General features: G+C 48.4%; 5 protein-coding genes across 7 annotated transcripts in view; 4 read left to right on the plus strand and 1 right to left on the minus strand.

Annotated features, from left to right (window-relative positions):
- Positions 1–1,383: 1,383 nt before the first annotated feature.
- Positions 1,384–3,187, minus strand: LOC308413379 (uncharacterized protein; the record flags this gene model as incomplete). The annotated part of the gene is made up of 2 exons (XM_080908325.1): positions 1,384–1,539; positions 3,083–3,187. The coding sequence occupies 2 exons, from the start codon at positions 3,185–3,187 to the stop codon at positions 1,384–1,386; spliced, it is 261 nt and encodes an 86-aa protein (XP_080764451.1).
- Positions 3,188–25,419: 22,232 nt separating this feature from the next.
- HAUS5 (HAUS augmin like complex subunit 5) lies at positions 25,420–36,328 on the plus strand. 2 transcript variants are annotated; one of them, XM_080908633.1, is made up of 19 exons: positions 25,420–25,549; positions 26,065–26,127; positions 26,223–26,255; positions 26,397–26,421; positions 27,536–27,641; positions 27,722–27,881; positions 30,114–30,183; positions 30,272–30,354; positions 30,824–30,881; positions 31,028–31,152; positions 31,318–31,381; positions 31,461–31,591; positions 31,779–31,941; positions 32,117–32,197; positions 32,264–32,409; positions 32,727–32,829; positions 32,912–33,041; positions 35,677–35,809; positions 35,901–36,328. In XM_080908633.1, the coding sequence occupies exons 1-19, from the start codon at positions 25,452–25,454 to the stop codon at positions 36,016–36,018; spliced, it is 1,890 nt and encodes a 629-aa protein (XP_080764759.1). In that variant the 5' UTR covers positions 25,420–25,451; the 3' UTR covers positions 36,019–36,328. The 2 variants fall into 2 exon arrangements, with proteins under 2 accessions (XP_080764759.1, XP_080764760.1); XM_080908634.1 differs by having other exon boundaries at positions 35,882–35,923.
- A 5,428-nt stretch (positions 36,329–41,756) lies between these two features.
- On the plus strand, positions 41,757–50,503 carry RBM42 (RNA binding motif protein 42). 2 transcript variants are annotated; one of them, XM_080909065.1, is made up of 10 exons: positions 41,757–41,987; positions 42,206–42,341; positions 43,961–44,045; positions 44,141–44,215; positions 45,695–45,760; positions 45,837–46,012; positions 46,572–46,904; positions 47,131–47,248; positions 49,945–50,139; positions 50,221–50,503. In XM_080909065.1, the coding sequence occupies exons 1-10, from the start codon at positions 41,848–41,850 to the stop codon at positions 50,331–50,333; spliced, it is 1,437 nt and encodes a 478-aa protein (XP_080765191.1). In that variant the 5' UTR covers positions 41,757–41,847; the 3' UTR covers positions 50,334–50,503. The 2 variants fall into 2 exon arrangements, with proteins under 2 accessions (XP_080765191.1, XP_080765192.1); XM_080909066.1 differs by lacking the exon at positions 45,695–45,760 and having other exon boundaries at positions 45,858–46,012; positions 50,221–50,500.
- Positions 50,504–55,788: 5,285 nt separating this feature from the next.
- Positions 55,789–57,953, plus strand: ETV2 (ETS variant transcription factor 2; the record flags this gene model as incomplete). Its single annotated transcript, XM_080909028.1, has 6 exons — positions 55,789–55,858; positions 55,958–56,047; positions 56,250–56,309; positions 56,527–57,003; positions 57,484–57,596; positions 57,753–57,953. 6 exons carry the CDS (start codon positions 55,789–55,791, stop codon positions 57,951–57,953), a joined length of 1,011 nt encoding a protein of 336 aa, XP_080765154.1.
- A 6,925-nt stretch (positions 57,954–64,878) lies between these two features.
- COX6B1 (cytochrome c oxidase subunit 6B1) overlaps positions 64,879–69,749 on the plus strand; it is an 8,654-nt gene continuing 3,783 nt past the window's right edge. Inside the window, exons 1-3 of the mRNA XM_080908911.1 lie at positions 64,879–64,980; positions 66,366–66,479; positions 67,230–67,330. Coding sequence (XP_080765037.1) covers positions 66,374–66,479; positions 67,230–67,330 — 207 coding nt within the window. The 5' untranslated portion in view covers positions 64,879–64,980; positions 66,366–66,373. The remainder of the gene's footprint in view (positions 64,981–66,365; positions 66,480–67,229; positions 67,331–69,749) is intronic.

A 69,749-nucleotide genomic window follows, 5' to 3' on the forward strand; every position in this document is an offset into this window, starting at 1 on the left:
AGAGATCTGTCTGCTTCAGCCTCCTGAGATCAAAGGTACACACCACCACATTTTGATTTAAAAGCAAAAATCCCAGCCATTTGATTTTACCAATGAAGACTTAGGAGCTAGCTCAAAATGGCAGAGAAAGCCCCCAGGCCGATGTCCCAGAAGGAAAATGTTCTTTCTCCTTCTCCGCACTGTCTTAAGTACCCTTCAACTCAAAGACCCTTCTTTCTCTCACGTTCACTGCTGATTGGTTATTTGCCCCGACTCTTGACCTGGGGTTGACTTTATGCAGCTCTTGGTTTAAAGGAGTGTGTTAGGACTGGACCACCCCGTAACTACTTGTTTATAATCTTGGGGCTCACGATGTGATCAAGTATTCTGCAAAAACCATGACCAGCTATGGCGTTTTGGTTTTGTTGCCTACAGAGCTGAGAGCTGGTCTCAGAACCTTGCACGGGCTAAGCAAGTGCCTAATTACTGAACTAAATCCCCAACCCCCGGGACAGAAAGGGGTTGTTGTTGTTGTTTTTGTGTTACTTTAGGTTTTTGCTTGTTTTTGAGGAAATGTCTATAGTTCAAGCTGTCCTCAAACTTACGATCTTCCTGCCTCAGTCTCCCAAGTGTTGGCATCACATCATATTTAGTTTGGTTTTCTGAGACAGAGTCAAACAATATAACCCAAGCTACCCCTAAACTCATCACCCTCCTGCCTCAGGTACCCAAATACTGGGATCACAAACATGTACCACTGTGGTAGTTGGAATGAGAAATGACCCTCTCGGGCTCCTGTACTTGAACTGGTGGCACAGTTTGGGAAGGTTTGGAACCTTTAGGAGGTGGAGCCCTGCTGGAGGAAGTATGACCCTGAGGAGGGCTTATTCTCATTATCTCTTCTTTGCCCCACTCCCTCCCCTCCCCCCACCCATTCCCCACTCCCCTTCTGGCACATAGATAAAAAGAGGAAGGATCCCTGTCATGGCAGACTCTCCCTATGGAACCACAAGACTGAAACAAATATGTTATTCCTTAAGTTACTTCTGGTCTTTGAATTCTTTGCAGGGAAAAGATGTTAAACCAGCTGCCGTGCCTGTCTTCCCTTTACACTAACCAGTAGAGAGGGGTACCCCATCCTTAGGACTGAACCTGTTGTTTATATATGTTTGTTTACTCTCTGAAAGGGCCCCAGGGCACCTAGGAAAGTGGACCCACCCTACCATGAGAACCAGTGCCCTGATACCCACACATGCAGCACGTGAATAGAAACACAAAAACCACAAAAGCTTTATTGCTCTCAAAATGGTTGCCAGGCTGGCCGCTCCCTCAGCACAGGCAGCTGCTGATGTCCAAGGTCAGAGGCTCCAAGAAAGGACGGAACTCCCTGAGTGAGGTGAGCTTTCAGGAGGACGTCTTATCCCTTGTTTCAAAGACTAATGTCACAGAGCTGGACATCAAAAAGCAGCCCACAAGGATGCTGGAGATGCCAAAACCCAAGGCCAGCCTGGAATTCCTCTGGGCTCGCCTCCAGTCCCCAACATAGTTGGCTTTCCGGGTCTGTGGAGGGGAAGGCAAGCAGACAAGATGGTTCCCAGGAGGAAAAGGGTGAGGGGAGGAACATCCTTGGAGAATCCAGTATCAGGACTGTGGGGCAGCGGGCTGTCAAAGTATCCGGATTCCCGGTCGTGATAAGGTTGAAGGGATGATAGGTGATTCCCTAAGATTCCCAGGTAGCCAGGCTGCCATTACTAGCCACAACTCTCTATAGATTCCTGGCCATCAGTCACATAGGACAATGTCCCAAGCCCCTCCCACTAAGGTGACGATGTGACCACAGGTAGACTCAAGACAGATCTTCATTATGAGATACCTAAAGGCCTGGAGGCTTGGCCAATTAGCCTTTCTTCCCAGACACTCCTCCCTGCAAAAGGGATTTAATTTCAGACCCGCCCTGAGAAGTGGGGACAAGGTTTTATTTATCCACTTTCTACCATGACAGTAAATGCCTTAAAGCCATGGTCTGCCTCCTTTCCATCGGACCTGCTGTCAGGAGCTGTAGAGAAGGCCTTTGTCTACAGAGACACCAACTAATCTCCCATAGAAGGCCTCCCTGCACTCCAAGTCATGGCAGCCAACAAGCTCAAGCCTGCAGCCAAGCTCGGATAAGCCAAGGACTCTGTACTGGCTGGTTTTGTGTCAACTTGACACAAGCTGGAGTTATCACAGAGAAAGGAGCCTCAGTTGAGGAAATGCCTCCATGAGATCCAGCTGTAAGGCATTTTCTCAACTAGTGATCAAGGGGGGAGGGCCCAGTCCACTGTGGGTGGAGCCATCCCTGGCCCAGCCCATTGTGGGTGGAGCCATCCCTAGCCCAGCCCATTGTGGGTGGAGCCATCCTTGGGCTGCTAGACCTGGGTTCTATAAAAAAAGCAGGCTGAGCAAGCCAGGGGAAGCAAGCCAGTGAGTAATGTTCCTCCATGGCCACTGCATCAGCTCCTGCTTCCTGACCTGCTTGAGTTCCAGTCCTGACTTCCTCTGGTGATGAACAGCAATGTGGAAGTGTAAGCTGAATAAACCCTTTCCTCCCCAGCTTGCTTCTTATTCGTGATGTTTGCGCAGGAATAGGAACCATGATTAGGACAGACTCCAACGAGGTACCAGTCGGAGCTCTCCTCTCTTCCTTGGCCCCCGGTGACATCCTCACCTGTGGGGGAGGGATTTGGGGCGTTGCCCTACTTGACTGATGGCCACAAATCTATGAAGGGTTGTGGCTAGTGAAGGCAGCATAGCAACCTGGGAGTTTTAGGGAAGCGCCTACCATCCCTTAGGGTCACCTGGGCTTCAGCCTTCTTTTGACTGGGAATCAGCATACTCTTCACAGCCTGCCCACACGAGACTGGCAGGGTGAGGAAGAAAAGGCTGAGCTTGGTCCCCAAAGGAAGAAGTAACCAGGAGGGACACAGGATGAGAGAGGAGCTAAGCAGGACCCGGGAGCTGAGGGAAACAAAAGGGGCACACAGCCAGATGGTGAAGAGGCAGGGAAGTACCCCTGTGGGTCATGAAGAGGTCCCTGGAGGAGAGGAAGCTGGATGGTACCCACCTTAAGGGAGAACAGCAGGGCTGGAATCGCCAGCAGGATGCAGAAGCAGAAGGATATGATGGATAGACAGAGATAATCCTTCGCTGGGGGAGGCAAGGCGATCATCGTGACTGGAGCTGACCCGGGTAATACCTGATAACCCTGATACCCGAATGGGATCTGGGCTTCCAGGTCCTTGATTTCGGTCCCAGCAGCCATGGATCCTGGCCTAAGAAGGAGGTTCTGAGTGAATAAAAGCTGTACATAGAGGGTAAAGGGATGGGGGGCGGGGCATCTGAGCTCCCAAGAGGGCCAGACCAGATGTGGTGGATCTGTCATCCACTATGCTCAGCGGAATGAATAAGGAGGGCTGGAAGTTCAAGACCCACCTGGACTACAAAACGTGTTGAAGGGTAGCCTGAGCAACTTTGTAGGAAGACCCTGTCTCAAAAGAAAAAAAAATAAATAAATTCAAAAGAGGCGTAAGATTTCGCCTAGTGGTAAGACATAGGGCTATGCGTATCCAGATGTTCCTGGGCAGCTGAGAATTTGGCTCTTGCAGTAGCTGGAAGGGGCTGGGGGCATGACACAACACCATTAGAACCTTTGCCTAAAATCCACCAATGAGAGCCTGGAGGGCGTGGCTCAGAGGGACGGCTTTGCAAGCATCGGGGTTCAATCCCCACTATCAATAAAGAAAATAATAATAATAATAATAATAATAATAATAATAAAGGACCTGCCAAGTCAAACGAGAAACAAGATTCAGATGGTGCCACCCTAAACCAGGGATAGGGCACCATCTAGAGTCTACCACACCTCCATGTTCCTCTGGAGTAGTTTTGCTAGCCCCATATCCCCTCCACATGGTGGAATCCCCTCCCTGTCTTTCTCAATTATTTTTCCTTCTTTTAAACCCTAGTTTACCACACAGAGACACACACGCTTTCCTCCCTCCTTGTCCATAACTAATCACCAACTCAAGTTCTGTAGGTCTTCTCTTTGCTCCTCAGTCCCTGAGACAGCCTTGGCAATTTGAGTCACTGGGCGTGGTCTCTCTGCATTGTCTTCATTATGATTGGCCACTGTCTAATGGGTGTGCCTCCAGTGCTTAAATTTGATTGGTTCAATGTCTATAAGGGTCATTACCCAGCCGCACCTTTTTCTTCAAGCTCTTGTGTTTGACACTTTGAGTCAAGAGCCTGGCTTACAGCTAATGACCCTTACCCAACCCCTGTTTGAACTAGTTAACTTAATGTCCAATGTATGGGGTCTCACTCCCAGGCTGAACAGGAGCTATTAGAACAGTGTGGCTGATCACATCATGGTAACATCCTGAGATTTATAACCCAGGCTGGACCTTCAAGGCCACCCAGGGACTCGGGCCAACAAGACCCAGGCTCTCCTGGAGTTCATAGTTCATGGACGAAAAATTTTGAACACTTGGTCCCTGGGTTTGTGGCGCTTTGTGAAGGCTGCGGGACCTGGTAAACGGAAGTAAGTCTCTAGGGGCAGACCTGTGAAGGTCGTTCCTCAGCTTTGGTTTAGAACTATAGCTTCTGCTTTCTGTCTGTGGCCATGTGACCAGCAGCTCATACTGGTCCTCAGGCGTTAATTCTGCCAGGTGTCTGGCACTGAAAGGTAATTTTTTTTTTCCCAACTAAAGGATTCCCTCCTGGAAGGAGCCAGGCCTCTTGAGCTTTGGGAAGGCAAATAGAAGTACACATGTCTGAGGGACCAAAACTTGGAAAACTCTTGAGGGCCCCTCCCCAGCAGTTAAAGAATCTGTTTTTGTGTTTAGAAGCTCGTCCTAAGGAAGGCTTGGGGCTGCCCTGGGATCCCGAGCATCCAGCGTAGTCTCTGGCCAGCCAATCAAGATTTTCTGGTGGCTTAAACCCATGTCTGAGCAGTCTTCTCTGGTGGACAGCCTACAACACTTGGACATGATTCCCTGACTTCTAGGAAATGCAGATACACACAGGGGCCTAAATGTTCCACTGCCTGAGGGGGTGCTAGGTTCCGCAGGAACTGAAAGGCACACAGTACCCGCCCCCAGCCATGGACTCTAACCTGATAAATCTGGGATGAGAGCCTCTCAGGGCAGCTAGACCTGGCCAGCCCCGTGATTCTCTGATGGAGGGCACGCTTCTGAAACACTGCAGGGAGATTTCTTGGGCTGTTGAGCTTGGTAAAGCTGTGCAAAGAGTTTCCAGGACTTACTTGGGTTTTTCCTTGATTGGCTCTCTTGGGGTCCTTCAAGCTTCTGGTAACCCTTCCCTCACATGCCCATTAGCATGTTCGATTCCAGGTCTCTGCTTTACTGTGTCGTAGGTTCTGGGCATGAGCTCTGACGTGTCAGACAGATCTGCAGTTTTTATGGTTGTTCTAGATTGTACAACAGTTATTGAGTTTTCCACCCGGCACTGGTGGGCCAAATTTACTTGCCTGAGTATCTCTGTATCCAGCACATTAACATGGCAAGTGTCTCCTGTCTCAGGGAAAAGTGGGCAGGGTTCTGGCTGCAGTAAATAAAAAGCAAGCACAACCTAATTTATTATTATAATATGTAGTGTGTGTGTGTTGTGTGTGTTGCCTGCTTGTATATCTGTGCACCACATGTGTGCAATGCCTGGCTACCAAAAGAGTGTATTGGATCCCTTAGAGATGGAGTTACACACAGTTGTGAGCCACCATTCAGGTGCTGGGAACTCAGGATCTCTGCAAAAAACAAGTGTTCCTAACCAAGGGTCCTCCCTTTCCTTTCTTTCTTTTCTTTTAAGATACAAGCTGGAGGCTGGAGAGATGGCTCAGCGGTTAAGATCACTGGCTGCTCTTCCAGAGGCCCTGAGTTCAAATCCCAGCAACCACATGGTGGCTCACAACCATTTGTAATGGGATCTGATGCCCTCTTCTGGTGTGTCTGAAGACAGCTATAGTATACTTACATATCATAAATCTTTTTTAAAAGAAATTACAACTTACTCTATAGCCCAGGGTGGCCTGTGACTCTCTATGTAGACCAAACTGGCTTCAAATTCCCACAAATCCACTGGCTTCTGCCCGACAAGTGCAGGGATCAAAGGTGTGTGCCACCACACCCATTACATGTGCTAGTGCCAACCATGTTAGAGGGAAAGTAAAATGCTATTGTAATTCTAACCCTCACCATTAGTGACCCCAATAAAAGTGTACTGTTCACTACTAGTTGGACTTTGATGCCTTCGTTATTTTGGTCTGCTGTGAGTCTCCTCTCCAGGGTGAGTAGGCATGTGCACTGTGTGTTTGAATTTTTCTCAAGCCAATTTTTAATAAAGGTTCTTAAATGTTTTAACCTCCCTTCTAGCCCACCGCCCACCAGAGGGAGCGGGAAAGGAAAGGTTATCAGGATTCAGGGGAAGTGGACCTGTTTAGAAATGGTTCTTCGGAGCACATCCCCTCTGAGTTGTTAGGAAAGAACTTCAGCTCACCGGACAGCAGCGGCAGCTCGGTCCACTCACAGATATTTCATGGATACACCAGCAGCCCGGGTCAGTAGTGTCGGGACAGCAAACACAAATCAGCAGCGGTGGCGTGACCCAGCAGAGACAGCCAGGCCTCAGCCGAACCCGCACAAGTCAGCAAGATCAATTAGAAGGTTCTCGTGCCTCTCTCAGTGAAGTGAAGATCAGCAAAGACGTGAGACCAAGAACCTCTCCAAGCTAGCCATGCAAGCCTCCCCCATCATTGTCCCATGAGTCCTAGGTATACTCCCTCCAAACATCCCAAGTCTTCCTCGGGTCTTGCCTCACCACGTGGCACAGCACGTGAGTGTCTTAGCAAAAGCTCCACGTGGGTCTGTATCAGCTGACGCCACTCTGCCGATCGGCCTGAGTCCTCGGAAGCAGCAAGAGGCCGCCGGACCAGCACCAGAAGTTTCTTGGTGCGTTTCTTTCTACGGAGTCACAACAAATGGAGCTCAGCTACATGGTGTAAGGCAGACTAATAGAGGTGCGTCGAAAGTGAAGTCTCCTTCATCACCTGCCCTTTCACGTGCTTGCTTTAGCAAAACATCCTTCCACCTGCATCCGCTTCAGGAAGACACTCCAGATCACCGTCCAACACAACCGACTTTCCAAAGAAAAGTTTCCACTTCAGCTGTGTCTCCCCAGGAAACGTCTATCGTACAAGTGCCACCCTGGAGCCATGAGCCCCCATAAATCCTCCCTCGAGTTGTTTGTGCTGAGAATGTTTATCATATGGATGCAAAATTAACTGCATCCGCTAGGAGGGGGATAGTTAGAAAGGGGAAGTAGTGGACTCTGGAGGGATGTAACAGTCTGGACAGCGGGGATGGGTGGGAAAGAAACATGTGAGCTGAGACAGGAAGTACGAGAAGAACCAGCCTGGAAAGAGGGGGACCAGCAAGTGCAAAGGTCCTGAGGTAGGGAGTAAGTTGGTAGCAATAGGAAGAGAAACAAAAATGAGCTATATGTACATCTGATTTTAGATACATGAACAGCACACACCATAACACACGTCTGTTCACAGGCACACACGGACAATTGTAAGCCAGCGTCTTAGGGTTCTATTGCTGCAAGAAAACACTACGATCAAGAAGAAAGTTGGGGAGAAAAGTGTTTATTTGGCTTCTACTTCTAGACCATGGAGCGTCACTGGAGGAAGTCAGGACAGGAACTGAAGCAGGGCTGGGACCTGGAGGCAGGAGCTGATGCAGAGGATGGAGGAGTGCTTCATTGGCTTTTTTCCCCTGGCTTGCTCAGCCTGTTTTCTTAGAGAACTTAGGACCATCACAGTGATCTGGGCCCTCCCTCATCAATCGCTAGTTGAGAAAACTCCTTAGAGCTGGGTCTCATGAAGGTTCTTCCTGGCCATGTCTTAATCACCGCTAACTTCTTAGCACTGTCTAATCAGCATCAATCATCCCAGTAACGCTAAGGTTTCACGTCCGCGGTTCTGGTATCTTGTTAAGTACAGCTGATTCTTCAGCCCCACCTAACCAGAACCACAGAATTTGAAATCAAAGCAGCACATGACCCTGACAGAGTCTTTAAACTTCTGAAACTTCACAAGCCAGGCCTCCATCTTCTGCACTGCTTCAACATTCTTATCTTCCAAGTTCCTAAAGAACATCCCACTGGGGGCTAGAGAGATGACTTAGCAGTTAAGAGCATTGGCTGCTCTTCCAGAAGTCCTGAGTTCAATTCCCAGCAACCATGAGATAGCTCAACCATTTGTAGTAATATCTGATGCTCTCTTCTGGTGTGTCTTAGGACAGCTACAGTTTACTTACATAAAATAAATACTTAGAAAACAAAACAAACTAACAAAACCAAAACCAAACAAACCAAAAAACATCCCACTGAGCTCTCAACACTCTGGTTCTTCTAGCCCCAAGTCCCAGAGTCCCTCTACAATCCTCCCCAAAACACAAGCCCCAAGTCCCAGAGTCCCTCTACAATCCTCCCCAAAACACAGTCAGGTCTGTCACGGTGACTCATGGTACCAACTTCTTAGTTAGGGTTTATTGCTGTGGAAAGATACACTGACCACAGCAACTCTTATAAAGGAAAACATTTCTCTGGGCCTGGCTCACAGTTCAGAGCTTTAGTCCACCATCATCATGGCGGGAAGCATGGCGGCATGCAGGCAGACATGGTGCTAGAGAAAGAGCTAAAAGGCCTACATCTTGATCTGCAGGCAGCAGAAGGGGACTGATGCCACACTGATCAGACCTGGGCTTCTAGGACCACCAAGCCCACCCCTCTGCAGTGACACACTTCCTCCAACAAAGCCACACGTCCTAATAGTGCCACTCCCTCCTGATGGGCCAAGCATTCACACACGTGAGTCTGTGGGGGGCCATGTCTACGCAAACCACCACAGCCAGCAATGACTTCGAGTCTTCTCCCCTTTGACTCTCTCAAGGTGTCATTTATATTATCTTCGTGTGCAGAGCTGGAGGAGACACACAGCAAGAATGGTAGCATATGCTTTTAATGCCAGCACCTGAGAGACAGAGCTAGGTGGATTTCTGGGAATTGGAGGCCAGTCTGGTCTATAAAGTGAGTTCCAGGGCACCCATGATTATGTGGAAATAACATTTATTTCGGGAGTGGGAGGGGATATATTTATTGATTTCAGAGACCAAAGTGTAAATGCAATCCTTGGACAGCTTTTCTTCACCCCTTTTGTTCCCACGTAATGACGAGACATTTCTATGCCTGCTCTAGCCTGGTTTAGTTCCTAAATAAATGATGCACTTAGACCTGGCATTTTTACTAAACAAGCTTCAAGAACTAAAGTGAGCAGGTTCTGAGCTATTCAAACCTAACTAGCCTGCTACTACCTGGCCACATACCCCATTACTTGTCATCTGGGTCTTGCCCTGGCTCGCTCTGGTCCATGTGTGTCTTCATGGATGCTCTCTTACTCTCTCATTATGACCTCATGACAAATCTTCATGGTCTCTCTACACTACACCTCTCTCTCTCTCTCTCTCTCTCTCTCTCTCTCTCTCTCTCTCACCCTCTTGTCTCTTTTTGTGACCCCCGGACTGGAATTCTCTTCTACCCAGATAATTCTCAGATGAGTTCTTTATTAACCAATCAAAGGTGATGGAAAACAATTTTTACATAACACTGAGAAAGGAGATGCTTGACCGTGCCAACTTCCGGACTGCAACCGGATTTCCGGGCCATAGAATCAGCACCTGAATACACAGTGCACAAACCATCCCCCCCCCCCCACACACTTAAGTTTCCTCCTACTTTGCAACCAAGTTAGTAATGTGCCTTGAGACCATTGAAATTAAGGACTCAGGCTGGAGAAATGGCTCACCTGTTAAAGGCCAGAGTCAAAACCAAAAAAGACAAAACTAGTCAATCATGAATGACTCAAACTCATAGAAGTAAGAGTCCCAAATAGCAAGATGTCAAGGGGAGCGAGAGGGGGATCAGGGATATGGAATAAAGAAGACAAAAGCAAACATTGGGACCAGAAGGTCTTGCAGAAACTGATGACTTATGCCAAGCAAGTTTATTAAGAAGTACAGCGTCATATATACTATTTTCAGGAAGAGACTGGAACAGAGTCAGGAGAAAGCTAAATCAAGCAACTTTGGCAAAGAGGACACAGAGATATCTAAGACACAGGTACTTTAGGACTGATATACAAATCCCTTCAAGGAAAAAGCCTGTTTCCTAGGACCTGAAACCTTTACTCCTTCAAAGCCCTGGCCCCAGCCCAGTCTCGCCAAGTCTGCTCCTGGGCAAGGACTCAGATCAAGGTTCCATTTGTCCTTTCATCAGGGCCTCTGAGAAAACCTGGGATCCCAACACATACTAATGCCAGCCAGCGAGGCAAAACAAAGAGGCTGGTGTTGGTTCAAACTTTGACGGCAAGTGGTTTATTAGGGGTGTATTTAAGCACAGAGCAATTTGCCAAAAACTTTTCTGGTGATAATTATCTCAATCCCGCATGCACAATGAAGTATATCCATAAACTTCTTTGAAGAACAAAGTAAGCTAAATAAAGATCAGATGTGCCTCCATCAAAACTCATCTGTACAATACGTGTGACACTTTCTATAGATTCGGCGGGTTGACTGAGGAAAAAACGAGCTTTTGGTGAGGTCCTGGAGGAGGACGCAGGCTGCTGTCCAAGGTCCTCGGGCTAGCATGCTCAACCACTGCCGCCCTCTGGATGGTCATAAAGCACTGAATTCCTTCCCTTAAGGAACAACCCGGAGTACAGACATTCGGTTCCCCTAGGTCTTATCTATGGTCACAAAGACCTCCGCGCCTTCTGCAGCTTAGGAACTGAGAACCCGGGCTGCTCTTGTGGAGGACCTAGGTTTGGTTCCCAGTACCCACATGATGGGTAAAAATCTATCTGTGACTGTAGTTTCAAAGACTCCAATACCCTCTTCTGCCCAACATAGCACTGCATATATGTGTCACACAGGTACACACTCGGGCAAAAAAGCAGAAACAAAACATACGCATAAAATAAAAATGACACTTCAAAAGTAGTATTTTTTTTTCCTTAATAAAAAGTGTGGAGAGTGGGGTGAAACTATAAACTCTCACAGCCTGCCCCTGGTGACGTACTTCCTCCAGCAAGGCTGCGCCTCCTAAAAGTTCTACAACCAAGCGGCACAGCCACCTGCAGACCAGGTGCTCAAACACACGAGTCTGATGTGCACACCTTCAATCCCAGCACTCGGGAGGGCAGAGGCAGGAGGATTTCTGTGAGCTTGAGCTCAGCCTGGTCTACACAGTGAATTCTAGGTTATCCACAGCTACACAGTAGAACAACAACAAAAGATTAGGCACTATTTCCAGTGCCTGGTCCCTAACCTCCACTGTGCCCAGCCCCTTCCCACCCCTGCACCCAGTTCCTCCCAAAACTGAACCCAGCAAGTGGATAGTGTCCTGGCTCTGAAATCTTCATGGAGACCCAGACTGGTTCATTCCACCCCCTCCTACAAACTTTTCCTTCCCCTCCTCCCAGTAGATCAGTCAGGAAAGCCAGCTGGAAACACAGCCAGGAGACTATCCACACCTATTGTGATATTTCAAAACCAGGCAATTTCTATACTAGGTCTCTTTCTTCTAAGTCGAGCAGTCCTTCGGCCAAAGCCCAGGGTGTGAGAAACAGTGGTCCTCACTTCATAAGAAGAGTACTGGAGACTCTGAGTACCAAGAGTGGGTCAGTTGATTTTCTGCCTTACAACATTGAGCATCAGCCTACAGAAAAGGCAAAGACAGCTGACAGAGCAATTTGGTGCAAACCACTGGCTTTTTATATTTCTATCACCTTGCCCCGCCCCCTGAAGTCCTCAATGGCTGATTTCTCCAGGAGATACAGTCTTTCTAGTGTCTGGTATTACCCACTCTCCAGATGGCGTTGGTTCTAAGTGCAAAGCCTTCCCTGATATATACTGCGGGCTAGACAGTCCCACCTTTTCTGAAACCAGGGCTCAGTTGCATAGCCGACTGCTTGTAACTTTTCAATCCCAGAATGAACTGGGAATTTCTAGACAAGCAGACATCAGCTGCCTGACTAAGAGGGCAAGGACCTAGCGCCTCCCGATTAACTGTGATTCTCGGATGAACTCCAAATGCATCTCATTCTGAAAACGGAGTGTAATGATTTTTTTCTTATGCTAGTTACAATGGTTAATCCATATGCAGGCGTGCATGTCCATATGTGTTTGGCTGCGTGTGTGTGTGTGTGCAGAGGGTGTACATGTGTATTGTGTATGTGTTTGCATGTTTGGGCGCACATATGTGTTCCAGAGGGCATGTGTGTGATGTGTGGGGCTGTATGCCAGAGGATAACATTAGATGTTTTCTTAGTCTCTCTACACTTTATATATCCCACACAAGAACCCAGAGAGTATCAACTTGGCTTATCTGGCTAGCTAGCTTGCTCTGGAGAACCCGTCTCTACCAGCTATTCACAAGTAAAAGCAGGCCACTACCCCAGTCGGCCTGGGTGCTGGGGACCCCAGCTCGGGTCCTCATGTTTGTGGAGCAAAGTCTTTATCTCCCGAGCCACCGCCACAGCCCCTTGACTGAAGTTGGAATCACCCAGGGAATATCGTTCTTGAAGGTGTTTCCACGGAGTAGAGAAGAACCACTCTGAATATTTGGGGTGGGGGGAGAGGGTGCACACAAGCCCATGGATGAGGTCCTGGGCCAATAGAAAGAGAGAAGGAGAACGTGACTGAGTAACAGCAGTCATTTCATCTGAACCAAATCATTCCATGAAGAATTTGCTGACTTCAGAACTGTGGCTTGCTGCTGTTATTATTAGGGTTTTTAAGGTCCTTGTCTATAGTCCAATACAGTTGCAGCTTGGCCTGATGTTCAGGCATGCCTGTACTCCCAGATATTTGGGGAGAGGGGGGACTGAGGCAGGAGGATTGAAAGTTCAAGGCCTGCGTAGGCAACTTATGAAGACCATGTCTCAAATTTTAAAAATATAAAGAGAGGGGGCTGGAGAGATATCCCAGAAGTCAAGAGTGTTTGTTATTCGTACAAAGGACTCAAGTTCAATTCCCAGCACCTATATACCACGTGGTTCACAACTGCCTATAACTCCAGCTCCAGGGAATCCAATGCCCACTTCTGGCCTTTGTGGACACTTTCACTCACTCACTCACACACACACACACACACACACACACACACACACACACACACAATAAATCTTTTAAGCTAACCACGATGGCCTAAATCTTTAATTCCTGAACTCAAGAGATTGAGGCAGGCCATCTGGATCTACATAGCTAGTTCAGGCCAGTGTCTTAGTTAGGGTTTTATTGCTGTGAACAGATGCCATGACCAATGAAAGTCTTATAAAGGACAACATTTAATTGAGGCTCACTTACAGGTTCAGAGGTTCAGTCTATTATCATTAAGGCGGGAGCATGGCAGCATCCAGGTAGGCTTGGTTCAGGAGGAGCTGAAGGTTCTACATCTTCTTCCAGAGGAAGACAGAAACAGACTGGAGCATCCTCAGGCAGCTAGGAGGAGTGTCCCCAAGCCCACTCCCAGAGTGACACACTTTCTACAATAAGGTCATACCTTCTAATAGTGCCACTCCTTGGGATGAGTATATGCAAACCATCACGGGTCACCCAGAGCTACATAGTTGAGAGCTGGTCTTGAAAATTAAAAATCTTGTTGTAAGGGGACAACAAGAACAATATCCTCACAGCACTGCACTTTCTAGGCCTGAAGTCTAAAAACAGCGCGACCACGCCCACCTCGAGAGTAGCCAATCAGGACTGGCGATGCTCTTATCTCCATTGTGAAGAATGGCCTTTGAGCCCAGCTCTTAGGATTCTGGGTAGAGCCCAGAGATGTGCGGTGGGTCTGGGTCTCTGTTTTCAAGACAATAGGATCTGGTTTTGAGTGAAAAGATCATGGATACAGCCCAACAACCCTCAGTTCAGGAACCACTACAACGTCCACAGACTGAAGATGAACTGAAATTTTACGCTCCAAATTTCCCCTGGCTGTCGATCTTCTCCGTGATTTGTTTCCCACCCTTTGGACTGTTCTCCGTTTATTTCAGCTACCGGGTAAAACTATCCCCCACCCACCCTGCTCATCCAATCTGCTTGTGTCCTATGTCTCAGGTCGGGCTCTTCCCACAGTGGCTATAGGGCCCCAACCCTCCTTCCAAGAGCCTCAGAAACCCATTCCTATGCTCCCGCCCTTACAGACCAAGCAAGCCAATCGGAACAGCCATTGGGAAGACGCCTACCGGAACTCATCTCGAACTATTTGGTTTGCTATGTTAGCCATAGTAGCTCTTTTCGGCATCATATATGGAATGGCCCTATACAAGTGAAGGCTAGACCCGGCATCTACCAGCTTCTCCCCCAACAGACATGCCAGCCACCAAGAAGAACTCAGAGCTTCAGAGATGCCCTCGCCAAGAAACCCACCAACCAAAACACTGAACATCCGAACAAACTGTGATCCCAAGAACCGCCCCTCAGCCTACACTCCATTCCTATTGCGACTTCTCAAGTCCTAAATCTGCATAAGCCACTGAGCTCTTTCACACCTCATAGCCCAATAAAATTGAAGGGAATGTTCCAGCTTTGCCTGTGTTTGTGTGGAGATGTTTCCCGGGATCAAATATGTTTTCACTGGAGCTGTGTTTGTTTAGACCCTGTGAAAGTTAGGCTACAATAATGGTGCCAGGCACTGGCACACATCTATAATCCCAGAATTGGGGAAGTAGGGACATTTACACACACACACACACACACACACACACACACAAACACACACACAGGTATTTTTTAAATTGCATGTCTTTGATTTCCTGAACCTGTTTTCTTTGTAAAGTATACATAAATAATTCATACTAAGATGGGAGTATGTTTAGGAATCTATATTTAGGAATGTGTATTTACTCTACATGACTTCTCTTTCAAGCTGAGGTGCTGGGCTTCTGGTGTCTCAGAGCAGGAAAAGAAAACAGAAACCTTGGCCACGTGTGCTGTCACACACCTTTAATTTCAGCACTCAGGAGGCAGAGGCAGGATGGATCTGTGAGTTTTAAGCTAGCCAGGGGTAATGAGTTCCAGGACTGCCAGGGTTGTGTAATAGACAAACCCTATCTCAAAGACAACAGAAGAAGAAGAGGCAGAAGAGGGAGAAGAAGAAGATGAGGAGGAGGAGGAAGAAGAAGGAAGGAGGAGAAGAAAAGAAGAAGAAGAAGAAGAAGAAGAAGAAGAAGAAGAAGAAGAAGAAGAAGAAGAAGAAGAAGAAGAAGAAAGAAGAAAGAAGAAGAAGAAAACAGAAACATCGGCCACAGAGAAAATCTAGAAGTCGAAATGCAGAGGAATGGAAATCTCAAGGCCAGCCTGGGCTATGTAAGTGAGACTTGGTCTCAAACAGAAGATACACAAAACATCAACAAAACCCAGGAACCTCTCCCATAGTTTGAGCCGACAACACACAAACTTGTAAGAGAAGGGGGATGTTCCAAGAATAAGGATGGATTTCGTAGGGCTAAGGGGGGGGGGTGTGTGTGGCTAGTGTACTACCCATAAAGTGTGAAGTTCAGTTCCCAGCGCTGCATGAACTGTGGTTGTGCTTCCCATAATCCTTCACTCAGGAAGTGGAGTAAGGAAAATCAACTCAAGGTCATTCCTAACTACAAATTAAGTTGGAGGCTAACCTGGGCTATGTAGCTCTGAGACCTTGTCTCAGAACACACATACACACACACAAATACACACGATACATAGGTGATAAATACTATTTACAGATGATAAATAATAGTGATAGATAAATATATATGTTTAAGAGCATTCACTGCTTTTGCAAAGGCCCAGAGTTCAGTTCCCAGAACCTATGTCAGGTGAGGCTCGTAGCATCCTGTAATTCGAATTACAGGGGATCCATTGGCCTCTTTTGGCCACAGCAGACACAGACATACATTAATACACATAAATTTTTATATCTATATATATCATCTAGATGTGTGAGTGTGTGTGTGTGTGTATGTGTGTGTGTGTGTGAGGGGGGTGGGGGAGGCCTTTTAAGCCACCACTGGGGAAGCAGAGGCAGGTGCATCTTTGAGTTCGAGGCCAGTCTGGTCTACAGAGCAAGTTCCAGGACAGGCAAGGCCACACAGAGAAACCAATTGCCACACTATGAGGAATGAAGCGGGCAAAAGTGGGAAGCTGTAGTTTAGGTTACACAACTTGAGTCAGCTAAGGACACCCCCCCCACACACACACACACACAAGAAAAAAAAAAAAAAGACAGCTGTGATTTGACCCATAGGTGAGCAACACTGCCACCTGTTGGTAGTTAACAGCAGTTGCATCAGTGTGTTAGCAGTTGTCCTTAGGTATCTTCCTCTATCATCCGCCACCTTAGTTTTTTTAGACAGAGTTCACTGAACCCAGAGCTTGCCATTTGGACTAAACCAGCCCAGTGAGTTCCCAGGATCTGTCCCTTAGTCCTGAGATTACAGTCAGGCCACAAACCCCGGATTTTTACATGGGTTTTCTGATCCAAACGTACACTTGGGCAGCCTGAGGATTTGAGGCCAGCCTCAGCTACAAAGCAGGTGGGAGCCCAGTCTGGGTTTACCTAAGAGTTTCTCCAAGCAAGCAAACAAACAAACAAGCAAACAAGAACTTAGGGAGGTGGTTCAGTGGGTAAAATGTTACCCGAGTTCAGATTCCCAATAACAACAAAAGAGCTGAACGTGGGGGGCATATGCCTGTTAGCTTTGGCACTGTGGGGTCAGAGACAGACACACATCCATACACATAAGTATAAAAATAATCTTTAGTTGGGACGGTGGTGGCACACGCCTTTAGTCCCAGTACCTGGAAGGCACAGGCAAGCAGATCTCTGTGGACTTGAGGACAGCCTGGTCTACAGAACAAGTTCCAGTACAGCCAGGGCTACACAGAGAAACCGTGTCTCAAAACAAAACAAAAACAAAACAAAAAAACAAAACCAGAAACAACAACCACCAAGTCTTTAAAAAGATAGTGAATTCTGAGTCATTTTTCTTCTTTAAAGGAGAAGGGGGACGTCTGCCTCAACTAAACTATTTCTTCAGCCCCTTTGTCTTTGCTGTCTATGACAGTATCTCGTGGTTGACCTCGGACTTGTTATGTAGCTGGCAATGATTTTGAGCTCTTTTTCCTGACTCTACCTCCCAAGAGCTAGGATTTCAAGTGAGTTTGAAGCCCCCCTGGGCTTTATGAGATCCTACCTAGTAAAAATTAAAAAAAAAAAAAAAAAAAAAAAAAACCGAGAGGCTGGGCTGTAGCTCTGTGGGTTGAGCACTTGCCTAGTGTTTGCCAAGCCCTGGCTGGCTTTGAGTCCCAGCAAAGGGAACAGGAGTATCTGAATGCAAGACCATTCTCAACTACAAAGCAAGTCGAACGCTAGCCTGAGCTACAGGAGATCTATCACCAGACAGAGGTACTGGTGGTGGGAGAGGCAGATGTCATGATTGTGTGTGTGCACACAGGAATATTGCTGCTCTCAAGAGTGCCCAATGCATTTGGGGAGATGTAGTGAGGGGGACACGTGGTACCCAAGCTCAGGCAGCCAGCCACGTGGCAGAATGTAGATTAAAATAAGTGGGTTGTCAGAACTTATGATTCTAGTCAAAGAAGAGCTAGCTAGAATGGACACAGCTGAGAGGCTAAGGCAGACTGGTGAAGACACGTTTGGCTGAAACAGACACAGGAGAGAGGATGTTCTGCTAGAGCAAGCGTGTGAAAGAACATGTGAAGGATTCTTTGCCAACAACACGCATGTATTGGTCCACCTTACATTGCATAGTTGAGCTGCATTTATTGAGACTCCATAGGGAGAAACTCACCAAAAACAAACAAACAAAAACGGGGGGGCGGGGGGGTGTGCTGCAGTTTCTTGCTGCTTCCGAAGACTCTGGCTGTTTGGGCAGAGTGATGTCAGCTGAGACAGACGCACGTGCTGAGGCAAGACACGTGAAGGGACACATGACTTGGGAGAGAGTATAAAAGGGACTCAGTGGTCAGTGATGGGGGCTGAGCTAGGCTTGCTTATAGAGCAGTAGTCTGTGCAGCACTCGTGGGCCTTGAGGCTGCTGAGAGGCACAGCTGGGAACACCTAGAGTCCCTCCTGGTCCCTCCTGCTGACTTGTGCCCATGCCGAGGCCTGGCTGCTCTGCTAGGTCACGCCACCTCTGTTGACTCGTGTTTGCTCTCCTGACTCTACCGAACTGGACGGCTGGTGTATCCATGAAGTGTTTGAGTGGATGGAGCTGCCGCTGCTGACCTGTGAACTGAACTGCCGGTTTCCTAGCAACACAGATGGGAGTTGCTCCAGCAAACCTTCTAAACAGGTCTACTCCCCCGCTCCACCACACACACACACACACACACACACACACACACACACCATACCCCTGTATCCTTTCTTTCTCACTACCTCTGGTGGGTGGTGGGCTAGAAGAGAGGTTAAAGCGTTTAAGAACCATCGTTAAAAGTAGGTTTTGAAAAACTTAAAGTTACTGTTCTGTTCTCTGCTTTATGAATTCTAACTTCTCTGCAGCTCTAGTCTCTGTCCTCAGCTGGGTGGGACTGAGGGCTCTGGTGTGTTGCCTAGGATCTCCTTCCGGACATTAAGCTAGGACAATCTGAGGACGCGTCTGCTCTCCCTTCTCTCGAACATCCCTGCCCTTCCTCACCTGCTATCCAGCATCTTCAAGACAACTGTCCCACAGTGCATAAGGGAAGGATGAAACTGCCAACAAGACCACTCCGTGGTGTGACTAAAATTACTGTAGATATGAAGAGGGGGAAAAAAAAAAAACCAGCCAGAGGCATCTGGAAAAGTCCATCAGACTGGACGGCCCGTGCCTAGGGACGTGGGAGAGAATAGGAGAGCATGAGACGGAGAAAAGGACAGCAAGTGGGAGTGAGAGCGGGGTCCTGAGGGGAGTGAGGATCTGGGGAAAGGGAAGCCTGTTTGCTGGAGGGAGTTAGGGAAAGGGGGTGGGGAGAAAGGCTAGGATGCTACATGGGCTTTGAATGTGTAACATGTACATATAAGTAGGGACTCTCGGGGAAAGAATACAGAAACGACTCTGTTAGAACAGGCTGGGCTGGGGCCCCAGCTCCATGGGAGGCAGAAAAAGTGTCTCTCCTGAGGGTGACAGGAGGGTTTGATCACGCGTGAAATCACCCTAGACACGGAACACTCCGATGTGGGCTGGGGAAGCGGCTCAGTGGGTAAGAGCGCTCGCTGGCTGCTCTTCAGGAGAACCTGGCTTCGATTCCCAGCAACCACATGGTAGCTCACAGCTACCCATAACTCCAGTTCCAGGGGATCTGACACCCTCTTCTGGTCTCCACCAACACTACATATACATGCTACACATATAGGCAAGCAGGTACACAGGCACACGCGTGTGCATGCACACACATACAACACGCATACATCACATACATCATATCACACAAACATCACATCACACATATACACACACACGGCTACCGAAATAAAAACAAATAAAAGGTGCTAAGCCACTCAAGAATGAAGAATCTAGGGGCTGGAGAGATGTTAAGATCACTTGTTACTCTTACAGAGAACAGGGTTTGATTCCCACCACACACATGGTGGCGCACGACCATCTGTAATTCTAAATCCAGGGATCCCAACGCCCTCTTCTGACTTCCTCAGACCTCAGACTATCATGCCTCACACACACATGTAGTGCCCAAACATACATACAGGCGAAACATTCATATACATAAGCTAAATATAAACAAATTTTTAAGGAACAAAAAGTTTACCACGACCATAGTCTCTGATCATTGAGAACACTAACACACAACCACATCGTACCTGAAATACCTTATATGTGGCCAGTACATTAAAAGGGACTCTCCAGCTGCACATAGGGACACACTCCCTAATCAGCAACCTTTTAGGTCATTCTTGGGACAATGAGGTAGAAGGACATCTTAGCTCAATGTCAGCCTGGACATTATAGGCGGAACTTGCTGCAAAACCAAACAAGGCTGGGCTTGATGAAAGGGACCTTTAATCCAAGCCCTCAGGAGGCAGAAATAAGCAGATCTCTATGAGTTCAAAGGCAGTTTGGTCTACATGGCAAATTCTAGCCCAGCCAGGGCTACTTAGTGAGGGCAGGTCTTTTTAACAAAACAAAACAAAACAAAAAAACCAAACAAACAAACAAACAAAAGAAAGAGAGAAGCTGGCAGTTAGTTGATGCTCCCAGCAAGTAGGTGAAAAGCCAAGTGTGGGCTGTGCTGTGCGTAACTGCACGTCCAATGCTGGGGTGGGGGAAGGACTAGATGGAGGGCAGAGACAGAAGAAGGGTGGCTGGAGCTCACCGGATCACATCCAGGAGTTCACACTCATCGTCCTCTGGCCACTGTGGCATGTACACATAAGGGCAGTGCTCACCAGCACCCACCAGAGGTGTACAACACACATACGCACGTGCACGCACACATGCGCGACCATTAAAGATAAATGAAAATTAAAAACAGAAAAAGACTCCATCCTGGACAGTGAGGACAGAAAACAGTGGTGTCCTAGCCACACATATTGGATGAAAGGCCCCCAATGGTTACTGGGTTTTTTGTTTGTTTGATTGATTGATTGTTGTTGTTGTTGTTGTTGTGATTGTTGTTGTTGTTGTTGTTGTTTTTCAGAATCCTGCCTGAGACTGAGTTTCCCTCTGCTCTGGGACTCACCTTCACTCCCATCCACACCACGTCAGACCTGTCCTAGACCTGTGGGGCTCCCCAGAACCTATAGACCTCTCTCTTATCCTCAAAGGACCCAACTCTAGTGCTTAGTTTGCAGCACCCCATCCAATGAAGCACTTTCTCCCGCACTGAGCTCTCCACAGTGAGGACTGAGCTCACCAAGGTGAGAGATTCCCATCATCCGCAAGGCAGCTCACAACCATGTGTAACTCCAATTTCAGGGATCTGACACCCCCCTTTGAGCCTCTGCATCATTCCATTTGCCAGGAAAACCAACCTCGCACCATCTGGGGCCAAACTTAAAGCAACCATTTATTAAATATAAAGACCATAGTATTTCCCAGGAACTACAATTCCCAGAATTCTAGGAAATTACTTGGTTCCTGAGCAGGTGGGATTTAAAGATTGATTTGGGGAATTATACCCCCCCACACCGAGTTACATGTTGTTGGGTTGAATCTTTGACCCTATGACAGGAATCTGTTTATTTTGGGATCTAATAACCATCAGCGTTACTATCTAGAAGTAGCCTGAAAATGGATGGAGCCACTGGTCATTTATTTTTGTCTCAGGTCCCCTCTTAGTAATGTTTTCAAGTAAAATCAGATTATAATCTTGAGTGGTTTACATACGAGCAATAATTTCTTAAAATCCACATAACTTTTTTCTTCTATATAAAGCAGATCAAATGTCCTATAATACTGTAGAACTATTTTAGCTAATGAGTCTAGTTGACAAATCTGATAAAAATCATTTTTTGGTATATCAGTTGGCCTATAGGTAGCCATTTGTCTCTGGGGAGTTTCCTTCGACTTAGCATTTCAGCCTGTTAGGTGGGACAATGATGAAGTTATTTCCTCCATAACGACTTCCACTTTACATTAGGATGTTGTTATCAGGGCCAAGGAAGGCTGAAATAAATGGGGTGTCCATCAGAAGCATCTGATTAGCTGGTCCAGGTGAAAGACAGGAACCAAAGACATCCTCTGGACTGGTTTATATCAGCTGTCAGCAAGTCAGGGCTCAGCAGCCTGCAGTCCACAGGTGATCCCTGGATGTCAGCCACGTGAAAATCTGCTGAGGCAGATATAGACTAGGGACAGAGTGAAATTTTTCTGGTAACTGGGGAAGGTAAGAAATCCCCACAACCAAGGGAAATTTCAGTTTTCAGGAACAGGCAGGTGTACTTATGTGGAGTCTGTTCAGCCTGTAGCAAGTGGATCCAAGTCTTGGGACTTCTTTGATTCCCTGGAGTTTACATGAATTTTCAGTTCACAAAAGGAGATACATTAGCACTACTACAGTATTAAAATCCATCGTGTGGAATAAGCAGTCAACAGGTGTCTGTAAGATAGCAGAAATAGACTCGTGCCTTCAAGTCTTAGCAGAAGTATAAACGTGTTTCTTTAGTGAAAAGTTACATCTTCAATCTGTTTATCTTTTAACACGAGGTCTGTGAGCAAGGCAAACCAATCTGTCCTCTTTTAATAAGAGAACCGGTAGCTTTAATTAATCAATGAACTGACTGACGAACTGACACGGTAGCTGATTACCCAGATAAGGAGCGAGTTGCCTGTTGTTCCCTATCTGACAAGCTAGAGTTAGCCTAGCTGTCAATATGATCAGAGACCTGAGAAGGATAAATTATAGTCTAAATCATATGTATCCATTAAAAAGACAGAGACTAGTCTATAGTCCATTACCTGGCCAGTTGTCTCAGACTGTCTGCATGGCACTGGGGACAGAGGCAGTCTTTGGACAACAGGCTCAAAAGATGAGAGGCTTTTCAGGGGAGGAGGAACATGGGAGAGAGTGACCTCATCTTATCTAGGCAAAGTGAGGTAACCAACTCTCCCGTGTCCTGCTTGTCCCCAAGGGCTGAGCCCTAGCAGCCTTGCCCAGTGGTTAGCATCACCATAATCCAGGTGGAGTCCTTTATCTACCAATCCCTGTGCCCATTATTTTCTTGGAGGTGAAGACCTTGGAGACTGCTAGAATCTGGAAGTCTCTGTCATTAGTTTAAACATCCTAAATAGTCAGCAGATCTCTAACAGGTTAGAGGGCTGGTGCCTACCAAACATATCTGAGTTAAACAGCCCTTCTCTGTTTTTAGTATTTGGCATAACTATAAATATACTTCTGAACATATTAAGGAATTTGGGGCTGGAGAGATGGCTCAGTGGTTAGAGCACTGACTGCTCTTCCAGAGGTCCTGAGTTCAATTCCCAGCAACCACATGGTGGCTCACAACCATCTGTTGGGGACCCAATGCCCTCTTCTGGTGTGTCTGAAGACAGCTACAGTGTATTCATATGAATAAAAATAATAGATCTTTTTTTAAAAAAAGAATTTGATTATAAGGTGACTGAGTATTAACTTGCAGTTTTAAATTATCCTCAGTGGTTTATAGTAATTTAATAAGTTTTATAAGGTTAGGACTTCACATATCTATTATGTTTAGACTTAAAATAAAGATTGTGAATTGGAGTTCTCTTAGTATCAAAACAAAGCTTTTTAATCTATAAACATAATCCATAAAGAACCTGGGAAACTTTTCTGACCCTTATCTGGTGTAACACTGTAGAGCGTAACAGTTTCCCATATGACTCGGTTTATTAAAAAGCTGGTTTCATAATGGTAACAAAAGCAAAGCTAGACATATATTTTTAAATCAGTCTGCGTTAGTTCAAATAGACCTTAGGTAAGGAGAGACATATTTTTAACTCAGTGATTTTTAACCTTCTTTAAATGTTGTAAAACTCTTTAAAAGAAGTTTAAAGTCTCTCAATTATGTTTTTGCAATATCAAAATAAAGTGTCTTTCTAGAGAGAGAAGGCATGAAGCACAACCATAATCTTCAGAGGCAAAATCAAGTTCTAATAGTGTAAACACTGTAACGTTTCTAAAATTAATAGCCAGTGGGTTATTTATATGTTACAAAATTCGACATTCCGAAAGGTGCATCCGTGTAACGGGAACACGTGGAGGTGTAGTTTTAATCTTATTAAACACACATTGTTTTAAATTCTATCTTTTATAAACCTGGTTTTTAAGGAGAGAACAGAAATTAACATAAATCATGTGGCAGCCATGAGTTAATTCCCAGCATTCCAGAAGTTAACCTGGTTCCTGGGCAGGTTGGGCTTCCAGATTAATTTGGGGAAATAACTGTACTGCATGCAGGCAAAAACCACACACTCACAAAATAAAATGGAAGAGATTTAGCATATTTTAAAATATATAGAAAAGTAAGCTAAATTAAAATTTAATAAGATGAGCATTGAGTCTACCATCTCTCCTCATTTGTTTCTCGTTGAGTGAAAAGCAGGACAATGTGGTAATTTCTTCCTCCAATAAGCCCGTGGTAAAACACACACACACACACACACACACACACACAACACAACACACAACTCGGTTATCATATTTATAAGCTATATGCCTAGACTGGGCAGATCTATCACTGTATTAATCGATTCCCCAGCTATGAGACCCCTTGCTACTTGCGGCTCCTTCAGGCCATGTGGTTCTGCTCCATCTTCCTCCCACCTCCTCTTTTTCTCTTTCTCCTCCTCCCTTTGAGACCTCCAGACTCACCTTTACCTTCCATTGTCCAATAATTCGGCTCTAAGGCCCAGTGAGATCACTTGAGTGTGTGAGCTACTACTCCTGGGGCCGGGGGGGGGGGGGGGGGGGAGCGGCCCCTCTTGATGAAGCAGAATAACCATCAAAATACAAACAGCACCAGGGCAGCCCACAACAGGACAAGAATGCCCCTAAGTACTGGAGCAGTGAGGAGGGGTTTATTGTAGATATGTGGAAGAGTACAGCCAGAGGCATCTGAGAGAGTCCAGACTGAACATAGCCAGCAAAGACCCGGCCATACTAGGAGAGGTGGGGAGTGGGGGCCGGGGGTAGGCAAGGGAGGAAGAGAAGACTGGCGAGCGGGTACCAAGAGGACCCAGAGGGTGCTTGGGAATCGAGAGTGGCCAAAATGACTGAGTTACACAAGAATCTGAAGCAGGCAAAGCTTGGGGGAGCTAGAGAGGTTTAGGGTAGGGGTGGGGTATGTCAGGCAAGATGACTGTAAGCCGTATTTGTGAGAGGCGCCTGAGGGAATCTAGAAGCCAGACCTCGATATGCTAACAGACGCCACCACGGGCATAGGTTAATGGAAGAGTTCTAGGTTCCTTCGGCCAAAGATGAGGAGAATGACTACTTTTAGCAAGTAGAAACGATTTTCTTAAGTCCCCGAGGGAATGCTGGGTTTTGTCTAAACGCCAGGAAACGGGAATTTCTTGCAGGTCGCAAGTTTTCAAGGGAAGTCTCTAGGACCTTGTGCCTCTTACAGTGTGCGAAAGAACAAAGGTGGATAAGCGGGAGTCAACCTCACCCCACCCTTTTCATTCACTAAGCTACATACACTGGAGCGCCAAGAGCGTCTAGGAGGAGCAGCCTGGCTCAGAGGGACCCGGCAGCCGGGACCTGCAGTCGCCTTGGCAACCGGTGACATCTCGGCGTCGCACTCCTGACGTCATACATGGGCGCCGCGCTTGAAGAGAGTGCGGGAAGCTGCGACTGCAGCTGAGCCCAGTGACAGCCATGGAACTGACGCAGCAAGAGCGGGAACTGAGTCGCTGGGCTGCTGAAGAGATGGGGGTACCCCCAGAGGCCCGACCCCGGGAGTCGACGCTGCGCAGGTGAGACTGCTTCTGGATTAAGGACACTCCCCATCCTGGAATTAGCTTCAAGGAGTAAGATCCCCCGCCCTTCATCGAGAATGAGACACCCTACCCATAGTGTAAAAATAGGATCTGCAGAATAAGCGGGTCCCTGCAGCACCTCACCTCTGCCACTCTCAACCTAAGCAAAGACACTAGGCAGTTAGCAATGGCTGTTCTATTGGGGACCAAATCTGCAGAAACAGTAGCTACACATGACCCTGTTATGAAAGACCATTTCTGGGGTGGAGACCTCATATACCAACTTCTGGAAGTGACTACAACTCAACCTCTTGTAGAAGAAGGGGAAGCCCGATGTGGACTAAGAACACCCTCACAGTTAGGGAGAAGGACACCCACTCAGTGACACCCCCAGGCTCACCCAGAGAAGTGAAAAATCTTGTAACTTTCCACTACCATAACTGTGGAGAATGTGGCAGGTCCTCCTTCTCCTGGGCAATGTTCCAAACAGACTTTATGCTGTATTCCTTCAGGCTGTGTCTGGGTCAGGGCGCTGACATCTGGGCCTACATCACACAGCATGTGCGTAGTCAGAGGTAAGCCAAACCTAGTGCAGAGGGGAGGCCTAGAGAGTGGGAAAGGCATAGGCAAGACCCAAAACAACTCCTCTCCTTCCATCTCTCCAATGCAGGAGTATCAGGACAACCCAGGGAAACCTCCTCTGGTAACTGCCTCTTAAATTCATTGATTCCTGTCTTCCCCGGTTTTGTCTAACCGTGTTCATAACCACGGCCTCTACTTCCTGCCTTCTCCCCTAGAAGCCCTAGCCACCTCCTAACTCTGCTCTCTGCTCTCGTTTCTCTAGGTATGGCCGTCAGGAGAATCAAAAGGTGAGAAGCCTGTGCTGTTAATTTTCTCTTTCACCCAAAAGTCAGCTTGCAAATATTTTGCTCTAGGCCCTGGAGATGATGGGTCTGTCAGGGACACCAAGTTACAAGACAACACAAATCTTTGTGCTCCCAAGGGTTGTGGTGGGGGGGGGGGAGCCAGGAACAAAAATGGGGAACATTGAAAAGAGGAAGGTCCTCAGAGGACCTATAGTCTCAGGAGGAAGCAGAAGGATCACCATGAATCTAAGGCCAGCCTGGGCTACAGAGTGAGACCTGGTCAAAAGTAGATAGAATAAACAAAATGGAGAAGAGGAGAGAGGGAAGGATGGGTTTGACAGAGCTGCCAAAGAATACAAGAAAGATGTCAAGACTAGGAGGGGGAAACCTAGAGAGATGACCCAACAATTAAAGAGCACTTGCTCTCGAAGAGGACCCCAGTTCACACCCCAGCATCCAGAGCAGATGGTTGACTATGACTTCAGTTCTAGGGGAATCTAACACCTTCTGGCCTCCACTGGTGCCTGTATGCATGTGGTACACAGACACGCATTTAAAAAAAGGGGGGGGGGGGGTTGGAGAGATGGCTCAGTGGTTAGAGCACTGACTGCTCTTCCAGAGGTCCTGAGTTCAATCCCCAGCAACCACATGGTGACTCACAGCCATCCGTAATGAGATTTGATGCCTTCTTCTGGTGTGTCTGACGTCAGCTACAGTGTACTCATATACGTAAAATAAATAATTTTTTTTTTTTTTTAAAAATAGAAGCTAGGTATATTGGCACCTGTCTGTTATCCCAGTACTTAGATGCTTAAGCAGGAGGGCTGTGATTTAAGGGCAGTCCGAGCTAGTTACACACCAAAACCTGTCTCGGTGAAAATGAAAAAATAATAAAAGGCATCTGACAAAGATGCAGGTGTCACCACACAGAAAACCAAGAAGATGTACAGGCAATACCAGGAGGGAAAGAGTCGGGTAGATTCTTAGTGCTTCTCTGTCAGACCAGAGCCAGGAGATGAGGTGAAGAACGGAGTGCCACCCAGAAGGTAGTGCAGCCCGGCTAAGCCCCAGTGAATCCAAGCATCTGACCCTCTGACCCTGTACCTGATCCCACTAGATCCATCGGAAGTTGGAGCTGGAAGCCACCGTGGCCCGCCTTCGGGCAGAGAGCCAAGAGCTAGACCAGAGCCTGGAGCTGATGGATCAAGAGACTGAGGCTCAGGGTGACTCATGGGGCCAGCCCAATGGGCAGTGAAACCCTGGATGACAGAGGTGTTGACAGCCACCTCTGTTTCTCCCACAGATATAGCCATGACGCAGGCACTGCAGAGCCTGAAAGATACCCAGCATCGAGCTCTTCTCCTCCAGGCCCTAGCTGGGGCTGTGCGAAGACAGCAGCGTGGGTTGCAAGAGCCCATGCAGCGGCTGCAGAATCAGCTCAAGCATCTACAGGACATGCAGAGGTGGGGTTCAGCCTCCCCAGGGAGGTTAGACATTCTCCTCAGAAAGCCCCGTGTTCTGTCTGATGCCTTCCTTTCAGGATTCTGAGCTTCCAGCTATAACATAAGGGCTGTCAGGATGGGCAGTCTTATTATCTTGGGCACCTGGATTTATGGTGCCAGCTGGATGCCTACAACACTGGCTTTGGAGAAACAAGCGAATACACAGAATAAGCCCCTCCCCCCCCTTGCTGGAGCTGATGTTCTCCTGCATAGAAGGCAGATAGAGGAAATACCTCATAGTTTCAGCTAGATATAAATCCTGTGAAGGGTGTAGGATGAAGGGAGAGGGGTAACGTTTAAGTTGGGGGAGAAGTCTCCGTAGCAACCTTAAAGGCTGGAGGTCAGCTTGGAAAATGGACAGCCAGGAGAATGCAGCCAAGCCCAGAGGGACAGTGTGAGGAGGTGGAGCGGGAGAGGTGGACAGGGCCATGGAGTCATTGTCATTTCTCTCTGAAACAGCAGACACCACTGCTTAGCTACTTAGAACTGCATGACCTTAGGCAGTGCATTCTTTGTGCCTCTAAGCACTGATATCTAGCCTTTCTAGTTGGTATAAGAATTAGGTGAGTCAGATCGTGGATAGATCAGGAGACATCTGCCAACTATTCTAATGTGACAGGAAAAGTGTCGTGTTGGAGAGGGTACAGAATTGTGCTGTGACAACAATCCTTAGGTCTCACAAGTGTGGTTTGGTTTGATTTGGTTTGGTTTGGTTTGGTTTGGTTTGGTTTGGTTTGGTTTGAATACATGTTTCTATGTTTATTTCTTTTCTGGATGTAGGTGTTTATATTTTGTGTGGGTGGATATATTATTCACGTCTGTGCACCGTGGATATAGCCTGGTGCTCTCAGAAGCCAGAAGAAGACATTGGCTTCCCTGGAACTGAGAGCTGCCATGTGGTTGCTGGGAATTGAACTCAGGACCTCTGGAAAAGCAGCCAGTGCTCTTAACCACTGAGCCATCTCTCCCTGGAGCTGTTTTCTGTAGTGGTACTCAGCTCTAAACCTCAGACTTCACACATGCTAAGCAAAGGCTTTACTACTGAGCTACATCCTCTACCCTTTGTTTGTTTGGCTTTTACTTTAGACATGGTCTGTGCAGACCAGAGTGGTCCTAACAAAATATAAACGATAAGTGTCCAAATGGACAAGCAAAATGGCACAGGCCAGGTGCAGTAGTGCATGCCTTTAATCCCAATACTTGTTTTTAACGTGTCTGCCTGTGTGAGTCTATGTGCCCCACATGCATGCAGATGTCCACTGGAGGCCAGAGGGTATCGATCCTCTGGAGCCAAAGTAGAGATAGTAGTGACCCAGGTCCTGTGTGAGAACAAAAAGTGTTGTTAACCAGTGAGCCACCTCTCCGTCTCTCTGGCCCTGACTTGCTTTTTACACTTACTTTCTATGAAATGTGAGTCAGAGTCTCACCAAGTTACCTTAAATGTGCTTTCTAACCACAGCAGCTGTGACAGCTTGCCACAGTACTGGGATGACAGGCCTGTGCCAGGGCCAGCCACATCTAGTTACTTTCTGGTTAGGGTTTTGAGACAGAGTAGTCTCGCCTGAAACTTACTATGTAGCCCCGGGGGCGGGGGTGGGGGCTGGGGAAATAGATGCTCCAGGTTAAGAACATTGGCTACTCTTTCAGAGGGCTGTGGTACAATCCCCACCACCCACGTGGGCTCAAACCATGTAGACCATATTGGCTTCAGACTTTTAGTAATCTTTCTGTGTCAACCTCCTGAGAGCTAGTTCTCAGCGCCGTGGGTTGAAAGACCCGTTCACAGGGGTCACCTATATCATCAGAAAATACAGCTACTTACGTTGATTCATAACAGAAGCAATATTACAGTTATGAGGGGGCAACGACAATGACCTTATCGTTGGGGGTCACCATAACACGAGGAACTGTGTGAAAGTGTCACAGCGTTAGGAAGGTTGAGAACCACCGGCTAGAATCTCAGGCACGAGCCACGATGCCTGACTGAAAACCCGGATTTTTGAAAGGGTTGCTGACCCTTTTAAAAGGTCCAGCCAGGGGGAGACAGGAATAGGGAGACCAATTAGGAGGCTGATATAGGGGACAACAGTGACCTAATCTGAGAGATGGCCCTTGAAACCTGGGCAGTTTGAGGAGGGAGAGCACAGAAGTACTCTCCCTAGGACCCCATCCCAATTACACTTGTCCCTCCAGGAAAGCCAAAGTGGATGTGACCTTTGGACCTGTGGTGTCACCAGCCCTGGCCCTAGAACCTAAGGTGTTGGTAAGTGTCCTGGGCTGTGTGGGGCTCTGAGGTGTCGAGGATCGAGCAGAGGCCTAGAACCCACTAACACCCAACCTCTTCTCCATAGAGCGACGTCCGGGCAGCCTGCTTCCTCCGAACTCAGTTCCTGAAGAACCTTCTGACTCCCCAGACCAGAGGAGACAATATCCTGTGAGTGTTCAGGCTTGGGGGGATGGGAGATTGCTAGTCTATCAATTCGTCAGACAGTGGATTTCTGGGTTATTTCAGTTCTGATCCCTGCCATGGGAGAGCTCCTAGGATAGGATAAGGAAGAGGCAGACCCACCATAGATGCTGACAGCCTAGGTAGTCAGGGCTGTTTGAGGAAGGGAGGCCTTAAGCTCTAAAACACAAAGGAGACCCTATTCAGCTCTGGAGGTGGGGTTGGGGCTCTGGCCAGGAGACTTAAGAAGGGTAAATGATCAAAAACCAAAGAGGACATGTAGCAGCCCCCAGGCATGCAAGTTCAGATAGTTGGGGAACTAGTAGGCACAGATGGACTCAATGTCCTTATCTATACAGTGGGGACAGTGATGGCTCCTACTTATATGCAGTGGTGATCGATAGAGGGCAATTGATGTGTCTAACAACACTGATAGTCTGCTTACCCAAATCCACAGAAGCCCTTGTGAGGACCACGTTGGAACATCCTATCAGCAGTGGCTGACCTCAGTTGAGGTGAGAGGGCAAGGCTCCCGGGAGAGGGTCCCTCCTCCTGCTTCATGAGGAAACGTCCAGGCACCCCTAGCCATCTAAGTCAGTGCCACAGAGGCCTGGCTGACACCCCTGCCCCGTCAAATCCTACCCTGCCCTGTCCCTTCCAGACACTGCTGACAAACCACCCTGCAGGCCACATCCTGGCCTCCCTGGAGTACCTGGCTGCAAACCGGGAGTCAGAGATCCGGTCCCTGTGTTATGGGGATGGGCTCAAAGAAGAGGAGCCGTCCAGGTGAGGCGTGAATGTCCCCATAGCCAGGAGTAGGCACAGTGGACTGCAGGTGGGGTGGAACGGAATGCCAGCCAAAACGGGGGAAGGGAAGACTGATATTGACTACCCACACTCCTCAATATGAAGAGGCTGCTCCCTCAACTGCTCTGTCCCTACCCACCCCAGGCCCCAGGCCCCAGACTCTTCCAACTCCAGCCAGGTCCTGCCGTCCACTGATCATCTCATCCAGGTAACCCTTAGACACTTTTCTGAGACCCACTGAAGCCCTGTCCCCATGGACCATGCTCACAAGGACCTTGCACCCCCAGGAGGGCTGGCAGGCTGTAGGTGCGTTAGTTACCCAGAGGAGTGCGCTTCTGAGTGAGAGACAAGTCCTGATCAGCCGCCTCCGGGGCCTAGTGGAGGAGGTGGAGAGACTTCCAGTGGGATCCACTGAGAGGTAAAGATGCTCCCTCAGCAGAGGCTAGGGATTCTGGATGTTGTCTACCCTGGGGTCCCCTTTACTTCCTCCCTTTCCTGGTACTTGTCTCCTGTGGTTGGGGTTCTTCATGCCTTCCTAAAGATCTTATCTCCCCAGGGTGGCTGCCAGTCTCTCTGCGCTCTTTCACTTCCTTCGCATTTCCCAGGAAAGTCCTGCTGCTGGGCCTTAGGCACAGTGGCCTATGGGCCGAGCTCAAGGCTCTTCATGCCCAGAGCCAGGAACTGGAGAGTGCAGTCGGGCACCGGCAACTTCTGCTGCAGGAGCTGCAGGCCAAGAGACAGCGGATCCTGCAGTGGCAGCAGCTGGTGGTGAGATCCTCAGCCTGGTAGACCGTCAGAGGGGGGCTGTGGGGTATAGAGACCAAGCACTGGGTCTCCCAGGGTTTGAGAGATGGACTACACTACGCCTTTAATCCCAGCGATTGGGAGTCAGAGGCAGTGGGAAGAACAGGGAGCTAGTGCCGGTGGCTTTTTGACTCCCTAGGAGGAGAGGCAGGAACAGATCCGTCTGCTCATCAAGGGAAACTCAGCCAGCAAGACTCGCCTGAGCCGGGGTCCAGAAGAGGTAAGGTGAATTGTTGGGCAAGGCTGGGCGGGCTCTGGCTACCCTGCTACCGTCTCCATCCCACAGGTACTGGCCCTGATTCAGCAGAAACTTGTTCCCACCTCTGAGGCTGTGGCACCACAGAGCCAAGAACTGCTTCGATGCTTGAAGGAAAAAGCCAAAGAACTGCCCCACGTTCTCCTGGGCCCCCTGCCGCCATACCATGTCAAAGGGTGAGGCTGGGGCCAGCCCTGTCTTCCCTCTGAAACCTATTCAAATGAGTAGTTCCAAGGTGAGGTCCAGTGAGAGGAGAGCCCCAGTCTCAGAAAATAAAGGTGATCAAGAAGACGTCCTATATCCACCGTGGGCCTCTACACACACCTTGCACATGTACACAAAAGTAGCCCAGGTCCCCAGACTTGCCAAACCTTACCCCATATCATCAGCCCCAGTCCGGTCTCCCAGTCCTTCGGCCTACTTCCAGGTCCCTGCACCCCCAGAGCTTCTGTAAATCAAACTGCTCAGTGTTCTATTTGCTACCCACCCCCAGGCTGAAGCCATTACTACCATCTATCCATCAGCTGCACCCCACTAACCCGAGGAGCTCCAGCCTCATCTTGCTGAGTCACATACTGGGACTGCCTGTAGGGAAAGTAAGTGTCCATGACCTGTGACCTGTCTGCCCATCCCAGTCCTAACCCTGTGGCCAAGGTGACCGTCCTCCCCTACCCCCAGGCGTCCGAACTACTGCTTCCAAAGGCTGCCTCTCTGCGACAAGATCTTCTGTTTCTCCAAGACCAGTGGGGTCTCCGAGAAGGAAATCTCTGTGTGAAGAACAGTCTGCCTCCGGGACCATCCAGCCAGGGTACGTTGACCTTGCTGCCTGCCTCCCAGATCCAGCACGGCCTCCTGAAGTGCTAGAGACCCCAGTACTGCGTGTGCCGGAAGCATTCTTGCTTCAGCTGTGCGGCAGGCTCTTGCTGTGTTTGGTGTCCCACTCCCAGGCCCCAATTGCAGAGCAGGGAACTTAGGTGCACAAGGCTTAGCAGCCTGACCTCATGGTAGAATGAAGGTTGGTTAGTTTGATATATATATATGGTCTTTTGGTGTGCTCCTCACTGTGTAGCCCAGACTGTTCAAACTTTCAAACTTTCGATCCTCTTGCCTCTGCCTTCCAAGGCATGCACCCTGCCCCCACTCCCCCAGCCCAGGCAGGAGCGCGGCTGTGAACGTGGGTCCCATCCCAATCCCAGCCCTAGGGTTAGATGTGGATCTAACTGTAAGGCTAAACATCCCATCCATTTGCCAACTACTCATTGCCTTCAACGTACCTGTTTTGTTGCACTGCGTGTGCATTCGTGTGCCTGCGTGTGCCACACCATGTTTGTGAAGGTCAGAGGACAACTCGTTGGAGCCTGTTCTCCTTCCATCATGTGGGTCCCGGGGCCCAAACTCAGGTAGTCCAGCATGGCGGCAAACACTGTCATCTGCTGGGCCGTCTGGATGGTCCAGTGTTCTTTTGTTGTTTTGCTTTTGTCGTTGTTTGTTGAAAGGGGGTCTGGCCAAGCAGCCTAAGCTGGCCTCAAACAAGCAATTCGTTCCCTCAGCTTCCCAAATGCAGGTTTATAGCCTCACACCACTACCCCTGGCCTCACGATTCTCTTGAACTTTTTTTGGTTAGTTGGTTGGTTGGGTTTCTCTGTGTAGCCCTGGCTGTCCTGGAACTCACTCTGTAGACCAGGCTGGCTTCGAACTCACAGAGATCTGCCTGCCTCTGCCTCCCAGGGTTAAAGGTGTGAGCCACCACTACCTGGCTATAGATCTGTAACAGCCCTGGATCCCTCTATTCTAAAGAATACTTTTGTTCCCTTTCTTCCTGCCTCCCCTTCCAGCTAAATGATCCCTAACCCCTATGTCAGCTCACCAGAAAGCCTTCAGAGTCCCAAATTCAGGGTTCTGGGGCACCATATCTGCTTCCACTACACTAACCCATGACTCAGAGAATTCCCAGAGACCGCAGGCTTAGATAAAGAACATGTTAGAGTCACGGTGGAGGTCACAGACAGGACGCTCAGTGACTGCGATGCTCTGCATTTGGTTTCAGTGGGGTCTGTTCTGGTGCAGTGGGGACTAGGCCCAGTCACCATCCTGGGGAAAATGGTGCAAGAGTGGAAGGTTGGAGCAGGTGAAAAGGTCCTAGGAAAGATGGTGAGTTAAAGATAGAGCCCAGGGGGCAGAGCGCTTGCCTAGAATGCATACAGCCCTAGCCTTCACAACCAGAACTGCATAAAACTAGCCATGGTGGTTGGGAATGGTGGCATACACTTTTAGTCCCAGTACTGTGGAGGCACAGGCAGGCGTGAGTGTGAGATCAGTGGGGTCTACATCGTAAGTTCCAAGCCAGCTAGGCCTACAGGGTGAGACCTGTCTCCGAGAAAAGGGGAGGTGGCTAGAGAGATGACTCAGTGGTCCAGAGCACTTGTTCTTGCAGAGGCCCTGGTTCAGTCCCCAGCACCCACATAGCAGCTCACAACCACCTGTAACTCTAGTTCCAGGGGACCTGCTGCTGTCTTCTGGTTTCTTCGGGCACCAGGCACAATTGTCCTGCATATACACACATGAAGGCAAAACACTTTTTTTAAACAACTTTTTTTTAAGTTATTATATATAAGCACACTGTAGTTGTCTTCAGACACACCAGAAGAGGGCATCAGATCCCATTACAGATGGTTGTGAGTCACCATGTGGTTGCTGGGATTTGAACTCAGGACCTCTAGAAGAACAGCCAGTGCTCTTTACCGCTGAGCCATCTCTCCAGCACGGCAAAACACTTTTAATAAACCTAAAATACACACACATACACATGCCTGCACACACCTGCAGATCCAGTACTTGGGAAGTAAAGGCAAGAGGGTCAGAGGCTCAGCATCATCCTTGTATAGCTAGTTTGAGGCTAGCCTGTACTACATTAGACCTTGCTTCAAACATAATAATAATAATAATAATAATAGGCTAGTTGTGACATGCACCTTTAATCCCAGTACTCAAGAGAGGCAGAAAGGTCTCTGTAAGTATGAATCCAGCCTGGCCCACATATGGAGTTCTAGGACAGCCAAGCTAGAGACCTTGTCTCGAAAGAGAAAGGCAAACCAAGAAGTGTGGTGTCTCATGTAAGCTCTGAAGTTAGCCCAGGTTTTCCCCAGAAGGGAACAGAAACCACAGAATGCAAACTGTGAGGAGTCTGGACTCAGGGAAGTTGGGGTGCACTGGGGAACCTGGAAGGCACTGAGGGGCAGGCTTCTGAGCAAGAGGGGGAGAAGCTTCTGGCTAACATGGAGGGTGACCAGAATGGAAGACTAAGGCCTGGGACAGCCAAGTTTTGTGTGTGTCACACACCGGTAGACCGCAGGGTAGACAATAGGAAAGTCCAGGTTGAGGCTCTGAAGGCAGCATCCTAGAGATGGGGACCATGGAACTGCCTCCCCACTTGTAACCCCCAGAGCTGCTGCAGATCCAGGAGTCCCAGGAAAAGGAGCAGAATGAGAACATGGGGCAGACCCTGAAGAAGCTGGAGAACCTGCTGAAACAGGCACTGCAGCATATCCCTGAGCTACGGGGCATCGTCGAGGACTGGTGAGGGGGCATTTTAATATCGGGGAACTGACTGCCACGCTGGGAGGGTGTCGAGGACAGGCCTTTCCTCAGACATCATGCCCTTCCCCAGGTGGGAGCAGCCCGGCCAAGCGGCCCTCTCTGAGGAGCTCCGTCAAGGTCTGTCCCTGCCCCAGTGGCAGCTGCGCTGGGTGCAGGCCCAGGTGGCGCTGCAGCAGCAATACAAATGAAGAGGCGGCCAGAAGAGTCAAGACGTGCAGTTAGCCCGGCGCTGTGCTCGCGACTGAGGAACGAGGGCCGCTGTTGATTTCTAAGCCAGCCTGAGCTACACAGCAAATTCCAAGGCAGCCTAAGCTGCATAGTGAGACCCTATTTCAAAAATAAATAGAGGGCTGGAGAGATGGCTCAGAGGTGAAGAGCACTGACCGCTCTTCCAGAGGTCCTGAGTTCAGTTCCCAGCAACCACATGGCGGCTCACAACCATCTGTAATGAGATCTGATGCCCTCTTCTGGTGTGTCTGAAGACAGCGACAGTGTACTCATATATACAAAATAATAAATCTTAAAAAATAAATAAATAAATAAATAGTATTTAACTCCCGAACTTCACCTCCTCAATAAAGCATTTGAAAGAAAGCGTTGCCCAGTTTTATTAGCTTTGTCTTGGCAGAGACCAGCAGTTCCTCTCTGGCTGCTGTTCTGTGGTTCCTCCCAGGTCTTGCCTGCCCTTCCCACTAAAGACAAGAGGAAGAGGTGTACTCTGGATCATACACCTTAAAGGGGCTGCTTCACTGTTCCACTCAGCAGATCAAATACAATGAACCAAAGCCCCTGCCTTCAGGGAACTAGTGGCCTAGGAGAGGGAGGTAGCCAGCTGGCAAGGTGAATGACTGTATGGAACTTAACTGCCATGGGTACTATAAGCAGGGTAATGGTGTGGGGGGGGGATGGATTTTCAGGGCACAGCCTTGCTGGCAAGGTGACCAGAGAGTACAATAATACAGTGTCTTGAAAGAATAGAGCAGGTCAAGAGATGACAATGTCTTCTAGGTTCTGTTTTCTTAGTCTGACTGTAGCCCTGGCTGGCCTTCAACTCATGAGCTTCCTGCCTCCACCACCCCTACCTCAGTGTTTGTATTACAAGGTTGCCTTGATTCCCTTTCTAAATGCTGCGGCAAAATAATGGGTGAAAACAACATACAAGAGGCTTATTTTTGCTCATATTTAGAGGCTACAGTATGTCCTGGCAGGTAAAGCGTGTAGCTCTGTGGTGGTAGGAGCTGAAGGTATTGCTTGTTTATATTGTAGCATCTGGACTATATCTGGAGATACTGAATAGAAACCAAAGATGAATACAGTGTTCAGAGCTCACTACCAGCAACTCACTCCCAGCCAGACCCCATGTCCCAGAGGCTCACTTACCTCACAAAACAGTACCACCATTTGGGGACTAATTGTCCAAACATGAACCTGTGTGGGCTGTTTCAGATTCAGATTCCAACATAGATCTTATAGTTTGTACAGTTTTTATTTTTTTATGTTTAAATCAGAGCCATCTGTAGTTTATCTTAGGAGTATGTCTCAGGGTTTTACTGCTGTTAACAGACACCGTGACCAAAGCAACTCTTATAAGGACAACATTTAATTGGGGCTGGCTTACAGGTTTAGAGGTTCAGTCCATAATCATCATAGTGTGGCAGCATCCAAACAGGCATGATGGAAGAGCTGAGAGTTCTACATCTTCATCTGAAGGCTGCTAGCAGAAGACCGGCTTCCAGGCAGCTAAAATGAGGGTCTTAAAGCCCATAATCAAAGTAACACATCTACTCCAAGGCCACACCTACTCCAACAAGGCCACACCTCCTAATAGTGCCACTCCATGGGGCAAGCATTTTCAGCCTACCATATTCTACTTCTTGGTCCCCATAGGCTTGTTCAAACAAGTGTATGGGGGCCATACCTAAACATAGCATAATGCAAAACATAGTAAGTCCAACTTCAAAAGCCCCCATAGCCTATAGCAGTCTCAGCAATGTTAAAAGTTAAAAGTCTCTTCTGAGATTCATCCAATCACTTAACTATAATCTCCAAAGCAAGATGAAACCAGCTGCGCAAAGTCCAAACTCTGCATCTTCAGTTCTGATGTCAAAGCACCATTCAGATCCCCAACTCTTCTTTTCAACTTTGTTGACTTCCACAAACTTCTTCCTCCTGGGCTGGTTCCACTTCCTGTTAGCAGCTTTCCTCAGCAGATAGCCCATGGTTCTGACATCTTGAACATCTTGGGGTCTCCAATACAACTTCAGTGTTACAGCTTTTTCCAGTGTCTGGGATCCACACATGATCTTCTGGGCTCCTCCAAAGGGCTTGGGATCTCCAGCTCTGTCCTCTGTAGCACTCTAGGCTCTGGTTGACTCCACTGCTGCTGCTGTTCTTGATGATCATCCTACGGTACTGGGATCTACAATACACCTGGGTCTTTGGCTGCAACTAGGCTTCATTCATAGGCTCTCTTCATGGTGCTGAGCCTCAACTTCTTTGCATGACCCCTTCAGTGGACCATAAACTGCAACTGAAGCTGCACCTTCACCATGGCCTCTCACAGTGTCGAGCCTCAGCTGCTCTCCATGACCCCTTCACACCTTCAAAACCAGTACCACCTAGGTGATTCTTACACATTACCAAGTTCAGCTGCAGCAGGAGGTACAGCCTTGGCTCTCTCTGGAACACAGCTGCTTTGTGCTCTCGGGGAAACACTTCCCAGATTTCACCTCAGTGATACTGGTCTCTTCTTTTTTTTTTTTTAAATGTGAAAGTCCTCATTTTTTTCAAAGATTTATTTATTATATATAAGTACACTGTAGCTATCTTCAGACACACCAGAAGAGGGCATCAGATCTCATTACAGATGGTTGTGAGCCACCATGTGGTTGCTGGGAATTGAACTCAGGACCTCTGGAAGAGCAGTCAGTGCTCCCAACCGCTGAGCCATTGCTCCAGCCCCCACTGGTCTCTTCTTAATCACTGCTAACTTCTTAGCTCCAGGAAATCAGCATCAATCAGTGGTCCCTTCTATTTTTCACTCTAAAGCCAGTGCCTGATGGCTAAAGAGGCTGAGTTTTGCTGCTTGAGGCTGGAACATCCCCCGCCCCCCAATTCTATCACCAATTTTCTGTTCTTCAACTCCCTCACTGCCTAAGCTTGACCACCCTAGAACTTGCTCTTGAACCCAGAGATCTGCAAGGCTGTCTCCTGAAGACTGGAATTAAAGGCATGTACCTCCATACCTGGACTTAAGCTTTTCTTCACCTAGAACCTACTTTGTCCGAGGCTGGCCTTGCACTCAGAAATCTGTTTGGCTTTGTCTTCTGGGAATAAAGGTGTGTACCACCATGCCTAGATCTAAACCTGACTAGATGGGATCTTGCCTCAAAAATCCCTTAATCTGTGATCGCCTAGAACATAGGATTCTGCTCCATTTCACTTCCTGATGCTGCTTTAATACTCGAACCATACATTTTGTATTTTTTTCCTTTCTAAGCTTGCTATGTTTGTTTAAAATGCTCTTCTTCGTATGACTTAACCAGAGAACAAAGTCTCTACCGGGCTTTTTTTTTTTTTTTTTTTTTTTTTGAAATTTCCTTTGTCAATGCAACTAATATAAATCTCTTTACCTTAGCCTCGACTAGACTCTTCATACAAGGACAAAAAGCAACCACATTCTTCACCAAAATATCACCAAAGAAAGTTTCTAGGCTACATACTGAAATTCTCCACTGAAACCTCTTGGGCCAGGTCCACACAGTTCAAGTCACTCTCAGTAACAAAGTCTTCCATATTCCTACTAGGATATCTCATTAAGCCCCTCTTAAAGCATCCCACTGCTTTCCAAATCCAAAGTCCCCAAATTCCCATCCTTTCAAACAAAAGCATGGTCCAGTCTATCACAGAAATATCCCAGTTCTTGGTACCAACTTCTGTCTTAATTTTACTGCTGTGAACAGACACTTGATTTTCCAAAAACGTGCACCGTAAATAAAATGACATATACAGTCACAGCAAACAATCCTCGTGCCCAGACTGTAGTCTCCAGGTGCCATTTCCGACTAAAAAGAGCCAGCAGTCCTGGGGAGATGACTGACTCTAGGTCCATGGCAAGAAGTATACAAAATGTATAGGAATTACTTTCTGCCAGAAAGCAAGGAAGTCCTTCAGGACAACTAGCCAAGTGAGGAATCTAGGACCGACCTATGGAGCTCCCTCACAAGTCAAAGATGCCAGAAGAAAACTGCACAGTGAGGCGGGACACACCTGTGACCCCATCACTCAGGAGGTAGAGACAGTAGATGTTGGGTTTGATGTGGGTTACATAAAGCATAAAGCAGGTCAAGTGTCCTATAATACTGTAGCTAATTTTAGCTAATCTATCAGGTGACGAATCTGGGCCCATTTTTGGTATATCAGTTGGCCTATAGGTAGCCATTTGTCTCTGGGGAGTTTCCTTCGACTTAGCATTTCAGCCTGTTAGGTGGGACAATGATGAAGTTATTTCCTCCATAACGACTTCCACTTTACATTAGGATGTTGTTATCAGGGCCAAGGAAGGCTGAAATAAATGGGGTGTCCATCAGAAGCATCTGATTAGCTGGTCCAGGTGAAAGACAGGAACCAAAGACATCCCCTGGACTGGTTTATATCAGCTGTCAGCAAGTCAGGGCTCAGTAGCCTGCAGTCCACAGGTGATCCCTGGATGTCAGCCACGTGAAAAATCTGCTGAGGCGGATATAGACTAGGGACAGAGTGAAATTTTTCTGGTAACTGGGCAAAGTGAGTGTAATGGAGCTAGTTGCCTGGTGTTCCTTAGCTGACAAGCTATAGTTAGCCTAGCCATCAATATGATCAGAGACCTGAGAAGGATAATTATGATCTACTTGGCTTATGTATCAATTAAAATGACAGAGACTAGTCTATAGTCAATTACCTAGACAGTCTTCCCAGGCTCCTATGGTTTTCCAAAGACTCAAGAGCAGTCTAACGATGAGTTAAGAAACAAAAACAAACAAACAAAAAACTTCAAATTCCAAATGAAGAACGTGCTACAAAAGACTTAACCTACACTCCTGATACATGTCCCTGGAAAGAGGAGCCGGTGAAAACCCAGCAACTAAATGGAACTGGAATATGGCGTCTTGGTTAGATGCTGAAACAGATTAAGGGCCTTAGGTGAACACAAAGGGAATTAGAGTAACACAGGAGTCCTAATTCATGAAAATGTTTGCGGGTTTAGTGGAGCCCTGAGGAAAGAGGGGGCAGATCTCTTTGAGTTCAAGGCCAGCCTGGCCTACATATCAAGTCCCAGGCTAGACAATCAAAAACAAATATAATTTAAAAATTAATGTTTAATAAAAACTTCAATTCTCTCTAGATATCTTTCTATAAAAGTATATTTTTGTTCTGTACCTGTAATCCCAGCATTTGAAAGCCTACGGCAGGAAGATTTCTAATAGTTCGAGGCAACCTAGGGATGCCTCGGCTCAAAACCAAACCAAACTAAACCCCAATATGAAAAGAAAAACATGGAGGCAATCAGTAAAATTAAATTTTGTTCAAAAACAGAACAATGAACTGACCCCTGGCAAGGTATCTGCTAACCGAGGGCAGAAAACCCCTAGCCTGACTTTGCTGTGTTTACAAACTTCTGGAAGGGCCCCCGAACTTCCGTGCCTCCACAAAGTTCCGGCTTCCACAGAGGGGTGGAGCAAAGTGACGTTGCTTCGCTCTCATTCGTCCATCTTCCTCTACGGGGGCGGGGCCTACCCGTACTGCGGTTTTCTGTCAGACGCGAGACTCTTCCGGGGCCCTGTCTTTCCGACGCTCTAATTGGCTTGTGCTCGTCCTGGGGGTGTGGCCATGTCTCATTAGCCCCTGTTCTTAAACCTACGTCCTCACGCAGCGCATCCGTCGCGGTAATCCATACGTCATCGGCCGGCTCCCACCCTGAGGGGACAGGGACTCGACCGTAGAGCCCGCGGCGGCGGCTGGAAGGAGCGGTGAAGGCCATGGCATCAGCGATGGCCGGAGCGGGCCCGGCTCCGGGACTTCCGGTGGCGGGAGGACCCGTGGTCCCGGGGCCTGGTGTCGGCATCCCGGGCAAGAGCGGCGAGGAACGCTTGAAAGAAATGGAGGCGGAGATGGCCCTGTAAGGCCCTGAGTAGGAAAAACAAAAGCTATTTCCGGGCAAACCCACTCAACCCTGGAGTCGCTAGGTCTTCAGAAACCTGAAATGCGGTTCCATACGGGGCCGTGGGACCCGAGGGACGCGGGGAGGCGTTGGCTGGGATGAAAGTGCTGTCGAAAAGTACCCAGCGCCTCAGGCTTGGTGAGATCTGACCTATGGTATCTGTCCCTCACCCCCAGGTTTGAGCAAGAAGTACTGGGAGCTCCGGTGACCGGAATTCCAACTGCTGTGCCTGCAGTGCCTACGGTAGAGGCGATGCAGGTCCCCCCAGCTCCTGTGATCCGCCCAATTATTGCCACCAACACATACCAACAGGTAAGGAGGGAGCTACAGCTTATGAGTCGGGAGAACACAATGGTTTGATCCCAGTGAGGGTCTATCTGTGGAAAGCAATTGACGTTTTGGCTGGCATGACAAATAACTTAGGTGCCAGGGACTCAGGACGCAAGACAGTATATATTTAATCCATTGGAAACAAGTATTCCCCAGCATCCTTTGTGGTAGAACTTTCTGCAGTGGTGGAATGTTCTATATAAACATCTCTTTAAAGTTTCTACTCGCAGATTCGGGATGTAGTTCAGGGGGTAGAGCACTTAGCCTGTGCAGAGCCCTATTTTCTAAGCCCACCACCACAACAGCCAAGACAATATAGTAAGTTGCATATTTGTGTTAAGTCATTCCCAAGGTTCCTTGATCCTTATTCCAGGTGCTTAATAGTCAGGTGTAAGAAGGAAACAAGGAGGAACTATTTAAATGAACAACGTCAGAAGAAACTTGTTAATTCTGTTCACAGTCATTAGGTGGGCTGGGACGTAGCTCAGTGGTAGATCTCATGGTTGGCATGCCAAAGCCATAGGCTTCATCCCTTGTACTCAGGGGAGGAGAAATCAAAAGCGGGTCTCAAGTGCCTTCCCTGCACTAGGCACTGTTCTAAGCAGGGGTTGTATAGAAGAGAACAATACCCAAAGGTTCTTGTTTCTTTGGCCGTAGAAAGTGGTAAGGAGGAGAGAGTTTTATTAGCAGTCAGGGAAGGCCATTTTGGTTTGGTATCAGTAAAGCAAAGGTATAAACGAGATGATGTAACCATGCAGCTGTCCGAAGCGTCGTTATCCCGGGCAGAAAGCTATCCGTGCAAAGATGAGACGAAGCTGTCCACGCAACAGCAGAGCGGTCAGTGGCTAGAGCGGAGAGAACCAAAGGGGACGTGGTGAGGATTAAGAGTGAGGGAAGCTAGATCTAGCAGGGTCTTCTGAGCCGGCCTAAGACCCTTAGCTTTTACTTTAAAAATGAGGAGCTACTAGAGAATTCTAAGTAGGTGGGTGGTAATGGTCTAACTTATAAGTTCAGCAAGTGGCTTTGGCTATCTGGATAATATACTAGGGAGGGCAAGGGTTCGTGCAAGGAGGTAGAGGAAGAGGTCAATCTAGGTAAGGTAGAGGTGGAAAATGGAGAACAAGTCAGACATTAGTTGAGATCGTGTGGGGTCTGCAGACTCAGCGCTGAGCATACCTGCTCTCAGAAATGACAGGGCCCTGGCTAGTCCTTGGCAGGGAGATAGTACAGTAGGGACGCTGAGTCAGAGAAAGTGATCCTGGGAGACAGTAATAATAGTAGCTTAAGCTATTAAGCAGTGGTGGGGGCACAGCTTTAATCCCAGAACTTAAAGGCAGAGGCAGGTGAATCTTTGTGAGTCTGAGGCCAGCCTAGTCTGCAGGTGGAGTTACACGACAGCCAGAGTTACACAGAGAAACCCTGTCTTGAAAAAAACAAAAAACAACACAAACAGCTTTACTTAGTACGGCTCCAGAAGCCCCAGCGAGAAGAGACCTTGTGACAGACCCTGACTGGTCACCAGCCCCATAAAACAAAGGGTAAAAGTATTAACCTGCCAGGGGAGCCAGCATCTCTGAGTCAGGACTCCTTCTCCCCAACAGGTCCAACAGACCCTGGAGGCCCGGGCAGCTGCTGCAGCCACAGTGGTTCCTCCCATGGTGGGAGGCCCTCCTTTTGTAGGCCCAGGTAAATAACAAAATGAGGGGCCCTGTTTTGGGCTGGGTGGAAAAAGGGGTGCCCAAAGGTTGCCTCCCACCATTCTTATCTTTTCCTCCCCACAGTTGGCTTTGGCCCTGCTGATCGTAGTCACCTGGACAGTCCTGAGGCTCGAGAGGCCATGTTCCTGAGGCGAGCAGGTAGGTTGGGGACCAAGACCTCACTTTTGGCCTGCACACTTGTTTAGGTTTCGGAACTGGCTTTGGCCTGCTGCAGATCCCTTTGTCATCCTAATATCATCTTATACAGTACATCCCCGACCACATCCTTCCGCACTGTCTCCAGTCAGCACTCCGTCCGATTCGCTCAGATCTAGTCTTGCCCTGCATTTGTCATTGCAGATCTAGACAAGTCTCACCAACTTCTAGCACCTCCTAGAAAGCTCTTCCGTTCTTACTATGCTTGTCATCATATGCTTCCTCTGACAAGCAAGCTCAGCGAAGGGCAGAACTCTTGATTTTTTTCCCCCATAGTAAATATAACAAACATAACAAACCACTGAGCACCAGGCAACTGACTGGTAGTTAGGACACTTAGTGACCTGGCTCCACGGAGAGGCATATGCCCCAGCTCATTCAGGAGTTCTGAGCATGGCCGAGATGTCACCAAGTCAAGGGGCCTTCTGTGTTCTGCTGCGTGTCAGCTGTGACCCTCAAACCTTGCTGTCCACCAGCCATTGCCCACACTTCCACACAATCACATACTGCTGGGTTTTGTGACATTACTTGTGAGAATATGTGGTGAGATGTGTTCTCAGTTGAATGTAAAGTTCTGTTAACTGTGTTTTATACATTAATGCTAATCTTTCTTTTGTGCTGAGGATGAACGTAGGGCCGAGAGCGTGCTCCGTACTAAGCTGTATCCAAGCCCTTGGCTTTTAGAAATGACCTTGCTGTGCAGCTCAGGCTGGCGCAAACTTAAATCCCCAGTGCCTGCCTCCCGGGCACTATACTTACTGGCATGTCCCTCTCCCTATCTTTCTTATCTGATGGTGTCTGACAAACGTTAACATCTATTCTTCAGTAAATTAGTGAAAGTCTGACTTGTCACCCTGCCCAGCTCCCTGTCCTGCTGTGTCCTCATATGATGGCTCATCCAGGAAGGCTGTTTTGATGCCTCCTAGTCTTTCTCCTGGGGCTACCCATATCCTCTGGAATACCACCTATACCGAAAAGAAAGGGTTTTCCTTAGAAACGCTCTCCATGGCGGTGATATTTCTACTCACCTTTACTTGATTCCTTTCATTATCCTGAGGTCCTATCTCATGGGTCCCTTTCTCCAGGAGGCCTCTAGTCTCCTCCCTACACCCCTCCTGGCCTAGTCAGAGTGCTTTTGCCTCTGATAGCTCTGTGGGCTGCCTTTCTCTGGCAGTGCATGGATTGCCGCCTGGACCAAGAGCACCAAAGGATCATGTGGTCAGCTGGGTGCCTAGCACTTCCCAGCAGGCTTAGGCTCACGGAAAATTCTCAGTGTGCTGAGTGAGTCGATGGCAAGACCACTTCATCTTCTAAAAGGCTCCTCATCCTCTTCTTCAGGATTTCCTGGGTGCTCAGAATACCTACACACCTTGTCCCAAGTGTCCCTTTCCCCCATGACACCCCCATCTCTCTCTCCCACAGCTGTGGCCCCTCAGAGGGCCCCTATTCTGCGTCCTGCCTTCGTCCCCCACGTGCTACAGAGAGCAGGTGAGGGGCCAGGGTCTTGATCCCTGCCAAGCAATTTCTCCCAAGCCACGGGACTTTCCCACTAACACTCTGACAGATTCTGCTCTTTCTTCTGCAGCTGGTGGCCCCCGACCTATGGCCCTGAGGCCTCCACACCAGGCCCTGGTTGGACCCCCTCTGCCTGGGCCTCCTGGACCACCCATGATGCTGCCACCAATGGCTCGGGCACCTGGGCCGCCCTTGGGTTCTATGGCCGCTCTGAGACCTCCCCTGGTAAGTGGCCACTGACTGCTGGAGTAAAAGGTCCAATGGGTGGGTCCCAGGCCTGACTTTGTATTTCAGTCTTTCTTTCCCCGACTTTATTTTTTACCTCTGCATCTTTGTAACCTTGTTCTTTTCTTTCTTTGTATGACAAAACAAAAACAGAACAAAACAAAAACTTGGCTTGCTTTGCTCTTTGGAGACAGTAACTTGCTATGTATGTAGCTCAGGCTGGCCTAGACCTTGTAGTCCTCCTGCCTCTCAGCCTCCTAAGTGATGAGGCATGTGGACTGTGTGCCCAGCCTTCTCCTGTGCAGAAGAGAGTTCATTATGGAGAGAAACACCTGCTCTGGATTAGTTCCATGTGTTTCTGTTTTCCTTTGATTGCCCTTTTAACCTGTGCATTCACCGTCCCCTTTGCTGCCTGCATTTCTCTGTGTCCAGCTACTGCACTTCTTTGCTCACTGTTCCCCTGGCTCCCAGACCCTTGCTTTGCACACAGTGGGGGGTAGTAAAATGCAAGTGCAAGCCTGTGAGCTGCCCATCCCTCACAGCCTCCCCTTGCCCACAGGAAGAGCCAGCAGCTTCTCGAGAGCTAGGCCTAGGCCTCGGTTTGGGCCTGAAGGAGAAGGAGGACGCGGTAGTGGCCGCAGCAGCTGGGCTGGAAGAAGCTAGCGCAGCAGTGGCAGTGGGGGCAGGAGGAGCCCCAGCTGGGCCTGCAGTCATTGGTCCCAGCCTCCCGCTGGCCCTAGCCATGCCCTTGCCTGAGCCTGAGCCCTTGCCCCTCCCGCTGGAGGTAGTGCGTGGCCTGCTGCCTCCGCTGAGAATTCCTGAGCTCCTGTCTCTGCGTCCACGACCTCGGCCCCCTCGGCCCGAGCCGCCTCCTGGCCTCATGGCCCTAGAGGTAAGCAGGGAATGTGCAGAGAGGGGACAGAAAGGGCCAGGAGAAAGCAGAAACCCATGAGCTTCCAAACACAGGAACACAGTCCTCTGGCCAGAGGGTGGTCGGGTCAAGGGAGCCAGCCCCTCATGCTCCACATCCGGAAGCAGATCCAATACTCAAATGTGAGGTGCCGTGGCTGGAGGCATTGCAGAGCACAAGACTCAACACCCTTCCCTTCCCCCTGTAGGTCCCAGAGCCACTGGGTGAAGACAAGAAGAAAGGCAAGCCAGAGAAACTGAAACGCTGCATTCGCACGGCAGCGGGGAGCAGCTGGGAGGACCCCAGCCTGCTGGAGTGGGATGCTGGTGAGTGGCCAGAGTGGCAGGTTGGATGTTACCCATCCAAGAATAGGCCACACTGAGTTTTCAGGGCCACCAACAGGGAAAGGAAGAGGGTGACTCCACAGTGCCTGGAGGGCAGGACTCTCCTCACCATGGGAAGTGGTGGGCAGTTGGTCTCTAGGGCTTTCGAGATGTGCCTCTGTAGTCCAGCCTGGCCTTGTCCTCTATTGGCTCGGTCTTCTGAGTAATGGAATTACAGATGTGAGCTGCCGTCACCCCCAGTTTGCTGAAGTTCAAGGGTTCTGTTCCAATTTCATATGAAAAGTTTAAAGCACAGTAATGCAGTGAATGGCCTACCTGCCGCCTTAGATCCACAGTTAACATTTTGCTGTGTTTGCTTTATTCCTGTGTGTTTAGGTTTCCCGTATCACCAAACCCTCCCATCCCCCCTACCCACACACACACAGTCACACAAAGCAGGGATGGATTCCAAGGCCATGTGCGTGCTAGGCATCACAAAGCCATGCCCGTGCTCCTCATTACTTAGTGTTTGACATAAGAATTGAAATTATCATTTTTTTTCTTTGTGAGGTGGCGTCTCATGTACCCCAGATTGACCCCAGACTCATTATGTAACCAAGTAAGGTGTTGATTTTCTGCCTCTGCATGTGAGGCTGGCGTGTACCATGACTCTTCAGTTTATGCAGCGCCAAATTGATTGAACCCAGGGGTGCGGTCAGCTCTGCCACCCACTTAACATCCCTAGCCTACTGCTTTGTTCTTAAATACCTCAGAATTCCCACCTAAGGAAGACACTATCCCATGTCATGATAACATTAGAACAGCTAAGAAAATCACTAACTCATGGATGTCCACGCTCTCTGTGTGGCCGAGGCCAGTCTTGAGCTTCCCGTTCCTTTATGTCAGTCTCCCGAGTGCTAGAAGAATCCATACAAGTGTGTTTAAACTGACCTACGGAGCCTGGGCATATAGCTCAGTGGTAGAGCGCTTGTCTAGCATATGTGAGCCCCTGAGTTCCATCTCCCAATAGTGCAGGAAAAAACTAGACAGGCTGACGGTAGAGATGCTTCTATTACTACTCTTGCAGAGGACCTCAGTTCACTTCCCACAGGATACCACTCACAGCTACCTGTAACTCCAACTCCAGGGAACCTGAGACTTCTAGACCCCAGGAGTGGCAGCGCTCACATGTGCATCTTCCACACACAGGCAAATACACATTTACTTAAATAAAAACTTGGGGACTGGGGAGATAGCTCAGCAGTTAAGAGCACTGACATAAAGCCAGGTGGGCAGGGAACAGCCTGGGGGCACCTCTGCTTGCTTGAACACCACTACAGACCTTGCCCAGGTTGTCGGCCTCAACAGGAAGCATGCTTGTAAGAAGTACCTGCCCACAAAGATGTGTTAGCTGGCCTGGCCAGGTGCCACATGGTGTGATCCCAGCACTTGGGAGGCAGAAGCAGGTGGATCTCCTGAGTGTTGAAGGCCAGCCAGGGCTACATAGTGAGACCCTTCCCTCCACCCTCAAAAAAAAAAAAAAAAAGTTTCAGCTGAGAGGCCAGCTTGTGGAAACTTGGCTTCAGGATGCACCTCTGCAACCATTTTCTTATGAAGATAGTCTAGCCAGCATGCCTAACTTACATTTTATTTAAGTTTAATGGCCTTGCTAGGAAAATCTCATAATAGGTTGTCAGGCTATTTCCTCCTGGGGTAGCCTAACTCACTCTCAGATAGTATCTTTAATCACCTTGGAAGCCATGAGGCAGCCTCAGCCATAGCTAGGACAAAGCAAACTGCCTTTTACCCCAGCCCTCAGCTGTTCTCTCCTTCCCTGGGACAGGGCTGTAGCCTGGTGCAGTTCACTTTATCATCTGGGTCTCATGTCCCTATTTCTATGGAGGAAGACAGTAGTTTAAGAGAGTGGCGATAGAGGCCTGGAGAGATGGCTCAGTGGTTAGAGCGCTGACTGCTCTTCCAGAAGTCCTGAGTTCAGTTCCCAGCAACCACATGGTGGCTCACAACCATCTGTAATGGGATCTGATGCCCTCTTCTGGTGTGTCTGAAGATAGCAACAGTGTACCCATATAAATAAAATATATCTTTAAAAATATTAAAAAAATAAAAAAGTGGTGATAGAGATCTCCTTGGAGAAGGGGCAGACATTGTGTTCCCATGTCAATGTGGGGTGAAAGCGGTGCAGCTGAGGAAGAATGAGGTGCCCCAGGAGGCTGGTGAGTGCCAGAGGCTCAAAGGACCAAGCAAAGACTAAAGCTAAGACAGGGTTGAGGCTTCGTTGTTGAAAGAAGTGACCACCGTAGATGAGGGGAGGCTGTGCTGTTAGAGGTGTAGACACCAGCGTCGTGTGTGTTCACGCTTGTACTCCAAGCACATGGAGGTGGAGGCAGATTGAGTCTGAGGCCAGCCTGAGCTACTACATAACAACCTGTTCCAAAGGGAAAATAGAGTAAGACTGCAACCAGATGCTTGACCCCCTCCCGGCTCTGCAGGATGTGAGTTCAGGCAGTAACTTGAGTCCTCTGCCTCTTTTGGAAAGGGCCTAGAGACTCAGAGCTTCCCTGTGAGGCTGCCTAACACAGGTTCACCACTGCCTGGATATTGGCAGTCAATAAATAACTGAAGGTTCTGGGCAGAGACTGGGGATGCTCTGACTCTGACCTCTCCCCTCCTAATTCCAGATGACTTCCGGATCTTCTGCGGGGATCTGGGCAATGAGGTGAATGATGACATCTTGGCACGAGCCTTCAGCCGTTTCCCATCCTTCCTTAAGGCTAAGGTGATCCGTGATAAGCGCACTGGCAAAACCAAGGGCTATGGCTTTGTCAGCTTCAAGGACCCCAGTGACTATGTACGTGCCATGCGAGAGATGAATGGTGAGTGGGGCCTCCCGGGGAGGGCGGGTATGGTAGAAGCCTGACCTCCCAAGTCTGACCTGGAACCCTTCATTCCCGCAGGGAAGTATGTGGGCTCACGCCCCATCAAGCTTCGCAAAAGCATGTGGAAGGACCGGAACCTGGATGTGGTCCGGAAGAAGCAGAAGGAAAAGAAGAAGTTGGGCCTCAGATAGGATCTATGGCTAGGCACCCGCTCCCACCCGGCTGTGCACTAGCTCCTTCCAACAGTTGTCTGTGGGAAACCCCCGGCTGTCCACTCACCTGTCCCATAACCAGTTTCAATAAATTACCTTCGTTTCCATCCCTGACTGGACTTAGAAACTGTTGGCCAACAAGGCCTGGCTCACCCCACTTAAGAACTGAGAACTTTAAAAGTTGACCCAGCAAACATTCAGATGGACAATGTTGAGCGTCTAGTTTGTGGCCATTACTTCTTTTGGTGGGTTTTTTGCTGTCTATGTGTGTTTGCGTACTCCTTCCATCATGTGGGCTTTAGGGATCAAACTGGTCATCAGACACTTGTTAGCAAGCATTTTTGTGCACTGAATCATCTCACCAGCTCTCATAGGATCCTGTATGTTCCTGGCTGGCCTCAAACATGGATGTGGTTTACAACTGTACTCCAGGAGCAAGCATTTGAGACCTACCTGGGCTGCATAGCAAGAACTTGTTTTAAAAGGGGAGCCTCAGATCCTTAGGATTACATGTATTCACTCCCACAGCAAGTGAAGGGTTCTGGGAATTGAATTTAGGACTTAGTGTATACTAGGTAGGTATCCTACCGTCAGAGCCTCAGCCTCCTCTAGCCTCATAAATTCTCAAGTTCTTGTCGAGTTTTAGCCCATTGCATCTGAGGAAGAGGGGCTGTTGCAAGGTCAAAGCCAAGCCTAGCTTGGATTCATGTTTCTAACTCCAGCCTGTGCTTTTGGCACTGAAATGGGTTGTTAAGTGTATCTAGGCCCTGCCCTTCTAGAACACACAGCCACCATGGCAGACTTCCATCTGTCCCAGGATCTGGGCAATGCTGGGGGTTCTGGGATTACCAACCAGCCTTAGAGCTCATGAAATGCTGTCTCATGGACCCCAAGCCAGACAGCCTGGAGTGGTTAGGCTATGGATTGGGAAGCCCAGAAACTGACCTTAGGATAGAGACATCCTGAAGGAGGAATTCCCTCCTGTGCGTTTTGAGGCAGAGTCTGGTATAAGCTAGCTCTGTAGCCTCAGCTTGGAATAAGCTTGAATTCCCACCTTAGTCTCCCAAGTGTTGGGACCCCAGTGTGGACTGCCATCTCTGGCTCAGGCTGTCTTCACCCTATCTTGAAGACCTTGTGGACCTAGGGTATGTGCAGTTTCTCTGCTGACCCCTGTTCAGCGTCTCTTGTAGGGTTCTGGGTTTCCATTTCTCTCCCCTCTCCAGACCTACTAGTTATCTGTGTCTCTGGGGTCTATACATAGCTTGAAGCCTGAGTTGGTGATGCATGAGAAGACCAGCACTTGGGAAGCTGAGGTAGGAGGACCACCATGAGTTCAAGGCCAGTCTGCACTTTGTAGCAACACCCTGTCTCAATGCCTGCAAAATGAAAATTCCTGAGCTGAGGGTGATGGCATAGGCCTATATGCCATTCTAAAGGGTTCCACGGAATGAGACCCAGCACTGGGAGACAGAGGCAGGAAGATCTGTGAGTTTGAGGCCAGCCTGGTCTACTTATTGAGTTACAGGACAGCCAGGGCTACAAAGTGAGTCCGCGTGTCAAGAAGAAAGGGGAGGGGGGGAGAAAAAGATCCAGAAGGAAATGCCCAGAGCCCACCACATTATAGAAGCCAGACAGGCCCAAGCCAGAAGGCAGAGAGGTACAGGGCTGAAGTGCAGGAAGGAGGTTTGGAGATCTCCCAGAGACACAGCCATCAGAACCCTAAATTTGGGAACAAATTAAGGAAGACTTGGGGCTTGAGGGTGGAGAGACTATGCCAAAGCTCTCCAGGAAGATCCAGAGAGGTGTCAAATTTCTTCTGTTCCTGTCTCCCCCCCCCCCTTTACATTACAACTCCCTCCCTGACGTCACATTTTCCAGTCTGGCCACAGGGGTGAGGGCCTCCCTCCCTGGCAGGAAATGCCCTTTAGCCCCCTGCCACCTGGAGTGGACGACTCAGCCCCCAAACCCTTAGGCTCCCTTCTCCCGGTGGCCAGCTCTTCCTACCCCAACCCCTTTTCTTCCCTGCAGCTAAAAGGGTAAGGGAGGAGATGGAAAGGTAACCTAGGAAAGGGGATTGTCACATCAAAGGACAAAGGACATAAGAAGCAGAGCTTTAAGGATGGGGAGGCTGGGCAGAGTAAGAACTATAAACATCCAAGGGCTAGCAAGGTACAGAGAGATGAAGGACACAGAGACATCCAGGAGTGAGAGACGTCAGGAGAGACACAGTGGCAAGGCCTTGCCTCAAGCTAATGAAACAGATCTAGGACTAGGGACCACAGCAGGAGACAGGAGAGGCCAGCCTCAGGGAAAAGAAGCCTGGGGCAAAAAGGCCAACAGGATCCTTCAGGCCACTGGAGGATGAACTGGGGGTGGAGGGGTCAGTGATCTTCCCAGGGGTTCGTAGCTCACTCAACTCTGGATCCAAGCAGAGCCCCCAAGAGACTGTTCTCTGGAGGTTCTGTTTCTCTGCAAAATGGAAGAGCTGTGCTGTGTCCCTCGCCCGAATACTAACAAAGAAGGTGCTATGCCAGTCAGTTCTGGAGGCTACTCAAAAGATTTGGGGCAGGGCCTCCAGAGATGGCTCAGTGTGGTTCAGAGTACTTGCTGCTCTGGCAGAGGACCTGGGTTTGGTTCTCAGTACCGATATGATGGCTCACAACTATCCATAGCTTCGTTTCCAGAGGATCCAATGCCACAAGGCACCCACATGGTGGACAGACATACAGACTGACAGACAACCCCCCCCCCTTTTTTTTTTCTTTTTGCTAAACATCATGGTACATGCATATAATCCCAGAACCAAGGAAGAGGAGGGAGGAAGATCAACCATTTGAGGCCAGCCTGGGCTGTGTAGTCAAACACCCTCTCTCTAAAAATCAAGGGTTTAGGTGAGTGAGGTGGTTCAGTGGGTAGAAACGTGTGGCCAAACCTATTGATCTGAGTTTGAGCCTTAGGATCCACTTGGTGGAAGGAGAATAATAACCCCAACAGGGGTCCTTTGACCTCTAACAGTGTACACACACACACACACACACACACACACATACACCACAAACCAATACCAGACAAGGTAGCACATGCCTTTAATCCTAGCACTGAGGAGGCAGATGGAAGCAAATGTCTGTGAGTTTGAGGCCAGCTGGGGCAACATAGTGAGACCCTGTCCTGAAAAAAAGGAAGAAAGAAAAAAGAAATGGGTGGGGGGAAACTTGATGGGAAGCTGGCTCCGTGGCTAAAGGTGCTTGCCACGCAAATCTGAAGACCTGAGTGTAATCCACAGAGCCATGTGAAGGTAGACGGAGAGAACGGACCCCACAAAGTTGTTTTCTGACTCCTGGCTTTGACATGCATGTCCTGGCACATGTACAATAACAGCAATAATAAAGTTAAGGGTGGGGCTGGAGAGATGGCTCAGTGGTTAGGAGCACTGACTGCTCTTCCAGAGGTCCTGAATTCAAATCCCAGCAACCACATGGTGGCTCACAACCATCTTGAATGAGATCTGATGCCCTCTTCTGGTGTGTCTGAAGACAGCGATGGTGTACTTATATATAATAAATAAATCTTTAAAAAATAAAAAAAAATAAAGTTAAGGGTGGAGCTATAGCTAAGTAGTAGAGCACTTGCCAGAACAAATAAAAGAAAACTTATTAATTTTTAAACAGGGTCTCCTGGCTAGCCTGGAACTCACGATGTAGACCAGACTGGCATTGAAATCCCAGAGATCCACCTCCCTCTGCCTACCTCATGCTGGAATTAAAAGGGTTATTTTATTGCCATGTCTGGAAATTAAAATGCTCTTAATATTGAGTATGTACTCATTTATAATAAGAATTTTTTGTTTGGTTGTTGTTGTTGTGTTTTGAGACAGGGTTTCTCTGTGTCGCCCTGGCTGTCCTGGACCTCACTCTGCGCTAACCTCTAACTCACAGATCCGCCTGCCTCTGCCTCCCAACTGCTGAGATTAAAGGTGTATGCCGGCACTGTCCAGCAGTATGTAAATTTTTAATATTAAAATTAAATATTAAAATGGCCTCAAAGACTTTTCATATTCATATTTACTTATTAATATCTACTAAGCAAATACTTAGAAAAATGAACACATGTACATTATCTGAAGCCAAGTTACTGAAGCTAAGGTTTGCCAGGCTTAGCAAATTAAAACAAAACAGACAAAAAAAAAAACAAAAAAAAACAAAAACAGGATGCCTAGTTACTGAGTTTCAGTTTAGCAAGTAAACACTTTCTGGTGTAGCCCTGTCTCAAATATTGTTTTATACTTTGGCACATTGTGGGTGTGATTCTTTTCTAAAGCTTCAAACACAGCATTTCATCCCAAATGTCTCCACTTTTAATAGATATCTTTCCAAACCTGTCACTGCCACACCTAAAACCGTTCCACGCAATAACTCACATTCAGTTCATACTCAAAATCTCCCCCGTTGTTTAGGACTGCTATAGCCCCGAAAGCCCAGACAGAAAAAAGAAATGGGAGAAAGCATGCCTCAATTTCCCCCTCCATAAACTTGGGATAAAAACATTTCCCCCTTAAGAAAATTAAATGAGGGGCCCGTTGTATGATGTCATTTTGATTGTGATTGTCATTATTCGGCAGTAGCTCCAGGCCACCCTCCCTGTGCTTGGTAGGGGATTCAGGGTTGGATCCCCCCCACCCCACCCCATCTGGCTGTCTGTCACCCTGCCGATTGTGACGTAGGCTGATGCTAGGGAAAGGGGGCATCTGGCCGGAAATCCCTCTTCCTGTTGCAGATAAGCCCAGAGCTGCCCAGCTGACCCCAGACCCTCCTCCCCCACCACTTTTCATGTCACACCACCAAATCCTCAAGACGGGGAACCTGTCCAAACCCCTCACCCCATCCCCACTACCCCGAAAGCACCCCTTAGATCTCAGCACCCCCATCCCAGTCCTATCCCTATTCCCCAAGTTTTTTTCCAAGCCCAATTTGTCCCCGGGAAAGGGACCGTTTCAGGGACCAGAGCGCATCCCTAAAGCAGGGGGTGCAACCTGACCACGCCCCCATCCCTGCAACTTGACCCAGGCTGCGACCCCCAGCTCTGACGTCTCGGAAAATTCCCCCTCCCCTATCAGGCCCCCCGGGAAGGGTGCATGGTATGAAATGGGGCTGAGACCCCCCTGGCTAAGAGAGAAGGGACCTGCCAGAGGTGAGCCACGAACTGGGGACCGGGTATCTGAACAAGAAAGGACCCAGGAACGCCTTACGCGTCAGAGAGAGGGAGAAGGTACTGGAACCAATATTCCTTTTTCTGGGCAAGGAGGCTGCAGAAGTCTACTCTGGGTCTGAGGGAAACAAGAATTGCAATCAGACTCCTGGGTCCCTAAATGTCACCAGCTTGCCCATTACCCTTGGAACTTTCCCTCTCTCAACCAGAACCGTCAGAACGAGCGTCCATGGACCTGTGGAACTGGGATGAGGCGTCACTGCAGGAAGTGCCTCCTGGGGACAAGCTGACAGGACTGGGTAAGCTGCTGTAGCTTGGGACAAAGTGTATGCAGGGCTCCAAAGATGTGGACCCCTTGACCCCTAACCCGGCCTTAACATCCTTGCTGCCCGCAGAAGGAGCGGAATTTGGTTTTTATTTCCCTGGAGTGGCACTGCAAGGGGACACACCGATCACACCGATGATGAACGTAGAAAGCTGCTGGGAAGGTAACCGGTGGCTGGGCTTGAACTTCTGTGTGCTGGGGGAAAGTGGGCGGTCCTGGGCCTTTGAAAAAGAACGAGGGTGCTGAGTGGGAAGGAAGTTAATGTTGTTTGGATTCTCGAGATTGAAGGAGGCGCGAGTGGGTGGCCAAGGTCCCTAAGTCATTGCCCACATCTTTCCTAAACTCAGCTCTGTTGTCCGACATAGGGTTGCCAGAGGTGGACTGGAACCCCGCTTTACCTCACGAAGAAGTACCTTTCGAGGCGGGTGAGTGTTAGAAAATGGAGGTGGGAAGAGAGGAACGGGGTCCTGACACACCAGAGCTGAGTTCAGACACCCCCTAGTCTACAGAGGAGAGGGACTAAGACTGGGGACACCTATATCTTCAAGGCTACGAGGCGCTAAAGCTCCCCTAAAACTCCCAAGGGTGCGGGGGACTAAGACTCCTGGACTTCCCTTGCTTAAGGTCTGTCTGTCCTCACAGAGCCCGTCACTCACCCCCTCCCGTGGTCGCGAGACTGGACAGACCTGGGGTGCAACACCTCGGACCCGTGGAGCTGTCCTTCACAGACGCCAGGCCCCGCCCCTCCGGGCACGAGCCCCTCCCCCTTCGTCGGCTTTGAAGGGGTGACCGGCCAGAATACTGCCACCTCGCCGGGAGGGGTCCCCTCGTGGTCTCACCCTCCGGCCGCCTGGAGCACCGCCAGCTGGGACTGTTCTGTGGGCCCCAATGGCGCCACCTACTGGGACAATGGCCTGGGCGGGGAAGCGCAGGCCGACTATAAGATGTCGTGGGGCGGGTCTGCGGGTTCGGACTACACCACCACGTGGAATGCTGGGCTGCAGGACTGCAGCATGCCTTTCGAGGGCCACCAGAGTCCAGCATTCACCAAACCCTCCAAACCGAGCCAGCAGTCTGATCGGGCCACACTGACTCGCTACTCCAAAACTAACCACCGAGGTAAGAGGCTGCAAACTGCAGACGAGGTGAAGCCAAACGGGGAAGGATTGGGCCTGGACACCTTGTGGGGTGGGGTCTGGGTAACTAAAAGAGGCGGGATCCGGAAAACTGGCAGCTAGAAGACAGGGGTTCTGTATCGGGTGAGAGGACGGACACTTACTTTCTAGGGACCAAGAGGACAGAAAGGTAGACCCCCCCCCAGGTTATGTGGGAGAAAAGAGAAGCATTCAGATTCCTGGGTTTCGAGGTGGGGAGGCCAAACTCCTGAATCTCCTAGATAGGGCTCGGGCTGCCATGGGTTCCTGAAACTGGAATCTCTTAACTATGGAGAGATCCGAACTCACAGAGCCCGCCGAGGAGGATCAGAACAACTGGACTCCTGGGTCCTAAATTGGGAGACCCTGAACCACTCCTAGATTTGTCGCAGTGGAGTGTTCTGGATCTGAGAAGCCTGGAGTTCACATGCTCCCCCCCCCTCAGGTCCCATTCAGCTTTGGCAGTTCCTCCTGGAGCTGCTCCAGGACGGGGCGCGCAGCAGCTGCATCCGCTGGACCGGCAACAGCCGCGAATTCCAGCTGTGCGACCCCAAAGAGGTGAGACAGCTCCCCTTGCCCGCCAAGCCCCACTTACCTAGTTCTCAGCCCCGCCCCACCCACTTACAACTCCCCCCCACGCCCATTAGGACTAAGACCCGCCCCACCCATAGCAGCTAAGACCCTGGTCCCTCTGACCTCAAGACTGCATTCTAGGTGGCCCGGCTGTGGGGCGAGCGCAAGAGGAAGCCGGGAATGAATTATGAGAAGCTGAGCCGAGGTCTGCGTTACTACTACCGCCGCGACATCGTGCTCAAGAGCGGTGGGCGCAAGTACACATACCGCTTCGGGGCACGAGTGCCTGTCCTCGCCTATCAGGATGATCTGGGGCACCTGCCGGGTGCAGAAGGCCAATAAAAACCAAACAAAACAAAACCCTGTCGAACCTGTGTGTTTGTTTGTTTGTTTCTTTTCCACTGACACCTCCTCGACCTGTCAAGGGAGCCTAAATGTGCACCCGGACATTTCAGGCTCCGCCCAGAATCAAGTATCCAGACCCCTGTCTGCTTTTAACGGAGTCTTGTAAGGGCTTCTCCCTCCCTGGGTCCCTGGACTGTCGGTGTCTTACCTTAGTCTCAAGATGAGCATTGAGCAGGCCATTTCACTGGGAGCAATGATGTAGGTCACTAATGTTACAGCATTCAGGAGACTGAGGCAGAAGAATTGAAAAGTTAGGGCCTCCAGACCTGCCTGAGCTGCAAACTACTACTCCTTAGTCCTAAGAAGATCCAGGAGGGAGCCGGGCCGCCCCTCTCACTGGGAACCTGTAGACTACAAAGGCCTTGATCACCAGCCCTTCCTCACCTGAGTGTATCTAGGTCCCACCACTTCCCTCTGCCTTTGCTCTCTCTGCATCTTTTGCACCTCTCAACTTGGATATTAGTTTGGGGTAAGAAGTAGGTAGGGTCTACCTGTGTGCCTGTCCTGTATAGGGACTTTTAAAGAAATTGGACTTTTTTTTTAAAAAAAAAAAAGATTTGTTTATTTTATGTATGTGAGTACACTGTCAGAGAACATCAGATCCCATTATAGATGGTTGTGAACGACCAGGTGATTGCTGGGAATTGAACTCAGGACCTCTGGAAGAGCATCCAGTGCTCTTAACCACTGAGCCATCTCTCCAGCCCTGAAAACTGGACTTGTTGAGGCTTGACAATCATTTATCCGAAATGTATCTGAGAGTTTAATCCCAGAGGTTTTATGTTAAATCGATGAATCTGTGGCATTTAGAGATGGTGGCCTGTCTGGAAGTAATTGGATGATTAGGATGAAATCTCTGTGATTGCATTCCAATGCTTTTTAACTAGAGCTAAAGACACACAATGGTTTTCCAGTCTTATACTATGTGATGTCCTGTCTCAAGATGACCAGTAAGAAGGTCATTTCACTGTGAGTCATGAAAGGCTGTTAATTTCATAGCATTCGGGAGACTAAGGCAGGAGAATTATATTTAGGACCTCTAGACCTGCCTAAGCTACATAACAAGGCATTGCTTTTTATTTAAAAAAAAAAAAAAAATCTCAGGCTGGAGAGAGTGGTTAAGAGCACTGACTGCTCTTCCAGAGGCCCTGAGTTCAAATCCCAGCAACTACATGGTGACTCACAACCATCTGTAATGGGATCAGATGCCCTCTTCTGGTGTGTCTGAAGACAGCGACAGTGTACTTATATATAATAAATAAATCTTTTTTTAAAAACACGTTTAAAAAAATCTCCATCAGGGCTGGAGAAATTGCTTTTTGGTTAAGAGCACTGACTGCTCTTCCAGAGGATGCTGTTCTCACAAGGCAGCACAAAACTGCTTGTAACTGCACTTCCAGGGAAACCTGATAGCTTCAGACATACATGCAGACAAGACACCAATGCACATAAAATGAAATAATATTTTTAAAACAACCCACTAGGTGCTGAAATGACATACTCGTGGGGCCCTGATCAGAGCCTCAGTTCTACAGCTGGGATCTTATTGCTCCAAGCCACTAGCCCAAAACAAACTCATGCTCCTTATAAAGTAGCCCAACTCGAACACTTTATTATAGTAGGAGTGTTATCACAGCTATAAAACCCCGTCGTGGACCTTTATCTGCTCTGCCTTCTTGACGAAAGAAGTAAGGCTCACAACCAGGCATGGTGATGCATGTCTTTGATCTAAGAACTCAGGAGACAGGAGCACAAAGATCTTTTATGAGCTCCAAGTCAGCCTGGTCTACTGAGTGAATTCCAGGACAGCCAGGGCAACACAGATAAGCCCTGTCTCAAAACAAAACAAAATAGTCACAAACACACACAGAGAGACAGAGAAAGAGGGACGGAAAGAGAGAGACAGAGAGAAACTCAGGCTTCAAAAAAGACTTTGCTGAGTACGTTCTACTTGTAGAAGAAAGCTGAATAATTAGACCTAATTCACACTTAGAACAACCATGGACACTCCAAGTTGGAAGGCAAAGAATCAAACCTTCAAAAAGTCCACGGGAAGCTTAACCCACTCCAGGAGCCCTCAAAGAGAGCCTGCTGTATAACTCTCCTGTGTGTGATTCTGAAGATACCCTCACTAACCACATCAAGGCACTACATACACTGCTGTCAGAAAGGAAGAGCCCACAGCCCACAGTCCTCAGGGCTGGGATGAAAAAAGCCCAGGGGATTTTGAGAACCCAAAAGGAGGAAACTCTGTAGCCCAGGGGGAAGAAACTCTAGGAGTGTGGTTGGAGAGGAGTTAGGAAAGGGAAAGATGTTTCCTTCAGAAGACAAGATCTAAAAGTGGAAGGTTTGTTTGTGGTGGTGGTAGTGGTGGGGTTTTTTGTTTGGTTGGTTTGGATTTTTTGTTTGATTGTTTTGTTTTTGAGACAGGCTTTCTCTGTGTAGCCCTGGCTGGCCTGGAACTCACTCTGTAGATCATGCTGGCCCCAAACTCCAAACTTACAGAGATCTGCCTTCATCTGCCACCCGGGTGCTGGGATTTAAAGTCCTTGTTTCTACCATGGGCAAGGAGATCTAGGAGATAACTTAGTGAAAATGCTCTTATCTTGGCTTATGTTTGTTCTGGTTTGGTGTTTGTTTGTTTGTCTTCAAGACACAGTTTCTCTCTGTAGCCCTAAAACTCTCTCTGTAGACCAGGCTGGCCTCAAGCAAGATCTTACAGTGCTGTTCAGAAATATGCACATGAGTGGAGAGGAGTCACTTTGCAAAGGATCCATAGGCAATGGCGTCTTGGTCTCCAAGGCACGTGGAAAGCACAGTGACTCAGAGGCAGAGGTGGGATCTAGATCTTGGGAAGATGTCGTTGAAAGGGATGGATGTGGTATATAAAGAAATAACTTCACAAACAGTTACAATGCTGACTGAGAGACTATGAAGGAGTCTCCTGTACCAGCTCAGTCTAGACACTGGATCAAAGAAGTCTGGAGAGGTCAGCAAGATGGCAGAGCGAGTAAAGGCACCTACCATCAAGTCTGACGACCTAAATTTGACCCCAGGGACGGATGGGGAAAGAGACAACCTGTTGCATGTAGCTTTGCGACCCTGCCTAAGCTCCAAGAATGGCCTCACCTCAGCCCCCACCCAGCTTCCTTTGAATCCAAGGGTAAAAGACACAGACACAGTTGTTCCATTTCAACTTGCCTTTGACACAGTTGTTGGGCACTGCTTACCTCCGGCCTGGAAAAGCGTGCCCTTATCAATACTCTTAGCTCCACACCTCTCCACCTGGCCTCAAATTTAGTTGCTCAGTTACACCTAGTCACAGATGAACACTCTAGACCCGCCCCGCCTGTAGGAGCGGCCACAGGCCACCACTACGCCCGAGACCTCACATGGCTGGTCACCTATTCTTTCTCAGAAGCATGTCTCTTCTCTCCTTTCATCCAGGGACCCGAAAGTCCTGCCTATCCCTTCCACCCAGCAATTGGCCCATGGCTTCTTTACTGACAGATCAAGAATCAATTGGGGAAGGGCTAGAGAGATGGCCCACTGGTTAAGAGCACTGACTGCTCTTCCAGAGGTCCTGAGTTCAATTCCCAGCAACCACATGGTGGCTCACAACCATCTGTAATGGGATCCGATGTCCTCTTCCAGTGTGTCTGAAGACAGCTACAGTGTACTTATATATAATAAATAAATCTTAAAAAAAAAAAAGAATCAATTGGGGAACAGGATTTTAGCATCAGCAACCCCTATAAGAGCAACCTCAAGTTGTGCTCTGTCTTCCACAGATGTGCAGTGACCTGTGCATCTCATTATGCATACACATACATACATACATATATACATACACACAGGCATGCCACATACACACAATTTGTTAAGAAGGCAATAGGAAGGAAACTTCAGAGGCCGTGCTACAGCCATGGGGGAAAAAAGCAGTTCTCTTTTACATCACCCTTTTCTAGTCTCTAACTTCTCCTCTTTTATATACAAGTTTCTGTCCATTCAGCAGAGTTTATAAACCAAAGCCTCAAAGGAAGTGAGAAGAGGAGCCATCTGGAACATCCAAACTAATAGGAAGAACAAGAGCAAAAGGGGAAGAAATGGATTTGCAAGAAGACCCAACACTGACTGCTCTCCCAGAGGTCTTGAGTTCAGTTCCCAACAACCACACGGTGGCTCACAACCATCTGGAATGAGATCTGATACCTTCTTCTGGTGTGTCTGAAGACAGCTACAGTGTACTCACATACATAAAAGAAAATAAATCTTAAAAAAAAAAAAAGCTAGGGGAAGCCATCCTATATGCTGAAGAACCAGCTAAACTAGGGTGCTTGAGTTTCAGGGAATGAGGAGAAGGGAGGTGAGAGTCATTTGTAAGGATTTTAGTTTTAGACCAGTTATGCCAGAAGCCAAGGAATGAGTTCTGGCTGAGCGGTAATAACGGAAGTGGTAAAGACATCCTTAGGGCAGAGGGTGCATACTGTGGAACAGAGAGGCTGAGATGCAGGAAATGGACCTACTATAATAATGGAGGCTGAAGGACCTGAAGTGCATGCAGCAAAGGAGGTTCTGGAGGGCTCGAGAGATGGCTCAGCGGTTAGAGCACTGACTGCTCCTCCAGAGGTCCTGAGTTCAATTCCCAGCAACCACATGTTGACTCACAACCATCTGTAATGGGATCTGATGCCCTCTTCTGGTGTGTCTGAAAACAGCTACAGTGTACTTATATATAATAAATAAGTAAATCTTTTTTTAAAAGGAGGTTCTGGAAATATATTAAAGCCAGAAATAAACTGGGTTGCTTGACAGGTCTGGATGGGTATATGAACAACTTTTTAAATTCCATGCTAAGAATAATACGGTAGCCACATTCCCAAGGGAACTCTTTCTGTCAGACCCAACATTTAATTCCTAAAGTTTCCTCCAACCAATAGAGGACTCTTAACTGCCTGAGTGTGTGAATTGTGGTTTCTGGGGTGTAAGAATAGTCATGAGCGGGAAGTGGTGTCTGGTACACTGACGGATGAGACTCTAAGGTAGACCAATACACTTTCTACCTTCTAACAAAGCTCTGAGGACCTAAAAAGGTAAGAAGTGCCTTTTCTTCTTTTGGAGCAGGGTTTATCTGTGGAGCCCTGGCTGTCCTGGAACTCACTCTGTAGAGCAGGCTGGCCTTATACTCAGACACTTCTGGCTACATTTACCAAGTGCTGGGATTAAAGGCATGTGCCACCACTGCCCAGCTAGCTGTTCTTGTCAACTGAAGTATGACGATCCAGAATACAGGTTTTGTGCTTAAAAATCCACCCTAAAAAAGAACTTGGTGCTACACCAAGATCCCAAGCATCTAAGGTAATTGCTGGAGAGCCAATAAAACTTTCTACTAATTTAAACCCATGCTTGAGCAATCTTCTCTGGTGGATGCCCCACAACACGTGAACATTGGGCCGTGGTGGTTCAGGCCTTCAATCCCAACATTTGGAAGACAGAGGTAGGTGAATATAAATTCAAATTTGAGGCCAGCATGGTCTACAGAGTGATTTCTAGAACAGCCATAGATAGATAGACAGGCAGATAGATAGATAGATAGATAAGATAGATAGATAGATAGATTTAGATGTGATAAAGAGAGGTAGGTAGGTAGACAGACAGACAGACAGACAGATAGGTAGTTTCTAGGGCTACACAGAGAACCCCTGTGTGGACTTCTGGATGGCTACCTTGATTATCAACTTGACTATATCTGGAATGAACTACAATCCAGAAACATAGGGCACACTTGTGAACCAGATTTGAGGCAGGAAGACAACATGCCTTTAATCTGGACCTTAAGGCTGGAAGATATCTGGGCCTGGATAGCTCAATTGGTAGAGCATCAGACTTTTAATCTGAGGGTTTAGTTCAAGTCCCTGTTCCAGGCACTTGAGCTTACTTTACTGAGTTCAATTCCCAGCAACCACATGATGGCTCACAACCATCTGTAGTAGGATCTGATGCCCTCTTGTGGTATGTCTGAAGATAGCACCAGTGTACTCATATGACTAAAATGAATAAATCTTTAAAAAAAAAAAAAAAAAAAAAAAAGCCTGGAAAACACAGGCTTTTGATCCCGATCTTGAGATGGGATGACTAGTTTTTGATTCCGATCTTGAGGCACACCTTTAATCTGAGCCATAACTTCTGCTGGAAGTTTATGTAAGGACAACGGATGAAGGAACGGGTACTCGCTTTGCCAGCACATCCTTTGGAGCCTACTTCTTCAGGATTCCAGCTGAAACACCCACCCTCGAGGGACAGGGCAATTCACCACATTGCTCCCCACTATGATGATAATAGGCAAAATATGAAACTGTAAACCAGCTCTTAATTAAATGTTTTCCTCTTAAGGGTTGCCGTGGTCATGTTGTCTCTTCACAGCAATAAAACACAAACTAAGATACCCTACCTCGAAAAACCAAATAAACAAACATAAATAACTTTCGAATCAAGGCATAGGGTAAACACTTGTTACCCTAGCACTCCGGAATCTGTGATCAAAAAGTTCGAGGTCGGTCTGAGCTATATAGCAAAGAAAGTCCTGTCTCAAAACACAAATTATCTGGGACATCTTCCCATTCCCACTCTGCAGACAGTCTCACGCTGTCTTCTTCATCTGGAAAGGACAGGCAGGTGACAATAACCCATAACTGAACATCGGGAACCTTTTAAGAACAAAGCAAATTCCCGAAGGACCAGCAACAATAAACAGGAATTTAGCTCAATAGGAGGTCGGGCCAGTTTAGAAGAGGGAGTGGCCAGAGCGGCTCCTGGGCACGCCTCCCGGGGCCACTCTAGCAGTTCGGAGGACTCAGTTCGACTCCTCTCAGCTTCCGGCCAATCGGAATTCCTCTTCCTGTCTGACATTGGCGTCTTTGCTAAGGGTCACATTGAAGTAACGCTGCTCCGGGTCAGTCTTTAGGTGAGTGTAAAGGGTCGGGATCCTGGGGGAACCTTGTCCGTGGCAGAGAAGCGTCCCGAGGCTTCCCTGACGTCGGAAAGAAACTTCCGGGTGTCCCCGGCCGGGGTTTCTGGAGCTGGCCATTATAGCGGCCTTTCTCCGTGATGCTGGGTCGCTTCAGTCTCTAGTACTCCATTCTCCAGCCCTACGAGCTAGGGCCTGCCATTAGCCCCTTTGACAGCGCTGGGGCTGGAGTGTGAAGCTCCTTATCCGCGTCTGTAAGGCAGTTAGGATTTAGACCCAGTAAGTTATATTGTGGTGCTTTTTGAGCCGTGGGCTCACAGGCGTGGCCACCCAAAGGCCGAAGCGTGACGCCTAGACTCGATCCTTTCCCCTCAGCATCTTTGGTCAACTCTCAAAAGTCGAGATACTGTCCAAAATTCTTAATCCCCTATTCCCACCCTTCCTCCCGAATGAACCTGTTCCACCGCCCAAGTACCCCACTTCTTTGGACCACTTCAATTCACACTGGCTTTCGCACCTCCATGACGTCAAGGCCCCTCAGATGTTGTAGAATAGAGACAGTTTCTCTCAGGTTTGGTGATATTGACTGTGTCATCTCCTTGGACATACTGTGGGTAGTAAATAAAATTCAAGGAGCTAAAAGGGTTTGAGTGGTTAAGGGGGAGTTGCATGGTGGTTTTATTAACCCCAAATCGAATCAAATTGCAATATTTACTTCCATTAGGAATGTAGCAGCAACTTCAATAGATTTGGTAACATGGGACTTTGTCAGCTGTGAAAATCACAGATGTCTGACACATGCTAGTTGCAAGGGTCACAGATCTTTACTCATGTACCTCCGATTGTACTTGAAAAATCCTTTGAGCTTTTTTTTGGGGGTGGTGGGGGAGTCATCTTAGGCAATTCTGCCACGCATTTGGGCATATTCTGAGAAAAAATTGAGTTCATTGGACCCCTGATGAGTGTGTGACACCTTCTGGTGTCACCAGAAAATCCTTGTAGTGTTTTTGATGGTGATGGATGAAGTATCATCACTGGTTGCTGTATGACCTTGGGAAGTCATTTAGACACCCTGTCCCTTGTGTAGACAACAGAGGTAGTGATACCTTTTACATGGGGTAGGTATGTATTATGTGCTGTGCACATGGTACACATTTTACCAGGGAGACCTCTGTCCAACCCTGCTGTGGCTTCTGCCCTGGGATATGTGGATTTTCCCTGCCCTTCATTTCTCCGTGTCTGTTGAGGAGGAGGTGATAGCTTATTCACATTTAACTCATTCGTCTGCTCTGGGCTTCTTCCCCTGGGCCTCATTGGTCTGACATCCCCATGCCCAGGCACCTCCAGATGGTTGCCAACGTCCCCACTCTGTTTGCTTCCAGGAGTCAGGATGGCTGAAGACATCAAGACTAAAATCAAGAACTACAAAACTGCTCCCTTTGACAGCCGCTTCCCAAACCAGAACCAGACCAGGAACTGCTGGCAGAACTACCTGGGTGAGCATAGTCCCGGGGTGGGTCTCGCCTGGGCCTCCCGTGCACCTCTTACCTCATAAGGGAAGTCGGGAAACAGGGACCTATGCATTCCAGCCTGGTTTCCAGACCTCTGGACATACCCTCTGGAGGGCCCAGACCCCTCAAACTAGCTGTCAAGGTCATAAACTTTGGTCTCAACAATATGTATTTTTTAAGAATTATAGAGAAAAATGTATACGTATTCTCTGTGTGCATACACGCAACAGAAGAGTAAATACAACACGTAAACCGTTGATTCAGACATGTCTCCTGCAGTCACAATCCATGGATAAAAGTAGATGTTGCCAGTAGCCTGTTCTTGGCTTACTTTCTGTCAGCTCTTAAACACAGTCCCCTTTCTTGTCTCCTTGCTAGAGACAGGACACCTCGAATTGAAGGTGGTCACATTTGGGGCCCCTTGAAAAAGAAATAACAACAACAACAAAAAAAAACCCACTGGTACCCTGTCCTTTCTTCCTGAAACACCTTCCCCTCCCTTAGCCCTGTCTGGACTTACATAATTCCAGTGTATGCCCCTCATATTTTGCTATCGTTCCTAGCTCCAGAATGTTGTATCTAACTGCCTAGGTCAGGGGTATATAGCTCGTTTTGGTGTACTTGTAAGTTTGCACTCCCTCCGTATGCATAACTGATCACAAAGCAAAAGGTATTTATGGATTTTCCTCAAAAATGCACTTGTTAGGGTTGACCCCGAACCCCTGTTCTTCACAGACTTCCACCGTTGTGAGAAGGCGATGACCGCGAAGCGGGGTGACGTCTCCGTGTGTGAGTGGTACCGGCGTGTGTACAAGTCCCTCTGCCCCGTGTCATGGGTATGTGCCTCCCAGTGGGACCTCGGGGTGCTCAGGTGGGAACCTAGCAGAGAAGATGGGGACTAGTGAGAATTCATCTCCAGGGACCAAGGTCGGGCCAGCTATGGAGTGTCACTGGTACTTCCTCAGGTAGCGCCCTCAGCCTAGGACCACCCTCCTGGATCTTCCTTGCCCACACACTGAAGAAACACAGACTTGGGCTGGGCAGTAGTAGCCCTTGCCTTTAAATCTCAGCACTCTTGGGAGGCAGATGCAGACAGATCTCTGTGAGTTCAGAGCCAACTTGGTCCACAGAGCTAGTTCCAGGACAGCCAGGGTTACAGAACGAAACCCTATCTCCAGAGGGGAGAGAGACAGACAGAGATAGAGAGATATGACTCTATCCTGGCTCGTTTCACTATGAGCATGTGTAAATTGCACATAAACTGGGGGAACAGAGCACCAGTGAGGTTAAGAGCATTTCCTGTTCATAATGACCCAAGTCCGGTTCCCAGCACCCACATCTGTAACAACTGCCCATAACTCTAGTGCCTATAACCCATGTCCTCTTGTGAAATCCAAGGACACTGTACTCATGTGTAGTTACCCATACATAGATACACATGCATACATAATTAAAAAGAGAACCTCTTTTTAGAGATTTATTTATTTTCTTTATTTATGAGTACACTGTAGCTGTCTTCAGATACACCAGAAGAGGGCATCAGATCCCATTCCAGATGGTTGTGAGCCACCATGTGGTTGTTGGGAATTGAACTCAGGACCTCTGGAAGAGCAGTCAGTGCTCTTAACTGCTGAACCATCTCCATCCCTCATCCCACATTTTTTTTATAGGACAGGGTTTTTCTCTGTGTGTAGTGCTGGCTGTCCTGGAGCTAGCTGTGTAGACTGTGCTGACCTCAAATTCAGAGATCCACCTGTCTCTGCCTCCTGAGTGCTGAGATTAAAGACCACCACTGCCTGGCCAAAATCTTCCTTGTTTTTAAAGTAGAGAATAAGGGCAAGGGAGACGGCTCAGTGGTTAAAAACTGATTGCTCCTCCAGATTGCTAGTTCCAGGACATCATGTGCTATACAGAGAACCCCTGTCTCAAAACACTGTGGGGGAGGGGGGACACCACCGACCTAAAACATGTGTCTTAGAATCAATGTGATATTTAATTTGGTGTGATGTTAGCACACCTAGCACTCAGATCATGGTGGGCTATTTGACAACCCTTTTTTTAAAGTTTTGTGTGTGTGTGTGTAGCACCCATATATGTGCTAGTGCCTGTGGCAGTAAGTAGAGGGTTTTGGTGTGTAACTGGAGTTACATATGGTTATGAACCACCACGTGGATACTAGGAACAGACTCTAGGTCCTCGGCAAGAGCAACAGATATGCTTAATTGGTGAGTCTTTTCTTCAGCCCCTAGATACTCTGCTCTGTGATTTGCTTTGATCTTGGGGTGGTGGTTGCCAGACAGAGTCTTAAGTGGCTTAGAGTGCCCTCAAAGTTGCTCTGTGCTCAAGAATGACCTTGAACTACTGAGATTCTGCCTCAGCCTCTTGATAGCTGGGGTGACAGGCTGGGGTGACAGGCACAGGCCACACCGTCTGAAGCAGTGCTCGGATGGACCCCATGCTCTGCCTGCTAGGCAAGCAGTCTACCCACTTGGCAACATCCCTAGCTGCCACTGGGGCTTGCTCCCCCTCCCCCACATACTTCCCCCAACTATGTTACAGAAGTTTCAAAGCTGTATTTTTAAATAATACATAAATCTTCTAATCTTATTTCTTTTGATGACCATATTTAAAGTACTGTAGTCCTACTTTTTTTTTTTTTTAAGATTTATTTATTTATTTTATATATGAGTACATACACTGTCGCTGTCCTCAGACGCACCAGAAGAGGGCATCGGATCCCATTACAGATGGTTGTGAGCCACCATGTGGTTGCTGGGAATTGAACTCGGGACCTCTGGAAGAGCAGTCAGTGCTCTTAACTGCTGAGCCATCTCTCCAGCCCCCGAAGTCGTACTTTATTTTACCCTATATGTCTGAACTCTCAGCCATCTCTGTGTCTCCAGCTTCTGTGGGTGTTTGTTTGTTTTCCAGACAGGGTTTCTCTGTGTGGCCCTGGCTGTTCTGGAACTCACTTTAGACCAGGCTGGCCTCGAACTCAGAGATCCTCCTACCTCTTGAGTGTTGGAGTTAAAGGTGTGTGCCATCACCACCTGACTGTGTTTTTGCTTCTTAAAATAGTTTATGGTTATATGTTGAGGTGTGTGCATTTGAGTGTGGTGCCTGTGGAGGCCAGAGGGAGTGGAGTTACAGTGAGTCTCCTGCTGTGGGTTCTAAGAATGACCTCTGCTCTTAATGTGCTCCTAACCCAGTCATCTTTCCAGCCCCGTCTGGAAAATATTGTTTTTGTTTTTTTTT

Source organism: Micromys minutus, assembly GCF_963924665.1.
Source record: "Micromys minutus genome assembly, chromosome: 32".
Lineage (NCBI taxonomy): Eukaryota > Metazoa > Chordata > Mammalia > Rodentia > Muridae > Micromys > Micromys minutus.

Bases quoted from the DNA above. Each gene is read 5' to 3' on its own strand.
- HAUS5 (XM_080908633.1), top strand. From the start codon at position 25,452: ATGGAACTGACGCAGCAAGAGCGGGAACTGAGTCGCTGGGCTGCTGAA. The intron at 26,422-27,535 runs GTGAGAAGCCTG...TGATCCCACTAG, and splicing joins GCCGTCAGGAGAATCAAAAG to ATCCATCGGAAGTTGGAGCT. The intron at 31,942-32,116 runs GTGAGATCCTCA...TTGACTCCCTAG, and splicing joins TGCAGTGGCAGCAGCTGGTG to GAGGAGAGGCAGGAACAGAT.
- RBM42 (XM_080909065.1), top strand. From the start codon at position 41,848: ATGGCATCAGCGATGGCCGGAGCGGGCCCGGCTCCGGGACTTCCGGTG. The intron at 42,342-43,960 runs GTAAGGAGGGAG...TCTCCCCAACAG, and splicing joins CCACCAACACATACCAACAG to GTCCAACAGACCCTGGAGGC. The intron at 46,013-46,571 runs GTAAGTGGCCAC...CCTTGCCCACAG, and splicing joins CCGCTCTGAGACCTCCCCTG to GAAGAGCCAGCAGCTTCTCG.